The sequence below is a fragment of the Coregonus lavaretus genome (genome assembly GCF_964263955.1).
Source record: "Coregonus lavaretus genome assembly, chromosome: 39".
Classification (NCBI taxonomy): Eukaryota; Metazoa; Chordata; class Actinopteri; order Salmoniformes; family Salmonidae; genus Coregonus; species Coregonus lavaretus.
Window position 1 is genome coordinate 13,108,827 of NC_140026.1, and position 71,459 is coordinate 13,180,285.

Genomic DNA, 71,459 nt, shown 5'->3' on the forward strand with positions numbered 1-71,459 from the left:
ACGGTGCCGTGTAGCGGGCAGGTTCTTGTAGACAGCCCTGGAGTAAGGTATGAAGCAGAGCCCCAGCTGGAGGTGGCGTGCCAGGCGGCAGTAGGCAGCCAGAGCCAGGACCAGGAGAGGGGTGACCAGGAGGAACCCGACCACCAGGAGGGCCACACAGCCCCCGTCGCTCAGCAGGTCCGAACAGTAGAGGGACGTCCCCTGAGGGCGCACCTGGGTAGAGGGGAGGAGAGGGGACAGGAGAGGAGAGGAGAGGAGAGGAGAGGAGAGGAGAGGAGAGGAGAGGAGAGGAGAGGAGAGGAGAGGAGAGGAGAGGAGAGGAGAGGAGAGGAGAGGAGAGGAGAGGAGAGGAGAGGAGAGGAGAGGAGAGGAGACAAGGGTTGTTTATGTTACTGTTTTTCACATGACCGTAAGAATGTGTTGCACCAAAAACAAAGAGATTGACATAATGTTCTTATAACTGTATTGTTACATTAATAATGCAATGTAAATGCAACAGAAATGCATTGATCGCAAATGTTGCTAAAACAAGCTAGTTTCTAATAAGCTGATGAAGCTAACAAAGCTTTCTGTTGGTGTCTTCTCAGAACAGATGGAGAGAGTCATTTAGCGCCCATGTTCAAGAGAAGTGAAGGATGGAGGAGTCAAGGAGGAATGCAGGGACAGACAGAAGGAGGAGAGGAGAGGAGGGGATGCAGGGAGACGATGACGTGCCCCATGGTGGAATGTGTATCTGAGGGCAGAACAGACACAGAGCAGATTGCAGTCTGACACACACACACGAAGAAGGAGGGGCCCTTCCATAGATTAAATGTGATTAATTGCCATTCTTACATCACAGCTGTAAAACATCACAATAATATCTATGGAACTTTATATTTAAAATGGCTGCCTGTTGGTGTGGTATGTGATGTTGTTAGTGTGAGGGAGAAGAGGTAGAACGGGTAGCAGAGAATGGAGAGAATGTGTGAGGAACGCACAGGAGGGAAAATGGAGGGGCTGTCATCCTTCCTTATCTGCATGTGGTAAGCAAGTGGAGGGGGATGGAGGGAGGGAGAGGAGATGGAGAGGAGATGTAGAGGGGAGGCACAGAGTGGTGAGGGAGGGGTGGTGGGAAGGAGGTTGCTATGTCCATGTTTGTTTCTACTTTCTGAGGCCTCTTCAGGGGGGGTTATGTCCCACAGCCAACCTTCTGAAAATATTTTATATTCATAGCTCTTATTGGGGCATGGTTGTGTGTAGTGTATTTTGGGTGTCTAGCTCTGAAATCATGCAACTGTATCATGCAACTTAAAGTTCATGCAGCTGCTTAGAGAAGATATTCCCTTTCCATTTTTCAGAATTGTTGGTGAATGTTTTTCAGAGTTTGTGGAATTCAACATTTTGTGACAACGAACTGCGAGATCAGGATAACTTGTTTAGCTAGCTTTAACATTCCTCCCTTCCTTCCGTTCTTTCTCATCCCCCTCTCTCCTTTGTTTCATTCCTCCCTCTCTCTCCCTCTCCACCCTAATCCCTCCTTAATCTGGTGCCACAAGGTTCCTAATTGGTTAGAGGGGAGGGGAATCCTGTAACATGTCTCTGTGAACACACACACACACACACACACACACACACACACACACACACACACACACACACACACACACACACACACACACACACACACACACACACACACACACGCACACACGGTCATTAGTAAGGTGGTCAGTACTTCTGTGGCTTTTTTTCCCATTTACACTCTCTGACCCACTATGACCTGTAGGGGTGGCAGGGTGGGACCCTAAAACTAGTGGTACTCAGTGGGGTCAAAGGTGTGTGCTCACGCGCATGCGCGTGCTTCTGCGTGCGTCTGTCTGTCTGTGAGCTCAAGTGTGCTAAATTCATTTTGCACTTAATGTTTTCCTATTCTGTCTGTGAATCTGTGCATGCTATTTTAAGGTTTTCTTCGACATAGCCTTGTCCTTGATTTGTAGGAGTTGGCTAAAGCATGTAGATATGGGACCAGCCAGGCTAGCTAATCCCTACCTCCCTCTAGTCTTTAGTCTTTCCCTTGACTCCTAACCTGTCCAGTCTGTCTCAACCCTGTCTGCATCCAAAATGGCATCATATTCCCTATATAGAGCACTACTTTTTACCAGAGCTCTATGGGCCCTGGTCTAAAGTAGTGCACTATAAAGAGAATAGGGTGTCATTTGGGACGCAACCCCTGTTCTTAAACATCTGAGAAATACTGAGAAACTCTGGTTGATCTGCTTATGAAACGCATCACAGAGGGCCAAACTCCACCCTCATCTTCTGCTAAAATATTCCAAACTCATGGTGGATGGTGAAAGTTTAGTAATGAGTTTTATGATTTACAGTCAGTCCCTCCTGAAATGTCAGCATATATCACTACTCTGTATACCATATGATTATTTAATATTATTCTGATCTATTATCTAGTTAGTTACTCATGACGCTACCTCCCGAAGGATGTAATGTTATAATTGTGTTAGCAGACACACCTTCACTCAGACATATACAGTAGATGAGTTCTGAATGTGAAATTGAAATGACACTTGGGAATTTTGGAGGAAGAACGTATGAATTAAGTAGGAAAAGTAACCTTTCCTCTGAATTTTCCCTCAGGTTAGTCCTTAGAGAGCGTCTCTGCCTGAATAGTAGAAGAAGAAGAAGAAGAAGGAGAATACAGACCCCATCCCTTTCCCTCCTTACCGTAGAATGACACAGGAACCCGAACACCACCATCACTATAGCCGGGGTGAGGATGAGTCCGAACACCAGTCCGGCCAGGCAGGCGTTGATCCCCGCAATGACCAAGTTCTGGGCTGTCACCAGCACCGAGCACGCCCAGCAGTCCAGAGAGCCCCTGAGCTCCAGGGGAGCGTTGCTCCCTCCTCCCCCGCTCTCGTCTGCAAAGTACGGGGGAGGCACCACCACCCCGGAGGGGGTCCCCACAGGGGCGGTGGAGGCCAGGGAGTTGGCGTGCTGGAGGTGGTGGTGGTGGTGGGGGTGATGGTGGGGGTGCATGTGGGGAGAGAGCTCCTCAGAGAGGTCAAGGGCCTGGTGGTGAGCCCCCTTCTCCAATGTGCCGCTCATACTCATGGTCAACTGGGGAAGAGGGGAGGGAGAGAGGGAGAGAGGGGAAGATGGGGCAGAGTTTAGCCAGGTTTGCTAAAGCAAAAATGGTCCCTACTTCTCGGATGTGGAAATACTGTTCCAAGCATATGTGAATGTGAAATGATTTGGCTTTTCATGAGTGGATCTTTATAGGTATAGGGTCATGCTTTTTGATTGCCAATTTGTGCAACAGAAGTCTCTACCAGTCTCAAACTCATGTCTATCGCAAACATGGTCCCTAGACATATCATAGCTGAGGTTCAGTCTTCAAAGGTAGAATGAACCAGGGAGTTCACAGGGAGGTTAGAGGACTTTATCTGTTAGAGGAAGAGGAAGGCAGGCTGCTCTTATATCTTCTATCAGAACAGGATAGTTATCTGAAAGCTGATTGGCCCAGAGGAAAGGAACCTAATTGCCAGGCAAGGGTGCACAGAGGATGATGATGGATAAGATGAAGATGAAGGGTAAGAGACATAATCAAAGGATGTGTGCGTGCATACACGTGTTGTGTGTGTGTGTGCGTTTGCGTTCGTGCTTCTGTGTGTATGCTTGTGCACGTGCCTGAATGCATTTGTTTATCTTGCTGCTGATTGCAGACTGCAGTTCATGTTTTGTTAGAAATAGAAAACTTAGAAGTAATGTCATGGCCTTATGTTCAAGACACTGTAAAAGTGTTTGAGTCTTCCAGTATGGTAAAAACAACTCCAAATCACCATAGACCAAGTTTAAAGTTTCCCTGAATCAGCGACAAGTAACAACTCCTAACTGACATGTGCCATTAACAGTGACAGGATAGCACCACCCCCTTCTCCCTTACTCAGCGTTGCCCTAACCAGCCTGAACAATGGACCAGGGTCAGTTGCCAGCCTTCCTTCCAGAAATACTTCAGACCTCAGCACCGCTTTGCACTGCTCTGCACCAATCGGCCCCAATGTGATAAATCTATCATGGCAGACCAGAAGGGCCGAGGTCTAGCACTTAACAATGTTAGTTCAGAAGTTGTGTAAAAGTGTATTGAGCAAAATTCCACAAGTGCAGGGTAGAACTAATAGCAAAGAGAAGAATACCCACAAACTTTTTGGTGGTATTTAAGTACACTCTAGAGAATTCAAGCAGTTTTGTTTGGGTATTGTTCTTCTTCCTCCTCTTAGTACTTTTAGTACGGGCACATCCAGCATTTCCACAGGTGCAGGATACAAAACCACCTGCATATTAGGTACTGGTAGGATCATGGTCATGTTGCTGCTCTCCCTCTGGTCACCCCCCCCCCCCCCCCCCTCTGCCTCCACCCCAATGGACATGTATTTATTCATCACTGCCACAGTTGTTATGATGTATATAGTGCTATTTCTATTTGTTGTTTTTTATTACCATTTTCATTATTTTATTTCACTAGTCCTGCAAGCCTAAGATTTTCACTGTACCCTGCAATCACACCTGCAACCCTGTACATGTAACTATTAAACAATCTGAATCTGAATGAGTTTTTCCTGACCATGATAAACTCCTGGTCATAGATATAGGATATATGTTGGTATTCATCTTCTTACTTTTACCCAACAAACACACTTCACCCGCATACCTCATCCGACCGTTGACCCTGACCCTAACCACGCTAGGGAAGAGGTCCACTTGAGATGTGTCGCTGCCAGACGTTGCTACCTCAACAGTGTTCTACGTCAATCTCCCATTGTTAGTGAAGTGTTGTTGTTCAGGTCTAAGGTCGGGGGTGCAGGAAGAGTCCAACTAGCTCACTCATTGTGCCACGATATAAAATAGGCCTACACTTGGCCGCTACATCTGTTTTACACGCTGTACTTGGCTTGTTATTTTTTGAAAAATGAGGCGTTCATTGTTTTTCATAACCCTGGAGACGCTTGATCTTGATCTTGACGCTATAGAAATTCATGAATTACCCTATGGTATTTTCAAATTAGCTTCCTCTCTAGCTTGTGGTTACTAATATAGCACTGAACTATATTCAAGCTGGTCCTTGAAATATTCTGATGTTCTAATCTAGAACATTCTGAAGAAGCTCTATTGTTCTATTATTCTATTGTCTTTTTGGCTGGCAGTTGCATACATTTAACCCCTGTCTGAAACATTATCTATGCATTTCATTATCAGTGATGCTAACAAGAATAGTAATAACAAAAAAAAATGGTGAGTCTTTTTCACAGATATTAGAATAGAAGACATCTAAAAAAGAACGTTTTAGTTAGTTAAATTCCCTCCCTGTGGCTGTGGTTTCTCACTCACATTGCGTGGAGCCTGGTAGAGCCTCTCTCCGATCCTTGTGGTTCTCTTCTCTTCTTGAAGTTACACTGAAACTCTCTCTCCTTCTCTTAACCACTTATACAGGCAGGTGGACAACGTTCACTGACTTTAACAACTTCTCTGTTCTCTCTCTCCTGTCTTCCCTCAAATCTCCCCTTGCGTTTTGGCTTGAGGTTCTCACGCTTCTAGTCCTTCTGTATCAGTTCAGATTCCTTCACACTCTTGTCAGTGAAGTTGGGACCAGCTTGTATTGTAGCGGTATGCTGGTATGTTGGCCTTGTGTATCCGTAGTGGCGATCTCCTGCTGTTTCCACTCGTCGTCGTCAGTCAGGGAGAAGTCCGTGTGCTTTGTTTTTTCATCTGTTGTTCTCTCTCTGACTGCAGTTGACTACTCCAGCCTCAACGTTTTGGGTCTCAGCTCCTTAGAATCATCCCAAACTTCTGTACCTCCCTCCGTCGGTCCGCCCTCCTCTTCTTCTCCTATTCTCACTCTCTCTCTCTGTTTGATTCAAGCCCCTCTTGAGGAATTATAGGGACGCCTTTCTCTCCCGCTCTCACTCACTTCTCCCTCCCTCTCTCCCCTCCCTCTTTCCCACTCCCTTTCTTAACTACTACATTGAGTGCTTGTGCCCCCTCCTCTCACTCCCCAACCCTCTATCTCCCGTTTAACTACTATACCCAGTGCTTGCAAAGCACCCACATCTCTTCTCTCGTTCCCTATGTTAAATGTGTGTAGCACTCTGGGGGCTTTGGGGTTGGAGCTCCTCTGATAACCTGAGAAGGGATGGAGCCTGTGGAGAGAGGGAGAGCGGAGAAAGAGAGAGTGAGAGAGGGGGCGAAGGGGAGAGAGAGAGAGAGAGAGAGTGTTTATTTAAAGAGCTGCTGTGTCGCTGTGGTCTAATCAGCAGTCAGGGATGGAGCAGAGGCTGCATGGTGCCATTGACATCCCCACCATGTTACAGACAGGATCACAACCCTGGTTGGTTAGACTAACTTATTTAAAGATGTACATTACAGTGCTTTTATTACTGTACAAAGATTTCTGTAAGTACAAGTGTAACACGTTTAGGTATTACACTTTACTTACAGTAGTAGCCCCAACCCTAGCCTTTAATTTAACCCTGACCCCAACCCTAACCCTTAACCATAACCCCAACCCTAACCCTAGCTCAACCCCAACTCTAACCCTGGCTCAAACCTTTAACCTTACCCTAGCTCCAACCCTAACCCTTACCCCTAACCCTAAACTTAGCTCCAAACCTAACCCTAGCCCTTACCCTAACCCATGAGTCTGCAGCAGTGGAAGATAGCGGTGAGAGAAAGCAGCTTCACATAGGGAGGGGATGGGTGGGCCAGTTCAGCTCTGATAGTGTTTAGGGATGGGTCCTTGATTCCTCCTGAGACAGGTCAAGACCCCAGATAGAGAATGAAAGGAACAGAGGATGAAGGAGGAATAGAGGATGGATGTCATAACAACTGTTATGTGTCACAGAGATGTAAAAGATATGACGAGGTCTAGAGAGAGATGTCACGACATGATTTTCTCTTATGATGAAAAAGAACAATATCAGGAATCACTGGAGGGATCAGTGGAACAAGGGAGGAAGAAGAAGAATTTCTGAACTGATAAGAGAGCGAGTGCAGATCACAGGGATCACAGAGTAATGACTGTCGTCTAAACTGATTTTCTCCCCCTCTCTCTCTTCTCTCTCTCTCTCTTTTCTCTCTTGCTTTTCTTTCTCTCTTCTCTACTTTGAGCTGGTCAGCATTTATTTCCCTTTCCTGCTCCACTGGGATTTACCCCTCAAATCAAAGTTTATTGGTCTGTAGACGTTATAGCGGGTGCAACGAAATGCTTGTGTTACTAGCTCCTAACAGTGCAGTAAAATGTCAAACAAGTACACAAACATTAAAAAAACAATTTAAACAAGAAATCAAGAAATGTCAGAACGAATCAACAACCCAAATAACACTGTATCAGTAATCTAATTGCAATCTATGTGTATATACAGCAAAAATATATACTAAGATACAGTATACTAAGGAATACTAAGATATGGTAAGACGTAATAAGATATGTAAGAGATAATCAACGAGGGGCTATGCATTCTATGGAAAATAATGAACAACATGGAAGGTGTGTTCCACAACGCGCTAGCTGAGTGGGAATGACCTTCCACGGAGTTGCATTATTTTCCAGAAAACGCATAGAGCCCCGAGTTGATTATTCATTTCATACCACGGCTATAATTTCACACATTTGCCTCTTGAAATGTGTTCATTTGCCGGTAGAAATGTGTTCAAATCCACTGAAGTACACTACTGTTCAAAAGTTTGGGGTCACTTAGACATTTCCTTGTTTTCCATGAAAACATATATGAAATGAGTTTGAATAGGAAATATAGCAAAATGAATAGGAAATGTAGTCATTGACAATGTTAGAAATAATGATTTTTAATTGAAATAATAATTGTGTCCTTCAAACTTTGCTTTCGTCAAAGAATCCACCATTTGCATCAATTACAGCCTTCCAGACCTTTGGCATTCTAGTTGTCAATTTGTTGAGGTAATCTGAAGAGATTTCACCCAGGCTTCCTGAAGCACCTCCCACAAGTTGGATTGGCTTGATGGGCACTTCTTACGAACCATACGGTCAAGCTGCTCCCACAACAGCTCAATAGGGTTGAGATCCGGTGACTGTGCTGGTCACTCCATTATAGACAGAATACCAGCTGACTGCTTCTTCCCTAAATAGTTATTGCATAGTTTGGAGCTGTGCTTTGGGTCATTGTCCTGTTGTAGGAGGAAATTGGCTCCAATTCAAGCGCCGTCCACAGGGTATGGCATGGCGTTGCAAAATAGAGTGATAGTATTCCTTCTTCAAGATCCCTTTTACCCTGTACAAATCTCCCACTTTACCGCCACCAAAGCACCCCCATACAATCAGATTGCCTCCACCATGCTTGACAGATGGCATCAAGCACTCCTCCAGCATCTTTTCATTTGGTCTGCATCTCACAAATGTTCTTCTTTGTGATCCGAACACCTCAAACTTCGATTCGTCTGTCCATAACACTTTTTTCTAATCTTCCTCTGTCCAGTGTCTGTGATCTTTTGCCCATCTTAATCTTTTCTTTTTATTGGCCAGTCTGATATGTGGCTTTTTCATTGCAACTCTGCCTAGAAGGTCAGCAACCCGGAGTCGCCTCTTCACTATTGATGTTGAGACTGGTGTTTTGCGGGTACTATTTAATGAAGCTGCCAATTGAGGACCTGTGAGGCGTCTGTTTCTCAAACTAGACACTCTAATGTATTTGTCCTCTTGCTCAGTTGTGCACCGGGGCCTCCCACTCCTCTTTCTATTCTGGTTCGAACCAGTTTGCGCTGTTCTGTGAAGGGAGTAGTACACAGCGTTGTACGAGATCTTCAGTTTCTTGGCAATTTCTCGCATGGAATAGCCTTAATTTCTCAGAACAAGAATAGACTGACGAGTTTCAGAAGAAAGTTATTTGTTTCTGGCCATTTTGAGCCTGTAATCGAACCCACAATTGCTGATGCTCCAGATACTCAACTAGTCTCAAGAAGGCCAGTTTTATTGCTTCTTTAATCAGCACAACAGTTTTCAGCTGTGCTAACATAATTGCAAAAGGGTTTTCTAATGATCAATTAGGCTTTTAAAATGATAAACTTGGATTAGCAAACACAACGTGCCATTGGAACACAGGACTGATGGTTGCTGATAATGGGCCTCTGTACGCCTATGTAGATATTCCATTAAAAATCTGCCGTTTCCAGCTACAATAGCCATTTACAACATTAACAATGTTTACACTATATTTCTGATCAATTTGATGTTTCGAAAACAAGGACATTTCTAATTGACCCCAAACTTTTGAAAGGTAGTGTAGCTAGGATGTTTACTAGATAGCTACAGTAGTTGCCGTGGTAACCAAACAAACAGACTTGGTAGTTTAACCAAACCATCAATCCTAGCTTGCTATTATGAAAATCGAATTCAACAATAACAGTACTGTTTTCAATTCTACTTTTGCTTTCAAAAGCAGCTCAAACAAAACATGTAAAAATTAACTATAGCCATTAAATTCTACCATGCACATATACAGTGCATTATAGGGAAATAATGCATGCTCTAGAATGCCCTTCAAGCCAATAAGAAAAGAGTATTCAACAATGCCATGGTATAAACTAAGATATACTAAGATAGAGATAAATTAATATACTCACTCATATCTGATATCTGATACTCTATCTGAGTAGAGAGGAGGAGACATGGGGACCGGGGTGGAGGACAGAAGGCCAGTTTATACCTGCTGCTAAAATGCGTCCTTCGTCCTGATCTTGACCTGATCTTGTCTGTTTACACTTATAACTCTTATGAAAAAAGATTGCAGTTTCAAAACTGCAATATTTTTTTGTAAGGGAAGATCTGATCACAAACAGATCACAATACACCTTTTAGTTATCTACACCTGTCTAAAAATGAGGGCACAATCAGAATGTGGACAAGATCAGGACAAAAGACGCATGTTAGAACCAGGTATAAATGGGGCTAGAGAGACAGAGGCAATCGAAACAGGCTGAAATAGATGAGTAAGAGATACTGATCTTTACTGTAGACCTTTACTGGGCTTTACATGTTGATGCCATTTGTTAGATTATATAATTCTTATCAGCACAAAGAAAGAAGAAAAATGCCTCATCAGTACCATCTTCTACCTCCAACTGTACTGTACACCCAAGAGCCTGATTTGCATATGTGTTTACGTCATATACGGCCTATGGTTTCCATTTTTTATGTTGGATTATAGAAGAAGAAGTGGAAGATTAATGAGTAGATGGGATGGGAGGAGGGTGGAAGACAGGAATGTGGTTTTACGCAATGCAATCAGAAGTGTTGCTGAGAGAAAAAGAGTGATGAGAGGGAGTGAAAGAAGAAGAAATAGCTTCTAAAACGAACTGTTGTTGCATCTGTGGTCAGGAGTATAATCAAGCATGAAACCACACAACTCTATTACACAGGTTGATTAAGTAATTGTAGTGTTTGCATTTTGTGAGTCTGTCCAAACAACTCCGTTTTGGACTGTCTTAATGAGACTCTTGGCAGATTATTTGCCAATAGTCCTCTCCAACTGTGCCACGTTGAATTTATTCACAGAGGGATACCTTGAAGAAACGTCTTCAAGTAAGGTATATATTCACATAACAATCTATATTTCATTGATACCATCTGAGTATTTATAAATGAATAATAGCTTACTTCATAGTCGGAGCCTTGGCTATGTTTATTAATACCCCCCCCCCCCCCCCCCCCCCCCCCAGACTGACCATCCGTGGCGGTCGATATCGGGGCGTAGTGGACGCCGGACGCGACTTCCTGTGGAAGCAGGATATCCTCCGGTCTGTCCAGCGTTCCTCTGTCCTCGACCCCTTGTTGATCTCTTCACCCCGGGCCACAGGACAGGACACACAGACATTCTATCTCTCACTGCTTTCCAGTGACGAGGCAAGAATTAGTCATTATTCTGAAATAACTGATATTAAATGTACCCAATAGAGAAAGATTAGGAACAGGACCAGATCTGTGCTGGATTGGTGGATATGTGAATGGTGTTTTATGATTTGATTTTATTACTTCATTCTCCCCCAATGTTGTGTGTGTGTCTGTGTTCAAGTCTCCTGATTGTATTAGATCAATCAGCATCCGTAATCATGGATGTCAAAACAATTACTGGCTATTTCACCACCACTCAGTGGTAGTCCATTCCTATCCCCTGAAAGAATTCACACGTACTATAGAATTGTCTCTGTCAGTGAAATGATCACGGGAGGGAAACTGAAATCTCTACTTTGTCATTGAATCCTGTGTGCTGCTCCCTGCTGTTTCCTGCTCTGTCTGCTATCTGTGTGGCACTGCTGTTGGTTTGGGCCTGCTTCCTCACTCAGTTTACCTTGGATGGGATTCACCATATGGAAACCACCGTTAACACAGATTTTTTTTCTTCTTCCTCACACACATGCTGTACACACACACGTCAAACATAACAAACTGTTAGTGATTGTCTTGAATGAAGTGATATGTGGGTTTGGGTTGTTATTGTATATGGGGCCAAAGCGTAAATAGAAGATATCCGCTTCTCTCTCTCACATCCCCTCACACCCACGTTAGTGGTCAGTCTGTCAGCCAATCAGCCACAGGCAGGAAGTCCGATAATGATGAGCTGGATATTCAAAAACACCATCGATCGGTAAACAGTCAAGCAGGGTTTTTTCTCTCTGATTGAACAGGCCAAATGTACATGGGTAACCCTGAGGGCTTTATTCATTGATTTATAATGCCAGATTCTATACTAGATGTTATATAGTTACATTGGCTACTGTGGGCTTCTATGTTTTCACATTTGCAAACTGGGATGTTACATTATTTCTTTACATTAGGTGATTTCCAATTGGTGGTGGTATCTGGTATGAGATGTGGTCTGTTTCAGACATTGGCAAGAACACTCATGTGACTGTGTTAGCGGTTCAGCTGAGGTCTGTCCCATCAATTTAATTTTAAAGTTAAGAAAAATATATGCAAATGTGGCTTTATCAAAAGCATTTATTAATAATAGTCATAGTAATGTCACACAAATTCACAAAGTGTTTAAGACATGTCTGGCTCAGTTTGTTGTGTGTGTGTGTGCGTGTGCGTGTGTGTGTGTGTGTGTGAATTCTCTAAACAGTGCAGTTTAAAATGAATGACCACAAAGAGAAGAAAAATAAAAGGTATATTGCAACAGGAAAAATAGAATTCTCATCTTAAAAAGGGAAAAAACTAAGAAATTGTTCATCAGAGAACTGTCAATACTCCAACAGATAATAATATTTAAAAAATCATTAATTTCATCTAAAGGCCCCTAAAATTGATGAAAAACAAAATTACGATTTCTCAGATAAAAAAGGTACAGAAAATGTAGTTTTGTTTTTTCACGCATTACAAAGACAGTATTCCGTTAGTCAACTTTCTACCTCGGCTGTGTATCCTAGCAACTACAGGGGAAGGTGTAAGTTATATTCATTAGAAATATCATTTATATATATAGAACCAGAAGAAGCACCAGAGAAAACATTGTCCTCCTGTAAGTTGTTAGAGGACTCAGAATCACCATAAAAAACTTTCAAACCTGTACAGCCCTAATAAAAACAAGGGGAGAACATTGACATCCAATAAATAGAAACATTTTAAATAAAAAAAGAACAATGTACAATGTAAAATCCCCCCCCCCCCCAAAAAAAGAATACATCTGTATAAAAAAAATAATACTTAAAACAAAACGAAATCAGAGGTACAACACGATTATTACACCAACTGAAAAAATTATCACGATGAAAAATGGAAGCAATTAATTCAAACAAAGACCTGATGTACTCCTAAAGAGGTGTGACAATTGACTTATTTCTTTCTCCCAAGGAAATAAACATTATACATTTGTAAAAACACAAAATTTACAACACATACAAGAGTCAAAAAGACAAGAACTAAAAAACAAAAACGTCTTTAAAACCCGTATGTTTCGAAGCATTCCAAACAAAAAATGTGTCTTCTTATTCTTAATGCTTTTAGAAAAATGTTCGTATCTCTATTATTAGTATTTTCCATCTTATTTATCTTCTAAATACAAGTTACAAGGCCAATGTGGTATATATCTAGGCTGATCTAGTCTTTAAAAAAAAAAGAACATAAATTATTTTAGGAAAAAAACAGCACCCCACAAAAAAATACAAACAGCATTTACACATTTCAGTATTCAAGACGACAATTTTTTTAAAGAAATCCGGAAATAACTAAATTCATGCCATTGATAACAACCGTCAACTCAGTTGCTTGTTTACAATGGTAGCTAGCACCAACTGCCTTTCCGTTTTTTCAAGTCCTCCAGAAACCAGTAAGCTGATCTTGAGCACCGTTGACAACAAATGTAAACTGGCGTTTGATTGGCGGTTTGGTTTTGTAAACAGTGATGAGTAGTAAACTGGTTTTCGATTGGCTGTTTTGATCGGCAAGTAGTAGTACAAATATCTTAAATAATGAAGGAAAAAAGGTTAAAATACATTTTAAAAGGTGTGTTTAGTCCTGTCTGGCAGGAGTTTTGGTTATGGCTTTGAGACGTGGAGGAGCTTCATCACCGTGAACTGGGCGCTGCAGCCTGGAGAGAGAAGACAGACAGAGGACAAAACATTAGATACACTGGCCTCAGATTGTCAGGCAGATGTATACAAAACACAGTCAGTGCAGACTTACAAGTGGGAGAGTGAGTATGCGCTCGTGTCTTACAAAAAAACAAAAAGGTAGTGTGTGTGTGTGTGTGTGTGTGTGTGTGTGTGTGTGTCTCATAATAAGAAAGATATGCGTGTGTCTCGTAAGAAAAATATGTGTGTCTCCTCACCAGGTTGAATGTGTCGTAGGTACTCATGAGCTCCTCCATGCGGTACTGCTCCAACACCACTACGTTGTTGGAGAGGCTGGGGTTCCTCTGGCGGGCACAGTCCTCACAGTGGACCACGTAGGTCTTCCTGTTGCCGCTCTCAGACGTCACAAACAGCAGGTCAAACACCTCCACCTGGGGACAGAGGAGACACATACACACACTCAGTATATAGCCAGGGATCACTGGGCTGTGGGAAAGGGCTTGTATTGTAATGCATGGGGATGAATTGAAAGCATGCTGGAGCAATCATGAGGGAAGATAGGGGGTTGAAGTAATGTGGTTTCAGAAGAGAGACAGGCTCTCTCTGATTGTGAGGTAAGTGTTTGTGTGTTTTGGGTTCAGTTAGAAGGCGGTTTGGTGCTGGCAGACTGGGGGTTTGTATTGAGAGGGCAGTAGGTAGGTACTGGGTAGATGTGTTACTCACGTCACACTCATTGCAGTAGTAGGCTGGCTCGTCCTTCACCCGGCTCTGGTAGGAGATCTTCTTCCCTACTGCCACCAGCTGGTCTCTCAGAACCTGGATGTGCTTGATGGACTGCAGCAGGCAGTGTCTGACGGAGGGAGGGAGGGAGGGAGGGAGGGAGGGCGAGGGGGTGAGGTTAGAGCCAGGGTGGAGTGAGCAGCACACCAATATGTTTCAAACTTCTGAAACATCATAAATCTGAACAAAATTATATATTTACACCTGTGTAATTTCTAACTACACCATCTGTATAATAAACAAATCACTATAATTGTCTGAAATCCGTGGTATATCTGACCGTATAACACAGGTATGACAGAAAATTACTTTTTACTTGTCTAATTACGTTGGTAACCAGTTTATAGCAATAAAGCACCTCAGGGGTTTGTGGTATATGGCCAATATACCACGGCTAAGGGCTGAATCCAGGCACTCTGCGTTGCGCATAAGAACAGCCCTTAGTCGTGGTATATTGGCCATATATCACACCCCATCAGGCCTTACTGCTTAAATAAAGGACCCATCATCAGTCGGTCAGTACTCACTTGATCATCTTGTATGTGTCTGGGTCGGTGACCTTGACGGTGCGGGCCACGTTCCAGGACACGTGGATCATGGGGACGATGGACTTGACCTTCTTCACTTCATTCCACTCAAACCTCTCCAGAGCCAGCTGGTACTGGTAGGCTGCAGAGAGGAACAACGGGAACATTAGTACTTGACATTATAAAAGCTCTTCAACAGTATAATTGTTAGTGACCTTGTATGTTTTTACATAGGATCTTCAACATCAGTCCTCTACTTATGTGTTTCATTGTTGTGGATTTGGACTGTGGTCATTACCCTGAAGTTCAAAACTCTCAAGCCAAAATTACTGACAAAGACCAACAGGTCCATAAAATAACACTAACCATAAAAGTCAAGCAATGGCTCTACTGCAATGTGTTTCAGTAGATGGGTGAGTCAAACATTTGCATCTGTAGCAAACAGTAATGTAGCTATCTTTGTCAGGGAGTTAACTTACAGTTGAGTGGTCCGACGTTCCATGCAATGTTGTTGCACCAGCCCACAGCCTGGACCCAGTGGACGGTCCCTGCGTTGATCCACACCAGGTCCCCTGGTCTCTGAATGAAGCGGTACACAGGGATGTTGGAGCGGTACAGGTCCTCCAGGACAGGCCACCAGGAACCAGTCAGGTAGTCTACTCCATGCCTGAGAGAGAGAGGGGAGGAGGGGGTTAGATCCTCTGAGGTAGTGGGTGATACATTGGGAGAATGGTACGCTTGAGTAGATGAGACACTTGTGCTATTTTACATTCTAAGGACTTACAAGCTGAGCTGCTGAGATGAGCTCTAGTTACTTGGAAGAGCAAATCTGACAGATTGTTTTTCTACATCAAACAGGCTCAAATCAGAAATTTATTATTGTACCTCATCATCAACACATTCTGTAAATCATGGTAATGTATCAACCAGTGTCCACACGACTTACTTTTCACAGAAGTCGTTGATGGCCGGCCAGTAGTTTTCATGCACAGAGAACCACTCGCAGTCTCCAGGCCCAATGTTGATGTTCACTGAGCAGAAGTTGTTGTTCTCCTGATGGCCAGGCGTGCGGCTGCCGGGGACCTTCATGTAGAGCTGGACAGTGTTCATGCCCAGGATGGTGTGTCCTACGTGGCTCAGCATGTTACCGCTGGACGCCACGCGCATGAAGGCTGGAAGCTTCTGGAGCTCCTGCAGCTGGGCCTTCCACCTGGTAGAGAGAGAGGGAGAGATAGATGGGGAGAGGGAGGTCAGGGTTATTGTCTTTTTTAAACTGGCCAACAGAACACAATCTGAGTGGCAGTAGTTGCATCAATGCTATCATCACTAAGGAGCTTATTTACTATAGTGATTTTGCGCAATATGGCCTTGCTTAGCAATGGATGTGGTTCATGTAATAAAGATTCAGTATGGAAACCTGACCAGTAGGGGTCAGCAAAACCTCAGAGGAAAGTTCTGGAACAAATGAGAAAAGTTCCACATGTTCTATGTGGTAATAGAATGCATCTCCAGCTTACCTCTTGGGGTCTGACAGATCAATGTTGGTGCCAAACTTGATAATCTTCCCCACTGGTTTCAGCTCGGTACTGATAGCGTCTTTGCTTGTGGGGTCTTTGTTAGACGTCTCAGAGCTAGTCTCCTTACTCTTCTTCTCTTTCTCCTTGTCTTCCTCATCTTCATTATCATCATCTTCATCACTCCCCTTCTCCTCCTGAAGACACAGAAAAGAAGAAGGTAGAGGTAAGTTATATAGAAGAGGTGTGTGTATACATGGTGTGTGTCTCTACATGTATCATTGTATCCATCCATACCTGGAGGCTCTCCTGGAAGCTGGAAGCCTGGTACTGAGCGTACTTGGCGATGGTGGTGTGTGAGCGGCTGCTCTCGCAGGGCCAGGTCTGCCCCGTGCCGCTGGGGTCCCAGTTCTCATCAGCAGGCTGCTGTACCTGGGTCCTCACCTCCACAGCATGCTCCGAGTTAGCGTCCACCAGAGACTTAGTGGAGAACAGACCCAGGTCTGAAGGGTGAGAGAGAGAGAGAGAGAGAGAGAGAGAGAGAGAGAGAGAGAGAGAGAGAGAGAGAGAGAGAGAGAGAGAGAGAGAGAGAGAGAGAGAGAGAGAGAGAGAGAGAGAGAGAGAGAGAGAGAGAGAGAGAGAGAGAGAGAGAGAGAGAGAGAGAGAGAGAGAGAGAGAGAGAGGGAGGGAGGGAGGGGAGAGAGAGGAACATAGCGGTTTAATATACAAATATATAAGGGATGACATGGTGCGGCATGAAGGGACTCCCAAAGGGAATGGTACCAAGTCATTTTATTACTATTTGTAGGTAGGTAGTGCAGTTTGATTGAATGATTTGTGTGGTTACTGTGGTAGATAGTGTTGAATAAATGATTGATAACGATGTGAAGTGTGTGTGTGTATGACTCACTGAGTCGTAGGGATCCGGCCAGTCCTCTGATAACAGTAACAGGGTTCTTAGGGTCAGTACAGAACTGCAGTAGTACTGGGGATAAGGCATCTCTCTTACTCTCCAGCTATAGAGGGGGGAAGACGATAGAACAGTCAGTACAATTATAATTCACGTCAGGTGCAGTTTTCTACCAACAGAGGGCAGTACATGGTTTAAAAAATATATTTTAATTTTATGTTACACATTATTAGAGAAGGAGAGAGAGTATAATAATAATAATAATAATAATAATAATAATAATAATAATAATAATAATAATAAAAATAATAATAATAAGAGAGGGGGAGATTGAAGATTGAATGGGATACGTGGTGGAGAGAAAGATAGTGTGTGAATATAGATATGTGAGATGTGTGGTGGGGTTATGGTGAATGACAGGGACTTACATAGATGCTTGGTGTGGGAGGGTTGAGTTTCTCCCGTGGGATGGGCTCTGTAGTAAACAGGGGCTTGACAGAGAACGCAGGGAGCAGGTAGGACTCTCTGAACTTCCCCTTCACACTCGCACCCCTGAGAGAAGAGATAAAAAAAATGTTAAGACCAAACACAGTCACAAACTGGAGCAAAAAACACTGTCTTTTTAGAAATGGATTTACTAGAATGAAACCCTCTACTTCTCATTGGTAAGACCACCCCACTCTCTCACCTACAACCCTCCTGCCTTGTTATTCCCTCCATTCCCCTCTCCTCTCTCCCTCCATTCCCCTCTCCGCTCTCCCTCCATTCCCCTCTCCGCTCTCCCTCCATTCCCCTCTCCGCTCTCCCTCCATTCCCCTCTCCTCTCCTATCTCCCTCCATTCCCCTCTCCTCTCCTCTCTCCCTCCATTCCCCTCTCCGCTCTCCCTCCATTCCCCTCTCCTCTCCTATCTCCCTCCATTCCCCTCTCCTCTCTCCCTCCATTCCCCTCTCCTCTCTCCCTCCATTCCCCTCTCCTCTCTCCCTCCATTCCCCTCTCTCCTATCTCCCTCCATTCCCCTCTCCTCTCCTATCTCCCTCCATTCCCCTCTCCTCTCCTCTCTCCCTCCATTCCCCTCTCCGCTCTCCCTCCATTCCCCTCTCCTCTCCTATCTCCCTCCATTCCCCTCTCCTCTCTCCCTCCATTCCCCTCTCCGCTCTCCCTCCATTCCCCTCTCCTCTCCTATCTCCCTCCATTCCCCTCTCCTCTCCTATCTCCCTCCATTCCCCTCTCCTATCTCCCTCCATTCCCCTCTCCTCTCCTCTCTCCCTCCATTCCCCTCTCCGCTCTCCCTCCATTCCCCTCTCCTCTCCTATCTCCCTCCATTCCCCTCTCCTCTCTCCCTCCATTCCCCTCTCCGCTCTCCCTCCATTCCCCTCTCCTCTCCTATCTCCCTCCATTCCCCTCTCCTCTCCTATCTCCCTCCATTCCCCTCTCCTCTCCTCTCTCCCTCCATTCCCCTCTCCGCTCTCCCTCCATTCCCCTCTCCTCTCCTATCTCCCTCCATTCCCCTCTCCTCTCCTCTCTCCCTCCATTCCCCTCTCCTCTCTCCCTCCATTCCCCTCTCCTCTCCTATCTCCCTCCATTCCCCTCTCCTCTCCTCTCTCCCTCCATTCCCCTCTCCTCTCCTCTCTCCCTCCATTCCCCTCTCCGCTCTCCCTCCATTCCCCTCTCCTCTCCTCTCTCCCTCCATTCCCCTCTCCTCTCTCCCTCCATACTCACTTGCAGGCCCGTATGACCTCTGCGGCTGTGTTCTTGATACTGATCTCCTCCAGCGGTGTCCTCTTCTCCTCCACCTCCGAGGCGATGAACGTCTCTCTGTCTCCGCTCTCCACCTTGATCAGTCTGATCTTCAGCTCCTTGGGTGGCCCGTCCGACAGGGCCTTCAGTTTCATGAAGTCAGCAGCTGAACCCTGCAGTGTCGATCCAGCCTCACTGCCCTGAGAAGAGGACATGACACTAGAACTTTTTTCACTTCTACTATGGGACGCCCATTCTGAGGGTTCGTCTTCGCTGGTGGACCCAGCCTCCTTCCTCCTCTTCCGGTCTCTCTCCATGTCGGAGTGAACGTGGTCACAGTCCTTCTCCCGGATCTCCTTGCTCTGGAGGTCCAGGTTCCCGAGGATCCGCAGGTGGTCCTTCTTCTCCTTGTGACCTTTGCCCTCCTTGTGCCGTTTGGAACTGGAACTGGAGTGGGAGGAGGAAGAGGAGGAGTGGGAGGAGGAAGAGGAGGAGTGGGAGGAGGACATCTCCTCTCGTTTCTCTCTGTGCTTTTTCTTCCTCTCTTTCCTCTCCTGGTGTGTCTTGCTGCTGCCGTGTTTCCTCTTCTTCTCTGTCTCTCTATCCTTCTCTCTGTCTCCTTCCCTCTCTCTCTCAGGCTTGTGGTGCATGTCCTCCTGTTTCAGCTCAGTCTTGGTCCTGTCTGAGGTGTTCTTGCTGGGGAGGGAGTTGGAGTGTCGGGTCAGGAAGACCTCACAGCTCCGGCCCAGCTCAGCCAGAGAAGACTCAGAGATGGTAGTGAGCTTCATCTCTTCTTTTGGCTCCATCTTGATGGATTGTGTGGAGGGATTCAAATTTGACTCTTCCTTTGAGGAATGGATCCTCTTTTCCATGGCCTCCCTCCCATTTCTCCAGATATCAGGCTCCTCCATCTTTATATTGACCTGTCTCTTCGCCTCCCAGCTGGAGGGTGAGTGTGGGCGGGACTTTAGGGGCGGGGTCAATGACGGTGTAAAGCCCGGGTGATTGGTGGAATCGGAGGTGGGGGAGGTGCTATTCTGCTGCTGTTGGATGTCGGGACCCAGAGAGAGGGAGGAGGAGTACTTTACTCCCCCCAGAGCGGAGGGGGGCGGGCGGCCAAATGGACCTCCTCTGTAGGTGTACTTCTGGTTCTCCAGGGCGGCCAGGGACTTGTTGGTGCTGCTCACCCCCGTCTGGTGGAGGTGGGGCCTCTGGGGCGGGGGAGGGGAACTGGACGGAGTCTCCGACTCCTCTTCCTCATCTTCGTCGTCGCACTCGCTCTTCGCGGGCTCCGGGAGACCGTAGAGTTTAGCCAGGTCGCTGTGGCGATAGTTAGTCCCCGACTGGGAGTTGGGGTTGAGAGGGACAGCTGGCTTGTGGACCTCCGGAGCGGGTTTCAGGGTGAGACAACCCTCCTCCTCTTCCTCGTTGAGGGAGGAGGTCCGACTGCAGGGGGAGGCCAGGGAGCCCTGTCGGCTCAGCACGGGGGGGCTGGAGTTGAGGTTCGCCCCAACAAAGTCGTCCTGCGGTTGCTGCTTGGGCGCCGGGATGAGGTCCGGGGCGCACAGGTAGCTCTTGACCAGTGGCATGGTACCAGAGAAGGCGTTGACAATGTTTTCTCTAGCTCCGTTTCGGTCGCTGCTATATAAAGATTCCTCCTCTTTCTTGATGGACTCATCCAGCATGGCCATGATGTTGGCCAGACCGTCCGGGAGTAACGTAGAGAGCTCTGATGGTTCCTCCTCAAACTGGGCGCTCTCCGAGTCTCCGCTGCTGCTGCTGGCGCAGCTACCCAGGCCTCCGCTGGGCATGCGCTTGTGGAGGAGGCCCCCTATGCTGGAGGTGCTGCTGCTGGTTCTGGAGGGGTTGGGCACGGACGAAAGGCTGTCCCTGGGGAAGGCCTGGTAGAGTTTGGGGGGCTCTCGGAGGGTGATGGTGCTGGAGGTGTGGAGGGGACCCATAGCCCCCATCACTCCTCCTCTGGCCTGCTGACTAGCCTTCTCCTTGGGATGGGGGGTATCTTTGGATGGACGGGGGGCGCCTCGCATGGTGGTGTTGTTTAAGGGGTGGTTGGGGTAGGAGGACCCCAACGAGGGCCGGGCGTTGTTCCCTGAGGTAACGTTACTACTGTGAGATGACGACGGGGGACTTCCACCCCATTTCTCCCTCTGCCTCTGCTTCTCCCTGGCATAGTCCGTCTGGGGGGTGAGAGGGGGCGGCTGCGACCTCTCCAGGGGGGCAGGAGACGGTGGTGCCTGGCCTGGGGGACAAGGGGGTGCCCCGCCCCGGCTCAGCCAGGGGTAGGGGGGCGAGGAGGAGGACTGGCTGGGGGGTGGTGGGGGTGGAGGTAGGACAAAGGAGGAGGAGGAGGTGGAGCCAGTGGACAGGGGAGGAGGTGGGGCAGAAGAGGTGCTGCCTGACAGGAGTCTCTCCAGACTCTCGATGGCGGACTCCTCTCTCCCCTTACTGCTCCTGCTCATCTCCTCCTTCACCTTCCTCTCCATCCTCCTCTTCCTCTCCTCCTCCTCTCTCGCCCACTCCCTCCTCCTCTTCCTCTCCTCTTCCTCCCTCGCTCTCTCCCAGTCCTTCCTCTTCCTCTCCTCCTGCTCTTTTTCCCATTCCCTACTTCTCTTCTTCTCCTCTTCTGCCCTCTCCCACTCCCTCCTCTTCCTCTCCTCCTGCTCTCTCTCCCAATCCCTCCTCTTCCTCTCCTCCTGCTCTCTCTCCCAATCCCTCCTCTTCCTCTCCTCCTGCTCTCTCTCCCAGTCCCTCCTTCTCTCCTCGGCCTGCATATGACCCTGCAGCTCAGCATCCAGTTTATCCAGAGCCTCCTTCATGGACTGCGGGGCTGAGGGTGGAGGTGGCTGGGGTCGCGAACAAGAATACCCCTGGGCTGAGGTGGGGGTAGCCTGGGGGGCCTGGGGTGTAGGCTGGGCACAGAGTCTGGAGTAGGAGGGGTTGGAGGCTAGCTGAGGGGCAGAGTTGACCGTGTGGGGTTGGGGGGCGGTCATGGGGCGGTCATGGGGCGAGCTAGTGACCGCCGTCTGCGGGAGGGGGTTGGGGTGAGACCCTCTGCTGGTGATGACGCTCTCCCCTGCCCTCTGGTGTCCTGAGGATGATGACGAAGAGAAGGAAGGAGTGCGATCAGGCTCAGTCCGTCCGTAGTAACCCTTCCCCTGGACAGACTGTTGGTGGTGGTGGCTAGGCTGCTGCTGGGGCCTGGGTGGTGCCCGGTGGGGGTGAGGGTGACTGGCAGTGCCCACGTGGGCTCCCTGATACCCTGGGTGCAGCATGGGGTTGATGGGCCCCCTCTCTGGGTCCCTCTCCAGCTGAGACGGAACTGAGGTCTGGTGGAGCAGTCCCATCGTCTCCCTGCCTCTCCAACTGCTGCTGGTGGGGGTGTTGTTAGCTGAACACACAGCAGGTGGCGCTGTGGTCACAGTGGAGAGTGCAGGTCCAGTCATATTACTGATCCTACTACTACTACTACTACTACTACTACTACTACTACTACTACTACTACTACTACTACTACTACTGTTGTAGCGGTTGTTATGTGACTGTGAGCAGGGGGGCTGGGGGGTGAAGGTGGGGGTGATGACAGGCGTCCTGGTAGGAGGTATGGGGGTGGCCTGAGGGGGGCTGACGTGGGGGTAGGGGTGCTGATGATGCTGGAGGGGCGCTGGACCCCGGGTCTCCCCGACCTGGTTCTGATTCTGCTGCTGCCCCGGAGATACCAGCCCTGCCCTGTAGAGACCTGACTCCTGTAGGGAGAGACAGATATGGTAGATTAATACACTGGAGATAGAGCGCCATCCAAACAGACATAGGCTGCTTCCCAAATGGCACCCTATTCCCTATACAGTGCACTACTTGTGATGGGGCCCATTTGGGCCGCAGCTGATACACTACAATACTAACAAAATTGATATAGTTTACATTTCCTCTTAGCAAAAGTCCATTAACTAAGACCAGTCAATTCCAAACTGAACCCTCTGCTAAATGACATTTGAGCCTATGAGCGGGTAAAATGGGAGTTGTTCCCGAACTCTTCAGGTCTACGTGAAGTGCCTAGGTTTTCGTGAGCCCGCCGTCGATTTGGATTTTAGAAAATAATTACAGTGTGAAAAAGGCGGAGATCACACGCTAACAAATGGAGGCTGGGTATAACATTAGCTCTGCTGGGAGCCTGGGACTCACCAGGGGGTGGTTGCTTTGTGGCCTGCCCTGGCCCTGGCCCTGTCCCTGGGGCCTCCAGGCCTCATGGTGGGGGGTGGTGGGGTTGTGCTGTTGAGGTACTGCGGTGCTGCTGGCAGGGGCAAGGAGGTGGGGGTTGTGGCTGTAAGGCACGCCGGTGTGGTTTGCTGGTGAGGGTTGGGGGGTCTCCCTAAAGCCCCTGTCTCCTCTACTGTCCCCCCTTGCTGGAGGTTGGTGGTGAGGAGGATGGGAGTGGGGCTGGTTGTTGATTCCTCGGCCCCCAACGGTAGGGCCTCTCTGGGGGGTAGGAGGACCTCCCCGGGGCTCCATCCCCATGAGGGGCGGGGCTGGAGCTGGTTGTTTGGGGTACTGGGGGTGGTTATTGTGGGGGGGTTGATTGAGGGCCTGAGGTGGGAACTGGGGCTTGTGGGGTGGGGCGGCCCCGCCGCGCCGCTGGGGGTAGTCTCCCAGGGAGGAGATGCGGGGTGGGGAGATTGGCGAGGGGGCGGAGGGAGGGGGAGGTTTGTAGGTGTAGCCGCCCAGACCTGACTTGGCTGACTCCTGTTACCAGAGACAAAGAGAGAGACATGATTAGCTAAGAACTTCTGGGAAGGCTAGGAGACCATAGACAAACTATTTGACTACCTAACCTGAATCTCATAAACTGACATGTTACTTTATGCCAAACACAACTAACCAAGTTCCACCCCTCTCAAAAAAAAGAACTACATTTGATAAGTACACTAAATTCATGCTCTTGACGAAGAGGCAGTGCTAAGTGTTCTTACAGTTCTGATCTGGAACTCTGGAGGCCCGTTCTTGCGTTCGGGCTGGGCCCAGGGGGCGTTCCCCTTATGTATGGGGTTCCAGAAGGCAGGTTTGGGTGGGGGAGGGGGGGGGTGGGACAGGGGCTGCTGCTGGGGGGGCAGGGGGTGTCCTCCTGGGCCAGAGAACCGCTGCATGCCTGGGTGAGGAACCTGTAGAGGAGAAGAGTAACTATGTTAATACTACAGTATATCCCATCATAACAACATGGTCAAATTACAAGAACAAACTAAGTTTAGATATCAAAAGGTCACAAATAATTCTATGCAATCACCTGACGCTACATATGGGAGAGTATAGATTTGGATCTCTTTATCCTGTATGTGTAAATATAACTGTATGAGTAAAGTGTTGAGAGCAGCGGTTTCAGTCATCCACGTACCTGCTCAGAGCTCCTCTTCCTCTTGCTAGGACTGGGACAGTCCTCATTGGGCCGAGAGGAGGGGTGAAGGGAGGGGGGCGGGGTGTGCTGGATGACCGAGTGCTCCCCTAAAGGGGGGGCCGGCCTCTTCAGCTGCCCCCCCAGCATCTTCCCTGGGTAACCCCTCTGCTGCTGCTGCATCTGAGCCCACATATCATCACCCAGTGACGCTGGACCCCTGGGGACATGATGCTCCTGAGGACCCTCATACTGACAGAGAGAAGGAGAGAGAGAGAGAGAGAGAGAGAGAGAGAGAGAGAGAGAGAGGAGAGAGAGGGGTTGAGAAGGAGAGAGAGGAGGAGAGAGAGAAGGACAGAGAGGAGAGAGAGAGGAGAGAGAGAGGAGGAGAGAGGAGGAGAGAGAGAGAGAGGAGGAGAGAGAGAAGGACAGAGAGGAGAGAGAGAGGAGGAGAGAGGAGGAGAGAGAGAGAGAGGAGAAGAGAGGAGGAGAGAGAGAGAGAGGAGAGAGAGGGGTTGAGAAGGAGATAGAGAGAGGAAAAGGCAGGATTACATCTCCTAACAAGACATCCAACTTTTATCGTCGCTCACTGATAGGCCACTCATTTATCTACACTCGTCCTGTCTGATGATATCATTGGCTCCTTCTCTCACCTTCAGTAGCTGATTGGGTCTGGAAGGCAGGTGGGTAGGAGGCCCGGCGCTGTATCCACCGCTGTGAAGGCCGGGTAGGGGTTCAAGTGAATGAGGAGGGGGGTGTGACTCATACAGCTGACCCATCTGCTCCCACACCCGGTGGGGGGGAGGAAGGGGGCATTGCTGGTCCCCTCTCTGGAGGCCAGGTAACATGGCCTGGGACAGCTCCAGCTTTTCACCGCCACGCACCTGCATGGTCCTGTTGGGAACAGAGAGAGAGAGAGAGAGAGAGAGAGAGTCAGATTACAGTGACTACAGCCTGGAGCTGTGAATGTACGTGACAAGGAAAGACAAGAAAGGCGGAGACTACAGCTATCAGATTATATTACCGTATGAGCCCAACAGGAATATTTGCCGGACTCACCCATTATTGAAGAATTTACTGGGATGGTTCAGTCCACCCATGTGACTGGGCGCTACATGGGGGAGGACCTGGTGTTGATTGACACCTGTCGAACACCTGGTAGAGAGAACAAGAGTAAATACTGTGCGATACGAACTGTTTTACCTAAGAGAAAAATACATGTTAACCTACAATAACAATTAACAGTGAACTTGTAGTCAAGTGAGAGAGTGTGAAGCTAAGTCAGTCAGTGTAGGTGTAATTAATTGACTAGTAGCTGTGTGTGTGTGGCTTGTTGGTTGCCGTGGAAACCTAACATACCTGGCAGGTGGCGCCCAGGTGGCGCGGCTGCCCACGGGAGCCCATGGTCCCCGGCTGAGTCCGTCCAGAGGGAAGGAGTCCCGTGTGCCACGCCCACCAAACTGCTCTACTGCGTGATGCATCCAGCCTGTAGGACGAGGAGGACAACACACACAAACATACACTCAATATATGGAACACACACACACACTGGAGAGATACACTCTCAGTATGTACACAATGTGTGCCCTCTGCATGGGAATTAACACACAATTACTCACATACACTCCCTCTGTTTCTCACACACGGACATGCACATGCACACACAGACACACACACACTGTCAACAAACTATTAACCTATGTGGCATTTGTGGATTGCCCAAAAATGCAAGTATACGCTTTCTACTCACCACACTAGCTGTGTCTGTGAAGCCCTCCACTGCAGCTCAGAGAAGGCCACACACCAAAGACTAAGGGAAGACTTCACACCTGTCTTCAACACCAATACAATACAGCCTGTTAGGCTAGAGAGGGAACAAGAGGAGAGAGAATGAGAGAGGGAGAAACAGAGAATCAGACAGAGAGGGAGAGAGGAGAGAGTGAGAGAGAACAAGAGGAGGAAGAGAGGGGAAGGAAGTGAGATACAAGTCAATAATTGTCAGTAGGTTTTCCATTATATAGTTCAGCTGTAGAGCGAAACTCACTGCAGACAGAGAGGAGGGGTTGAGACTGAGGAAATAGGACAGAGGAAAGAACAGCGCAAGGAAGAAGAGGTAAACGAAGAGAGGAGTCTAGATATGGAACATTTGGTGCGGAGAGAGCTTACAAACTTCTCTGTGACTAAAATACAGTATGTGTGGAGTTGGAGGGAGGCAGCAGATGTAATTGTTTATCTATTTAACAACTATTGCACCATAGACTCTAGGTCTAGGTATTACAGTGTAACCGCAGCGTCTTTGTCCATCTGTCATTATTAGCTAGTACACTCTGGTGGTGCTGTACTGTGTCCCAGCCCCTAGGGGGCGACGGTAGCTCTGCTGTAGCTGACTTTAGGATTATTAGCCGAGCACAGATGGTCCTGTGGGAGTTAGTGGACCTATGATATGGGAACACTGAGGTTACTGTAATCCCTACAGGGGGGGTAGAGACCCACAGAGACTAACCAAGGGCACAGGGTGTGTGGCTGTACTGCCTGTTTTGTGTGAGCGTCTGTAGAGTATCTATGTATGTGTGTGTGTTGGATCCACTTGGTTTTAATCCCATTATTAGAACAGGTGTGATGGAGAGGGAGAGAGAGGGACAGGGGGAAGACACAACAGAAGGTCTGAACAGGATGGGAGGATAGATGGGTGGGAAATAAAAGTGCTCTTCAGGGAAGGAGGGAGGGAGGGATGGAAGAGAGGACGGGCTGTGCTGGCTATATCTCATGCCCACACACCTTCCCACACATGGCAGAGAGGCAAACAAAAGAACAGTTGGAGAACACAGAAAATAGCCTGGCATATATACTCATACACATGGTGACACACACAGTGACACACACACACACACACTGTGACACACACCGTGACACACAAATACAAAAAGTCACACCACCCAGAAAAACTAACACTGAGACACACAGGACCAAAACTTCAAAGAAATAGAAAAGACTCAGTCCATGTCAAACAGAGAGAGTTACAGAAGACAGAAGAAGATTCCTGTTCAAAATGCAAACAGAAGCACACACCCGTGACAGACACACCGTGACACACACACCGTGACACACACACCGTGACGATGAGCCAGCAAAGTTCCCCACTCTAGTCAACGTTGGTTCCTAAATTAGCTCTGCTAGTGTGTGTAGGGCCTCCCACTCCCTCTCTCCTCCCTCCCTCTCTCCTCCCTCCCTCTCTCATCCCTCCCTCTCTCCTCCCTCCCTCTCTCCTCCCTCCCGCTCTCCTCCCTCCCTCTCTCCTCCCTCCCGCTCTCCTCCCTCCCGCTCTCCTCCCTCCCTCTCTCCTCCATCCCTCTCTGTCTCCATCCCTAGCGCCGCCTTGCTATTAAAAGCCTAGGGGGAAGATATTTCAGGCGCTCCGTTTTTAGCTTCCAGAGAGATGGAAATAAAACCAACACTGAGCCACGCTGACGCTCCCCTCTACTCATCTGTCTGTGTGTGTGTGTGTGTGTGTGTGTTGGATAACGATACCATACTAGTGCCATGTAAAGACAGACCAGGACCAGACGATCATAAACAGCTCTGACTGGTTAACACATTCCCACAGACACATAAAAAGATACATACACACGTTCGAACACACACACACACACACACAGTGCATTCGGAAAGTATTCAGACCCCTTGACTTTTTCCACATTTTGTTACGTTACAGCCTTATTCTAAAATTGATTAAATCGTTTTTTTTCCCTCATCAATCTTCACACAATACCCACAATGACAAAGCAAAAACATGTTTTTAGAATTTTAGGCAAATGTATTAGAAATTTAAAGAATTTACAGAACTATTCAGACCCTTTACTCAGTACTTTGTTGAAGCACCTTTAGCAGCGATTACAGCTTTGAGTCTTACTGGGTATGACGCTACAAGCTTGGTACACCTGTATTTGGGGAGTTTATCCCATTCTTCTCTGCAGATCCTCTCAAGCTCTGTCAGGTTGGATGGGGAGCGTCGCTGCACAGCTATTTTCAGGTCTCTCCAGAGATGTTCGATCGGGTTCAAGCCGGGCTCTGGCTGGGCCACTCAAGGACATTCAGAGACTTGTCCCGAAGCCACTCCTGCGTTGTCTTGGCTGTGTGCTTAGGGTCGTTGTCCTGTTGGAAGATGAACCTTCGCCCCAGTCTGATGTCCTGAGAGCTCTGGAGCAGGTTTTCATCAAGGATCTCTCTGTACTTTGCTCCGTTCATCTTTCCCTAAATCCTGACTAGTCTCCCAATCCTTGCCGCTGACAAACATCCCCACAGCATGATGCTGCCACCACCATGCTTCACCGTAGGGATGGTGCCAGGTTTCCTCCAGACGTGATGCTTGGCATTCAGGCCAAAGAGTTCAATCTTGGTTTCATCAGACCAGAGAATCTTGTTTCTCATGGTGTGAGAGTCCTTTAGGTGCCTTTTGGCAAACTCCAAGCGGGCTGTCATGTGCCTTTTACTGAGGAGTGGCTTCCGTCTGGCCACTCTACCATAAAGGCCTGATTAGTGGAGTGCTGCAGAGATGGTTGTGGTTCTGGAAGGTTCTCTCATCTCCACAGAGGAACTCTGGAGCTCTGTCAGAGTGACCATCGGGTTCTTGGTCACCTCCCTGACCAAGGCCCTTCTCCCCCGATTGCTCAGTTTGGCAGTGTGGCCAGCTCATGGAAGAGTCTTGGTGGTTCCAAACTTCTTCCATTTAAGAATGATGGAGGCCACTGTGTTCTTGGGGACCTTCAATGCTGCAGAAATGATTTGGTACCCTTCCCCAGATCTGTGCCTCGACACAATCCTGTCTCGGAGCTCTACGGACAATTCCTTCGACCTCATGGCTTGGTTTTTGCTCTGACATGCACTGTGAACTGTGGGACCTTATATAGACAAGTGTGTGCCTTTCCAAAACATGTCCAATCAATTGAATGTACCACAGGTGGACTCCAATCAAGTTGTAGAAACATCTCAAGGATGATCAATGGAAACAGGATGCACCTGAGCTCAATTTCGTGTCTCATAGCAAAGGGTCTGAATACTTATTTCTGTTTTTGCATTGTCATTATGGGGTATTGTGTGTAGATTGATGAGGAACATTTTTAATTTCATCCATTTTAGAATAAGGATGTAACGTAACAAAATGTGGAAAAAGTCAAGGGGTCTGAATACTTTCTGAATGCACTGTATACACACACACACACACACACACACACACTCGCTTACCTTTCAGAATAGCACCTAGTTCAAGATCCTCTGTCTTGTCAAGTCTCAGCTTCTACAGCCAATCATCTCTGGGATCTCTTCAGCCCTGGACCAATCAGAAGAGAGAGTCAGATTTAATATAAAATCATCATAAAACAGATAGCAGCCAAAACCAACAACATCTGTTCACATTAAACTAACACACAATCACAATTAGCCAATAGCTCTATGTATCAGAAATTAGGGTTGTTCCATGTCATTTCAGCAAGCCATGACACCCACCATCTAAGATTGTTCTGAAATAGTTTCTGTAGCTAGAAACAGATAAGGTAAGCATTCCGGAAACTTTATTTTGTTGAAATATAATTTGAGATTAAGCTAATTGATTGCACCCAAATTGGCCATTTTAATTTATAGGATTCAATTAATATTCAATAATTATAGTACCTAACATCCGATATGGACCAAACTTTTTTCTAACAAGTTTCCATCCACAGTTTTTATGCAAGTAAAAGTCATACCATATAAAAATAATCACAACAGCTGTGATGGAAACAGGAAGTTGCAGTACAATTTTATAAATGCCGACATATAATTTGTTCGTTCGACATGGTGGGATCTTTTTGTTGGTAAAATTATTATGTGAGAAATGGTGGTAGAAACGCCTTTATGTGCAAATATTGATATAACAACCATCATATGGAAGTAAACTTGGAGTCAGGGTGTGTGGTCCTCCCACTACGACTCGGTAAACCATGCACTTTATTAGGCTACATATGAAATAAGTTATGATGAACTTCAGAGTGGTGAAAGTGCACGGTGATATTGATGCTCCTTTCCAATAAATATAGAGTTTCTTATTCTGGTCCAAAATGGATGTTAGGTACTATATTTATTGAATATTATATGAATTCTATGAATTAAAATAGCCAACTTGGGTGCAATCAATTAGCTTAATTTCTCAGAAATCAAATTATATATACAAAAAAATAATGTTTCCAGAATGCTAATCATATCGGTTTCTAAATACAGAAACGATTTGAGAACAATCTGAGACGGTGGGTGTCGAAATCCTCTTTCTTGTGCTTTTTGAGGTGGAACGACCCAATAGCTATACTCATATTATTACATCAGACAATGTCTGTAGACTTCTCCAGGATGAAAACGAGGATCAGAAACCAGACAATAGCCAGAACTTTCTAACACTGCATTTATCAGTCAGTCAGGAGACAAGACAGGGACTTTAGGTATAAGTATTACTGTCTAACCTCCTCTCTCTCTCACCCTCTCTGTCTCGCTCTCTTTCTCCCATGGTTACTAAGAACATGGAGACGGCTGGAGGAGGCGAAAAAAGAATCACCCCTCCTCTCTTCCTCTGCTCTCCACTGCTTCGACTCCCTAGTCGACACGGCGTGTGTGTGTGTGTGTGTGTGTGTGTGTGTGTGTGGAAACCCAGGGAGGGCAGGAGGGGAAAGGGTGAATCGGCAGGGGGCTGACACAACACAAAGAGAGAGGGGGCTCACACACACACACAATGGTGAGAGTAACTGTGTTAGAGGCACAAGGGCTGGCGCTATATAAACACCAGTAGCCTCTCTCACAGGAAGAGGTTGGCACGTTAAGTCAACTATCACACGTGAAACTGTAGTGCAGCAACAACAGACAGAGAGAACAGGGAGAGGGGGGAAAGGAGAGAGAGTAGAGGCACAGAGAGACAGATGAGGGAGGGAGGGAAAGAGAGAAAAGGAGAGAGGAAAGCAAAACGAACAAACGTGCAATATGGGGAACTGAGTGAGAAACAAACATCAGATACTATTACAAAGCACACTAAGACCCAAGCTTTCTCAGGTTATATAGAGAGAAAGGCTGTCAGTATGCTGTGTGTGTGAGTGAGTGAGTGTGAGAGAGAGAGAGAGAGTGTGTGTTGTGATATGCTGCATCCTGGGTGTCACAGCACAGGGAACCCCCCCGGTGAGTGAGTCAGCGCCACGCCCAGCGGTCGGTGGAAAGGGCTTACCTCAAACCCCAGACTTAACCCTTCATCCCCCTCCCCCTGAAACGCCACTTACGGTCAGGTGACCGGGGGCGTTGCTAGAGACGGCGTGACGTCTCAGGGATTTTCTCAGGTGGCGTCATCGGTGGTTAGTGAACCGGTGGTATGGTGAAACACGTAGATAGGCAGGTCGGGGGTTTTATGGCAAAGACAGGAATCGCCAAACCACCTAACCATGATAGAATTACAGAGAAGTGTGTGGGGGTCTTATTTGTCACTTTTAGATGTTGTGTTCTAATGTGGTGTTGCCTATTTCCCCAATTGGGTCAGGGCAATTCCAACAAACTACATTGATGTTGCCACACTGACCGCAGAATCTCAAAAGCAGAATTAACATTGCAACTAAGAATCTTGCGCAACATAACAAATCTTATAACGTGTGAATTCCCCCCGGTAGCCCCCATATGTCACCTGGGTAACAGTGAAACCCCCATGATGACAGACATCAAAGACCTGTTCCAGTCAACACCTCCGTCGTCCTGGTTATGGCATCACACACGTGGCTACCACTCTGGTAGAGAAAGGCGAGGCTAAGGCCATGCCAACATCATCATGCCAACCGTTGCTAACCATAACTACCAAAACATTACTCAATACTCACCTCTCTAATATACACTGAGTATGTGAAAATAAAACTACTTTTGCAATAATTTTTTTATACTATGATAAGCCACTAGAACTCAACTACCACTGTTACAAAGCTAAATACAAAAGTTCGGTCAGTCACCAAATCACCACCCTGTCTGACTCCAGTAATGAGACTTCCCAAACAGAGAACTCCCCTGCCAGCCTCATAGTGGTATGATCCAGAGGCAGACAGACGACATAGAAGGGCTCAGTTAAATATAGATAACTGACTATGAACACACACACATAGAGACAGAGAGACACAGAGACCCGCTAATTATCCAAATCCAGAAAAGAGCCGTTAAATTCTACAACCACCTAAAAGGAAGCGATTCCCAAACCTTCCAAAACAAAGCCATCACCTACAGAGAAATGAACCTGGAGAAGAGCCCCCTAAGCAAGCTGGTCCTGGGGCTCTGTTCACAAACACAAACTGACCCCACAGAGCCCCAGGACAGCAACACAATTATACCCAACCAAATCATGAGAAAACGAAAAAATAATTACTTGACACAAACAGAGCTAATTAGAATGCTATTTGGCCCTAAACAGAGAGTACACGGTGGCAGAATACCTGACCACTGTGACTGACCCCAAATTAAGGAAATCTTTGACTATGTACAGACTCAGTGAGCATAGCATTGCTATTTGCAAAAGGCCGCCGAAGGCAGACCTGGCTCTCAAGAGAAGACAGGCTATGTGCACACTGCCCACAAAATGAGGTGGAAACTGAGCTGCACTTCCTAACTTCCTGCCAAATGTTTGACCATATTAGAGACACATACTTCCCTCAGATTACACAGACCCCAATTTTGATAAACTCCCATATCTATTGGGTGAAATACCACAGTGTGAAATCACAGCAGCAAGATGTATGACCTGTTGCCACAAGAAAAGGGCAACCAGTGAAGAACAAACACCATTGTAAATACAACCTATATTTATGTTTATTTATTTTCCCTTTTGTACTTTAACTATTTGCATATCATTAGAACACTGTATATAGACATAATATGACACTTGAAATGTCTGGAACTTTTGTGAGTGTAATGTTTACTGTTCATTTTTTATTGGTTATTTCACTTTTGTTTATTATCTATTTCACTTGCTTTGGCAATGTAAACATTTGTTTCCCATGCCAATAAAGCCATTAAATTGAAATTGAATTGAGAGAGAGAGCCAGTAGGAGCGCAGGAGGGAGATAAAGGATGACATTAAGATGACACCCTGCAGACAGTAGTTCCTGGCAGGCTGAGAGATAAGTGATCAATTTGATAAGAAAGGGAGAGAGAGAAAGAAGGGAGAGAGAGAAAGAAGGTTCCGGCATGTCTGGCGAGCGAGAGATGAGGGAGGGAGGCGGAAAGCCTGTGGGTTTCTCTCCACACTGGTCCATTACATACCTGGCCCTAAAAAGGGATTGAGTTAAAGGAAACCCACACACACACACACACTCAGCCAGGAACACACAGCCTGCCTGCGTCCGTTCCGTTGCCAGGCTCCCACAGTGTGTGTGTTTGTTTGTGTGTGATGCAGGCTAGCTCGTCACCAACGCATCTAAGCTTTTCCCACACACACTACCGCCTACACACACCGGGAGAGCACCGACACGGCCAAACACACACAGAGAACATCCTACAGCGGGTATTTATGCTCAGTAGAGAACAGAAGTAACTCTCTCTCTTCCTCCACACTAATTATAGTACAGCACTGCTGCCCAATCTCTAGGTCTAGCTGTTTGGCCTTCTAAAAATGACACCGAATCAGCTCAGAGTCACAGCAAACTCACAACCTCTCGCCTATTTACTGTAACACCAGGCCTTTAACTGTGACTGTTGCCCCAAGAATAAGGGTAGACAACACAAGCTGAAAAGAAGGTAGTGTTTGTATGTGCTGATTTAGGTCTCTGCACAGCTTACTGCTCATTGTTGGGTTCAGTTGAAAAGCACTCACAGAGAACTGGAGAGAGAGAGAGAGAGAGGGCGGAAATATGTTCATATCCCATTCTGTTGGAGAACGTGGATTGTCATCCTGGCTGGAGTGAAGTTGAACATGTGCTGTTTCTGAGAGTCGGTCCAAGTACACTCAGGAGGAAAGCCTTTCCCAACACCTCTCTCTCTCTCTCTCGCTCTCCCTCTCTCCCCCCTCCCCCTCTCTCCACCCCTCCCTCTCTCTGGATCCTCTACCATTACTTTTACTGGCAGACATGGTGAAATGTTCGGATATATTCTACTACATGTACAGGGTTGAAAGTCTAGTGTGGTATTTTGGCAGCCTGTTGGTTTACGCAGGTTGAGGAGATGGAAACAGCAAGAGCTGTTTTATCTAACTGCCATCGCACCTGTGCTTGTAACAACTGTCAGAGTGTATGTGTGTGTGCTAGATTTCACTGTTAAGGACGGTTCACACACAGACGTGGTGCATGTGTGTGACGTTAAGAGAAGGAGAAGAGGGAGATGCTGCTCTGAGATGAGACAGGAAGCTGTCGTCAGAGTTTCAGGAAGTAGCTAGCCTCCCTGAGATGTGTGTGTGGATGTCTTGAGGAGGGGTGAGGGCATGGTAGAAGTTTCCTGTGGAACAGAAACGGTGTGTGTGAGAATGTGTGTGTGTGCGGACAAAATATGAATGTGTAAATATGTGGCTGAGTGAGAGTAAATGTGAGTCAATACAAAACAAATAACAGGGTTTCACTTCTAAAACATTTGAATTCATGTCAGACAGACATGACGTCATCCTGTCAACCACGTGTTTAAGCAAAGACTTAGACGCTCTAAAGCAGATGTCAACACAAACAGAACAGAGAAACCTAATTTGACTGGTAACTGACAATAAACAAGGCTGAAGGCTGCTTACGCAAAGGCAGTGTTTTTCTTGATTGTCTGCTAATAAAGTTAGGGGGCGCTGACTGACATGCGTGTCTGTTGACTAATGTTATTTCCAGTCAGTCACTCAAGCAGATGCCCTCAACATCTCTTTCGCAGAACAAGACTTCAAAAGAAGGGGTGACGTTCTTCTTTTCTTGTTTTCCAGAAACAGCATGACTTCAAGAGGGAGACAGGCAGTCAGACCAAGAGCCCATGCCTTCGTCTGAGCACTCACACACAGATGTGTGTGTCAGTGTGTGAAGCTTTGACTCACTATACGAATGTCTGTGAGAGACTGAAAACGGGATGTGACCATATAGAAATATGTTATGTGATATTTGTGCCGCCGAAATCTGAATGACCACATGCGTGCGTGTGTGTTTACGTTCACTATCGACAATTATAACACTCGATCAAACACACTCACTTTCCCGTTCCTTCACTTCAAAAAACCCAACCTGCCTTTCTTTGTCACAGGGAAACAGCATAAAACACAACACCCTGCTTTCTCTGTATGAGGGGACCAGAAAGGGACAGAACATCCCAAAGTCCCCCCTCCCCCAGCCAGTGCCTTCAGTACTACCCATGCCCTCACTTCCCAGAATTTAGAGCAAGACAGACACAAACAAACAAGTAAGCACCCTGATTAGTACCCCCAGAAACACACACAGGCAGACCACAACAGAGCCGAGACTGTTTCCTAGACAACGGTTGCCGTGGTATCGGTGGCGTCGCGGCAGACGGTTATTAAGGTGGAGAAAGAGAGAGACACAGAAATAAAGAGAAAGTACTTTCTCAAGAGAGATCGACTTCTTTCTCCACTATTCTCTATTCCCTCTAGTACATATTGAACATTCTCTATTACCAAGTACAGATTGATGTTCATTCCAAGAACAACATTAACATTAAGGTCAACCTGTAGTACTAGTAGTTCATTTAAAGGGACCATGTGCAATTAAAAACATACATTTCAGACAGTGAAATATGATGTGTGCACCAGAGTTCGCTAAGCGCAGCTACTTTTCATCAGCAGTCCCTAATTTTCAACCTGACCCTCAACACACCCCCTTCTGAGAGTGGCTGTGCCTATCGGGACATAACAGAGCAGAGAACATTACTGACGGTAGTCAACAAACCACTTGGACAGAACGTCCCCCCACACACAAACACAGATAGAGGTGGGAGTGTGTTGAGAGTCAGGTTGTCCTTTATGTTCATTCCAAGAGCTGGAGGTCTGTGATGATGTCTCCACTGAACAACAACATTAAGGACAACCTGAGCCTCGACACTCCCACCCCTATCTGTGCGTGTGCGTGTGTGTGCCTGTCTATCGGGACATAACAGAGCAGAGAACATGCCTGACGGTAGTCAACAAACCTCTTGGACTGAAGGTTCCCTATCAGAGTTAAAGCCAGATTAGGTACAGCTACCGTCCAGTCCGGTGTTCATATTATATTAGTTGGTAGCTAATAATTACACAGTTCTAGTTATGTGTGAACAGACAGAAAGCACAGTGATAATGATGCACATAGACATGTCTGCTGTTGTTACTGTTTGTTCATTTAGCCCAAAGAACACTGGACTGTTCGTTTACTGATTGTCCTCACCCCTTTCTCTCTCTTTGTTTTTCAAACTTTTCTCTTTTAGCCACTCTCTCTTTATCTGTCCTCTCCCATTCTTTCTCTTTCTAACACTCATTCTTGACCCCTCTCTCTCTTAGTCAGAGTAGTTGGAGTAAAGTAGTCACTGAGGTGACAGAGGGGAAAACAGTACATTCCTTCCCTGTGTGTGTGTGTTCTGGTGTGTTAGTCATACACATGCACGTTTGTACACCTCCCTTTCACTTCTGCATCATCAGTGGTACTTTGCCAGTGATAACAAAACTAAAGAATACGCACAGATCCCACAAGAGAGTTTCATGACACACACACAGAGACAGTTCTGGAACTTAATAACAGGAACACATATGGCTCTAGAACGGTAGAACGTAAAGACAGAAACACAAAATGACCTCACCAACATAGCCATATTCAACACACTGTAGTACACCAGCCTTTCCTAACGGTCTCCATAGAGTCACAACTAGAGACCTCACACTGCTAGGTGGAATTCCACACAGAGCCGCCTGAGCTCTACCCCAGTAACTCCTACCACCTCCTCCTCTCACCCACCTCCTCACCTAGCAGGAGCACTAACATGAGGATAGGTCAACCCTGCTTCTTTGCTCTCCTATCAATAGACTCGTTCTTATTCTCAATTCTACATGGACCTCCAGGCCCTACTCTCTATAATACACTGCTGTATATTTGAGAGGATTGGATACGTGGAAGCAATATGTACATGTCTTCATCCAAAAGTGCTGCCTGATAATATGTTGGACTGTTATCAAAATGTCCTGCTAGATGTTTGAGATAGGACAGAGGCTCATGTTATTGTTTGCAGCATGACAAATGCTGTGCTCCGCTTCCATGGTGATGAAACGACACCTTTCGTTTCAGGTAGAGTAAAACAAGACTTTTGGTGTCTGACATGATCGAGGTAGTTCCTCTTGCCTCTGACCCAAATAACCACACACCCACACCCAATATGAAAGTTTGTTCGTTTTTTCACAGACACAAAACAATGAAAGTGGATGTAAAAGCATGTGCGAGAACCTGAACAACATGAGAGAAGTTCACACGATACACTGACACACTGATCCCATTTCATCACCACCTCCCTCAATGACTGAGGGAGTGTTAGGTGACTAAGCCGTTTAAACTAGCCTACTGACCCAAATTACTCATGCCACAAACACCTCCTACACCACCACCACTCATCCCCTACACACACAAGCCACACCTGTTTCTACAACCAATCTCACACCCACACCACCTGTCAATTATGTAAGAAACACCATTCTCAAAACACCATGGGCCAAACATTTCTTTATCCATCACCTATCCCGACACACACAGTTACACACTTTCTGTAGCCCTGCTTATTACCCTTTCATCAGTGTTGACTGAGCCTTAATATGTAACTTTTGGGGAAACCTGAGCAAATTCACATAGAAACGTGAGTTATAGATCTGTCATTCTCATTGAAAGCAAGTCTATGAAGCGATAGATCTGTTCTATGTGTGTTATTTCTATGCCTCCCGTTCTTAAGTTTAGTTTTTGCATCTTTACTTTCGTTTTTGTACACCAGCTTCAAACAGCTGAAAATACAATATTTTTGGTTATGGAAAATATATTTCACAGCGGTTTAGATGGTAAAAATGTTCTCTACACTATAATTGCTTTATTGTTACATAAACTGAAATTATGCGAAATATTATACTTTTTGCAACCTGGAAAAGGCTGAGCGATTTCTGCATAGTGCATCTTTAATAAGTATTCTGACAAATATTTGGTGTGTGTACAACTTTAACCGTACATATTCGTCATAGGAGTAGTAGAATGGGCGGCGATTGTTCATTCACTGGCATTCAGATCACGGGACCGGACAAATGGGGGCGGGTGATTCAAGCCAGAGCAAGAAGCAGTTACTTGGTTCCTATTCAGCCAAGAAGTCAAAGAGCTGTATGATAGGAGAGAAAAAAATATATTTTCGTAAGCAGCTTTCTGCCTGTCCTAACTTTACAGCTCGAGACTTCAAAGAGTCACAAACAAGAAACACGCCACTCGTTTCCATGTCAATCGCCTTGATTGATCGGAAGTGGGGTTCAAAGAGTTTCACCGACCCAATGCCAGCACACGTCGGTCCTTAGAACAAGGTTCGGTTTATAACGGCCCATAAAATGCATAACACCGAGTCGAGTTCTTGCATGAACGCTTTTATTTTAGACTACAATCCCGTCAAATTATCATGAATACCGTCAATAATAGGCTAACTGAGAAAAACCACATCACTTGCCACCTTTTTCCACGCGTGTTTCAATTGCTTGTTCTGTGCTATTTCTCTTCCCTGACGGGTCTTCCAGACAGAAAGGGGTATTTTGAGACACAGTGAGTGACACACCAAAAACACCACCCTCCCCCCGTGGACGATGCAAATTACTTCCTTTCAATTCGGCTCTTTGTGTGCGCGAGGAAGGTCTGACTAGGGGCAATCCATTCGCTTTATAAGGCAGCCTGCCTGCCTCCCTCTGTATGCCCATCCCCACTCAACACTCCCTCAGTCAGCCCTCCCACAGACAAAGGCGCGGAGGAGGGGGGAGATCCTTACACAAGCCATTTCTTTCTCCCTCCATATATTCCTCTTATCTGTCCCACAAACACACGTGGGATGATGCTATGTTTCTGAAGTGCCCCCCTCTTTCTACTGTCAAAATAAATTCACCAAAACAATCGCACACGCATAAATTATCAATATATGACTACAAAGTAGAACGAGAATAGACTATAGTCGTTGTAATTTACGCATTCAACCTATTATGTAGACTGTATGTATGTCATTGCATATGAGCTAAAATGGGAATTATAATAGGCGACGTATTCCCCATGTAATACATTTGAAACAGACGACAAGCATTAACAACCCAGCGTGAGCAAACAAGTCTTCCGGTTTAATCTATAAACTATTAAATGTTACTACACTGTAACGTTACCAGACTACAACTCTTTGAATATCAGCGCCTCTACCCTTTCCCTTGATTTCACTTTCTGAACGCGCTCTCTTGTTATCAACGTGAACAAACAAGCCGAAGAGAAACCTCTGAAAATCCCAAGTAGACATTTACAGATAACTAAAGTTTTACGACTTACATTGTTGTTGTATTTTATTATTATTATTATTATTTATTTTTTTTACAAATAACTCGTCCTACAAGAGCTCAAGTAAAAACGGCAAATGGCAAAATGTCTCTCTGTGTACATTAGACAAACAGCGACGCAAGATACAAAGTTACAATTTACGTTCCATTCTTACAGTATTGCAACAGAATGTAACCAGCTCGTTATAAAGACATCCACAATGTAACACAGTAGTAATAAAGATATTCACGTACAGCTGTCTGGAGTAGTAGAAATCGTTGAGAATATTTCCAAAACAAACGTGTTTTTTTCAGCATAAAAATATTCCAGTGTGTACCACTGTAGTCCGTATTTGCTGAGTGTCCTGAATCCAGGCAGTAGTTGGTGCTGTATCTGCAAGTTTCTCTCTCTGTACAGCTAAATTCCAGCGACTCAGACAACTGATTCACTTAGTCTCACTCGCTTCCTTTCGAAGCTCTTGTAAACTTGTATCACTTGACGCTCAACTAATGTCACTATGTCTGGATTTGAAATCCTAGTTTCAGTCGACAAGCGAGATACGCTTTTTATTATTCCATTTGTTTTCTCCTTGCCTTCTATCTTTTTACAGTCTTTTTACAGTCCTCGTCTTCTTCTCGCTCTCTCTCCCGACATAAGGGAATCAGGTTGCGCTGAATCGAACTGTGTTTTAAAGGGACAAGTCTCTTGGCTCAGTGCTCAACCTATGACGCTATCGCTACAGAGGCACACACCAACCCACTGGCTTCTGGCTGCGTCTTCTACACACAGACACGACACGCACACTACACGCCCCTCCTGCGCCCTGCTCCGTCCGTCCGTCCGCTCGCTGACGTCACCGCACGTCCCCGGAATTCCCTGACAGAGCAAACTGGCAGCGAATACCGAGAGACTCACTCTAGACGCGACTACCGGAGCGTGTTCCTCTGCCTCGGTGTATTTTTTTAAAGGTGGGCTCGCTTCGTGACTGACCTACCGGTTGATCACCCGGACAGCTTTTCCATCTGACTGCCTATTATTAGACAAAGTACTATCCTGACATCACAGCTATTAAAGCCTTTTTAGTAGGCTACTGTAGTCTAAAATGATCCTATGTTGATCTAAGGGCAGTAATACCATCTATAATTGATATCCTGCCCGATAATAGAATAGCATAGACTAGAATAGATTAGAAATACAGAACAATAAGACAATATTTTATACCCTGTTATAAACCATTTATAACACCAACAATATTAATGGTTACTTATAATAACTGATAATAGTAATGAATATTGATAAGTCAATGTACTGTCTCTGCCTTAACATTACCATAGGCTTTCATGGAATATTTTCCCCAATACACTATATATACAAAAGTATGTGGCCACCCCTTCAAATTAGTGGATTCGGCTATTTCAGCCACACCTGTTGCTGACAGGTGTATAAAATCGAGCACACAGACATGCAATCTCCATAGACAAACATTGGCAGTAGAATGGCCTTACTGGAGAGCTCAGTGACTTTCAACGTGGCACCGTCATAGGATACAACCTTTCCAACAAGTCAGTTCGTAAAATTTCTGCCCTGCTAGAGCTGCCCCGGTCAACTGAAAGTGCTGTTATCGTGAAGTGGAAACGTATACGAGCAACAACGGCTCAGCCGCGAAGTGGTAGGCCACAAATGCTCACAGAGCGCTACCTGCCCCAATGCATAGTGCCAACTGTAAAGTTTGGTGGAGGAGGAATAATGGTCTGGGGCTGTTTTTCATGGTTCGGGCTAGGCCCCTTAGTTTCAGTGAAGGGAAATCTTAACACTACATTCTAGACGATTCCCTGCTTCCAACTTTGTGGCAACAGTTTGGGGAAGGCCCTTTCCTGTTTCAGCATGACAATGCCCCCTGTGCACAAAGCGAGGTCCATACAGAAATGGTTTGTCGAGTTCGGTGTTGAAGAACTTGACTGGCCTGCATAGAGCCCTGACCTCAACCCAATGTTCCAACATCTAGTGGAAAGCCTTCCCAGAAGAGTGGAGGCTATTATAGCAGCAAAGGGGGGACCAACTCCATATTAATGCCCATTACTTTGTAATGAGATGTTTGACGAGCCGGTGTCCACATACCTTTGGTCATGTAGTGTACTTCTATAAGGGGAACAGGGGATATAATGTGGTTGATCAACTACCAGCTCTGTTCTATACTAGGTTTCTGGCACTCTTTGGGGACGGAAATGGCTGGTCACTTCAACCCCCCAGGAGTCACCATCGTGGGTACTATAATAATGCCAAACACATGCTCTGTTATTAAAGGCAGCATGTGTCACACACACACACACACACACACACACACACACACACACACACACACACACACACACACACACACACACACCAGTATATTTAGATCCACCACCTCAGCAGGATAGGAGTGTGTCATTGATGATTCGGCGACAGAAACAAAAGCAAGGACACGCACACACAAAAAAAAGAGTTTGAACTGGCAGTTCCCGTTACCGATAGTAAATTACATCGTGACCTCACAAGGAGACATTCTCTGGAACAATGAACATACAAGGTGTCTTTCCTCCTCACCAGACAAGACACACACACACACACACACACACACACACACACACACACACACACACACACAAACACACACACACACACACACACACACACACACACACAAGTATGCACATAGAGAGAACACACATACAGAACCATACTATAGAACGACATATCAGTACATGGTATTCACATGCAATTGAGAATGAGAATGAACAGTAGAATGGGGTCTCTATGGCAGTGTGAGAGTGCTCTATGTCAATGTAAGAGTGCTCTATGTCAATGTGAGAGTGTGTGTTTGATTGTAAATCTTGTAATGATGAGTCAAAAAGAAAGGGATGGAGTGTGTTCAGAGCAATACATTATAGAGATATATATTGCTGAGTGAATTCACTCTTCATTCTCTACTATCCCATGCATGTGTATTTGAGTGGGTTATAAACTACAAAGCTTTCAGTCATCAATGTACTTCATACTCAGGGGGCTGTGTGTGTGTATCGTGGGGGGCTACGGGCTGAAGCAGTGTGTGTGGTACACTTGAGTCCCACCCTGGCCACATCAATCAACAGCCCCTTCCTGTTCAAATCAAGGCTGGTCTAGACCGGACAAAATCTGAACCAAACATAGACGTCTATGTTTCGCATATGCCACTGGTTGATAGAAATTGTCATTGTTTTGGGGCAGAATTATGTGAGGTTTTATGTGTTGTTGGAGGTGCCTCTTGGTCAGTTTAGCTCAGAAAACGCCGCCCTCCTCAATCTGCCGCAATTGGTAGCCGCCAAATCCTACCTAATGAGCGGGGCGGCCCTGCATAGTACAGTATTGTATACAGTATATGTGTGTGTGTGTGTGTGTGTGTGTGTGGGATGCTGTGTGTGTGTGGGATGTGTGCGAATGTGAAGTAGTGTACATGTCTTCCTGTTGAGTAGTAGAATCCCCCTTCCTCTCCCACAGCAGGGGAGGGTAAGCGGGGGCAGACAATCCCAGGGGTCCTTAAGGATGTGTGTTTGTGACTGTGTGACTGTGTGACTGTGTGTGTGTGTGTGTGTGTGTGTGTGTAGAGGGTAATTACAGTTACTGGGCCTACTGTAATGAGAGGAGAGGGACAGAGAGAGAGGAGGGCTGCAGGGAGAGTGGAGTGAGTTCAGTTCTCATACTGCAGATATATATAGCATCCCTCTCATGGGTACAAGTCAAAAAGATTCCTGTCATTCCTACTTCACACAAACACATCTACTGTATACAGTACAGGCTCAAATGGCGCCCACACATACTGGAAAAATACATTAAAGAGCGACTACCCCTAAAAACCAACGAATCCCTTTGAAAACAGTCTATGTGGCATCAAACATTTATTCTAGTGTCAAAATTGACTATAAAGTGTAAATAGGACAATTTTGGTCATAAAGTCAGTCTCGTCTAAAATGGAGTTTGGAACCTCACTGCGTTACAACAAGTCAATTAAGATTGGATTACAATTATGTCAACAAATCATGCCCCCTTTTGCCAAGCTCCACGTGCAAATCACCCTTCCGCTCACTTTGCTTCCCTTCATTGAATGTGGGCTCTGTTGTTTCATCACCCCTAACAAACGTGTTCAAAGAATCGCTGCCGTTTGAGACTGAAAAGCCCTATAAGGATTGATCATGCAATGCATGCTTCCAGCAGGATGCACAGCCAACAACTATGGTTTGCATGCCTTGCCGAAGGACCCTATCATGCGGAATAGGTGGTTGGAGTTCGTTGGTCCCCAGTGGTGGTGAGTATACTGGTAGCTAGACCATAGACCGCTGGTTATGTATCTGGTTATGTATATTTTGATAATCATTATCACTGTCATCGCTAGCATAGCTGACGTTTGCTAGCTAGCTACCAACTAGCTAGCTAGTTACCTAACTAGTTGGCTAGCTGGCTAACGTTAGCCTACCTCAATACTACTCGGATTTGGCTTGGAAACACAATAACTTTTCAAATGATTGTGATGTCGCCAGATTGACTTTAGATGCAGTATAACTTTAGCCAGCTAACTACGATTGAGGGGACCACCATATTTGATTGAGGGGACCACCGTAAAGTTGTTTCCTACAAATTATTTGCCTACTTTAGCAATGTCATCGTATTTCCATGCCTCTCGAAGTTAGTGTAATTTAGACGAAACAGTCACATTAGTCTCCGAGGTGCAATCCATGTCTAGGGCACAAATAAATATTGGATGCAGCTATGGTTGTACTAACTAACTTATGCCTGACTACAACAGTGTACCAACTAGCAGCAACAAACTCAAACCAAGCCAGGGCCATAGCAAAACATGTCACAGTTGGTTGCATAGTTTAACAGCGTCACCGGCCTGAATCTGATCCAATCTGGAGCCAGTCAGTCTACATCTGTAAAGCATAGAATTAGCTTTCAAACGAGATTACATTTACATTTTAGTCATTTAGCAGACGCTCTTATCCAGAGCGACTTACAGTTAGTGAGTGCATACATATATATATATATATATATATATATATATATATATATTTGTTCCATACGTTATCTCTCGAGCTATGTTTATAATTGAGGGATGATGACAATCGTTGACCCTGTTTTTCCTGTTAGACAAAGTGCACAGTTGGGTGCCAGACTGATCCTCTGGTCAAGAACGGATGCTGGGACCTACCAGAAAGAGCAAAGGTGGGTATCATAACCTGTCCAGCAATGTTATTTACAATGGCTTAATGACCTCCAAAAACAATTTAATTCACTGTTCACTTGCTATTTTCACAGCTTGTCAGGCAAGACCTCAGAATAAAAGTGTAATGCGACACAAGTACACCTTGTGACACCTCCTCCGTTGTTGCCAGAGTCTCCCACGACTCCTATTAAAAGGACACGCCATCATGAGGCCTCTGATAGTGATCTGAGTTACTGCCCTGATGACACAGACGGCTTCATCAACAACGACAGGTAATGTGTGTTATGTGAAAAGTTGTATTAAAAAATACCCGGCTTGATAAACTAGTAGGCTAATTCCCCAGCCAAGCAGATACAACTAGTATAGTCATTTTGGTTGTGAAGTGCATTATCAAAAAGCTTTGTCCTTTCTTTAGAACAAAATGCAATGTACCACTTGGCTGTCTATTATACTGAACAAAAATATAAATGCAACATGTAAAGTGTTGGTCCCATGTTTCATGAGCTGAAATAAAAGATCCAAGAATTTGTCCATTTGCACAAAAAGCTTATTTCTCTCAAATGTTGTGCACAAAAATGTTTACATCCCTGTTAGTGAGCATTTCTCCTTTGCCAAGTTAATCCATCCACGTGACAGGTGTGACATATCAAGAATATGATTAAACAACCTTATCATTACACAGGTGCACCTTGTGCTGGGAACAATAAAAGGCCACTCTAAAATGTGACGTTTTGTCACACAACACAATGCCACAGATGTGTCAAGTTTTGTGGGAGTGTGCAATTGGCATGCTGAATGCAGGAATGTCCACCAGAGCTGTTGCCAGATAATTTAATGTTAATTTCTCTACTATAAACCGCCTCCAAGAATTTGGCAGTACATCGGCCTCACAACCGCAGATCACGTGTACCCACCCCAGCCCAGGACTTCCATTTCTGGCTTCTTCACCTGCGGGATCGTTTGAGACCAGCCACCCGGACAAATGCTCACCTTCGATGGCCACTGGCATGCTGGAGAAGTGTGCTCTTCACGGATGAATCCCAGTTTCAACTGTACCGGGCAGATGGCAGACAGCATGTATGGTGTCATGTGGGCGAGCGGTTTGCTGATGTCAAAGTTGTGAACAGAGTGCCCAATGGTGGCGGTGGGGTTATGGTATGGGCAGGTATAAGCTAAGGACAACAAACACAATTCCATTTTATCGATGGCAATTTGAATGCACAGAGATACCATGACAAGATCCTGAGGCCCATTGATGTGCAATTCATCCGCCGCCTTCACCTCATGTTTCAGCATGAGAATGCACAGCCCCATGTCGCAAGGATCTGTACACAATTCCTTGAAGCTGAAAATGTCTCAGTTCTTCCATGGCCTGCATACTCACCAGACATGTCACCCATTGAGCATGTTTGGGATGCTCTGGATCGACGTGTACGACAGCGACAATATCCAGCAACTTTGCGCAGCCATTGAAAGGGAGTGGGACAACATTCCACAGGCCACAATCAAGAGCCTGATCAACTTTATGCGAAGATGTCGCGCTGATGAGGCAAATTGTGGTTACACCAGATACTGACTGGTTTTCTGATCCACACCCCTACCTTTTTTTAAAGGTATCTGTGACCAACAGATGCATATCTGTATTCCCAGTCATGTGAAATCCATAGATTAGGGCCTAATTAATTTATTTAAATTGACTGATTTCCTAATATGAACTGTAACTCAGTAAAATCTTTGAAATTGTTGCGTGTTGCGTTTGTACTGTATTTTTGTTCAGTGTATATCACCCTGTCATAGGCCCTCCCAGTCAACACCACCTCATAAGATTGCCTGCTGCAGTTGTTCGAGAGATGTCCAGTTTGCAGCCGAACATGCAGCATAGAGAAGACCAGAAAGAGGACCCTCATCAGCATCATGAATGGAACAGTCAGCCACATGTTGGCAAGTATCCGACCAGCAACCTTCACCTGTCAGCGGCAACAGCTTTCACAGGCTCATCATTTGTACAAATACAGAAGGTAACCCACTTCATTACTTTGATAACCAAATTGTGAAACATAATTTATGTAAACTTACATTATTTGTTGATTATTATTATTATTAGATGCATATAATGTCCAGGACATAACCTAGCCTGGTGGAACCAGCCTGATCGCTGTGTTCACAATTCTATTTCACTTCACCTTTGTGACCCGTTTCAGGAAGCTAGGCATATGTCGCACGTCACTACTTCACAGAGGAGGCATTTGAACGTTTTTCATTTTTATGCTTTTTTGGGCAGAAATGCCTTGTGGAACATGTGAACTTTCATGTGCCTTAATAACAAACTTGTATGCCACCTGTAAATACGAATACAATTGTTAAATTACGAGCCTAGTTGGTTTAGCCACGGGAAAATACAGGAACCTTCACACTAGCCATGATTGGCTGAGATACTTTAATGGATGGGCTGGACATGCAGAGATGAGTTCGGATTGGTCTGCCATGTGGCACGCTTCGGTCTATAACATGAGCTGTTCATTATGTGTGGATAATCCTATCTACCTAGGCTTTTTTTAAGATATCATGAAGAACTGAAAAAGTGTTGCTACTGCTCTCAACATTGCTGCTCTGAAGTTAATAGCGCTTTCGACAAAGATCAGTGGGAAAAGTTGTGATGGACTACTTTCTGGAGGACGATTGTGCCATGATGACTCTGAAAATTAATCAGATGATGAGGAAATCCCTGATTTAGTTAAAAACATTTAATTGAACCAGACATTGTAGTCTTCTGATGACAGTGATGGGGAAGAAATGGCGATCAACAGTGATGTTGTCACAGAAGAAGTTGACCGAGTTTTGAAATCAATGGAATGTCCGGTGGAAGCAGAGAGATGATTGCCAAATGCGGAGAGAGTCTGTTGTATAAAACACCTGTCTCCGGATTACATCTTCAAACTAAGGGCAACCATGGCATCCATGACAGAGAGGGAGAAGCATTCATCCATGTATACGGGTAAGAGTCTAGCTACGTTTTGATATATTATACGTTTCTAATTTGTTAGAAAGTCATTTTCATTGCAAGTTAAAGCGTACTGTTAGCTAGCTAGCTAACGTTAGCTGGCTGGCTCGCTAGCTAACGTTACGTGTATGATCTGTGTATTAAAATTATTAGTATCTCAGAAACCCATTTGCATTGCTAGTTATAGCCTAATGTTAGCTAGCTAGCTAACATTGAACCTAGTTGGTTAGCTTTAGCTACCTGCAGATTCATGTATGGTGCATGGTAGTATGAGTTGGGATAATGGTTCATTGTTTAGCTAGCTAGCTAGCTACATGTCCACTATGCAAGTAACCATTTCACTGTACTGTTGACACCTTCTGTATCCTGTGCATGTGACAAATAAACTTTTATTTCATTTGATATAGTGTGTGTTTACCAGAGACGGTAATGTGAAGAACAACATGACCTGCACCAAAGTCAGTAATTTTACTACTACTTTTTGCTACTACTTTCACCACTTTTAGTCTTGAAATCTTTGGTTGTTTACTACACTACCTTACTCTGTTTAACACATTAAAGAGATGGGTGGGGCTAAGGCTTAAGACGGAGTGAACGATGCTGAATGGGTGTAGACAAAGAAGAGCTCTCCAGTAGGTGTACTAAAACATTCAAGGGCCATTTTCTCAAAAGTGGGGTTACAAGTTTATCAACTTTCAAAGCAGAATTACTTTCCCACTGTTCCTCAACTGCAGTGTATGATATACAGTGGGGAAAAAAGTATTTAGTCAGCCACCAATTGTACAAGTTCTCCCACTTAAAAAGATGAGAGAGGCCTGTAATTTTCATCATAGTTACACGTCAACTATGACAGACAAATTGAGATTTTTTTTCTCCAGAAAATCACATTGTAGGATTTTTAATGATTTTATTTGCAAATTATGGTGGAAAATAAGTATTTGGTCACCTACAAACAAGCAAGATTTCTGGCTCTCACAGACCTGTAACTTCTTCTTTAAGAGACTCCTCTGTCCTCCACTCGTTACCTGTATTAATGGCACCTGTTTGAACTTGTTATCAGTATAAAAGACACCTGTCCACAACCTCAAACAGTCACACTCCAAACTCCACTATGGCCAAGACCAAAGAGCTGTCAAAGGACACCAGAAACAAAATTGTAGACCTGCACCAGGCTGGGAAGACTGAATCTGCAATAGGTAAGCAGCTTGGTTTGAAGAAATCAACTGTGGGAGCAATTATTAGGAAATGGAAGACATACAAGACCACTGATAATCTCCCTCGATCTGGGGCTCCACGCAAGATCTCACCCCGTGGGGTCAAAATGATCACAAGAATGGTGAGCAAAAATCCCAGAACCACACGGGGAGACCTAGTGAATGACCTGCAGAGAGCTGGGACCAAAGTAACAAAGCCTACCATCAGTAACACACTACGCCGCCAGGGACTAAAATCCTGCAGTGCCAGACGTGTCCCCCTGCTTAAGCCAGTACATGTCCAGGCCCGTCTGAAGTTTGCTAGAGTGCATTTGGATGATCCAGAAGAGGATTGGGAGAATGTCATATGGTCAGATGAAACCAAAATATAACTTTTTGGTAAAAACTCAACTCGTCGTGTTTGGAGGACAAAGAATGCTGAGTTGCATCCAAAGAACACCATACCTACTGTGAAGCATGGGGGTGGAAACATCATGCTTTGGGGCTGTTTTTCTGCAAAGGGACCAGGACGACTGATCCGTGTAAAGGAAAGAATGAATGGGGCCATGTATCGTGAGATTTTGAGTGAAAACCTCCTTCCATCAGCAAGGGCATTGAAGATGAAACGTGGCTGGGTCTTTCAGCATGACAATGATCCCAAACACACCGCCCGGGCAACGAAGGAGTGGCTTCGTAAGAAGCATTTCAAGGTCCTGGAGTGGTCTAGCCAGTCTCCAGATCTCAACCCCATAGAAAATCTTTGGAGGGAGTTGAAAGTCCGTGTTACCAAGCAACAGCCCCAAAACATCACTGCTCTAGAGGAGATCTGCATGGAGGAATGGGCCAAAATACCAGCAACAGTGTGTGAAAACCTTGTGAAGACTTACAGAAAACGTTTGACCTGTGTCATTGCCAACAAAGGGTATATAACAAAGTATTGAGAAACTTTTTTTATTGACCAAATACTTATTTTCCACCATAATTTGCAAATAAATTCATTAAAAATCCTACAATGTGATTTTCTGGATTTCTTTTCCTCATTTTGTCTGTCATAGTTGACGTGTACCTATGATGAAAATTACAGGCCTCTCTCATCTTTTTAAGTGGGAGAACTTGCACAATTGGTGGCTGACTAAATACTTTTTTCCCCCACTGCACCATTTTCTAGCTCTGAGTCTCTACTTTATCCTATGTAAAAAACACCATTCAGGTGGTGGGTCACATTTTATGATATCTGAAGTGAAATAGAAAGGGGAACGCAGTGATCAGGTTGGTTCCACCAAGCTAATCATAACCACCATTGATAATGTAATCAGTTCTTTCTGTGTGTGTGTGTTTATGTTTGTTTGTGTGACCGACCAGTATCTTTGATGAGGCGCCAGGAGGTGCTCTACGACTGCCATGCCCATCAATGGGGCGCTGGCAAAGACCTTACCTCCAGCCTCACCTCTTGCCCGCTCACCAACAGTCGTCGATGGGGAGACCAGAATTAGGTAGGTTTAGTCTGTCTTGTTCATAGTACCTGTTTGTGTGTCAGATATTACCTATCCTGACTGTCATTGGTATGTGTGTATGTGTTCACAGAAACATGTATGGAGCCAGCACATGGAGACTTGCAAGATGATGTGATGAAGTCCAGACTGACAGATGGGCTTGATACTGATGTCTCTGAATGGAGAGAGACCTGGCACTCGGAATACATTTTTTACTAGACACAACTTTTACTTGTATTGTCTTTTTTTTTATTGAATTGAATGGTATCATTCAATATACGGAGAGAAACCATGTGTATTCTGCACCAGGATCAGGGAACGCCTGTTGGATAAGTAACACCACACAGGAAGGTACCTATGACCCCTCTTACATGTTTGCCCAGGTAGCCCCATTACCACCAGATAGAATGCTGATAGGTACAGTATCTGTAATGGCTGGGAATGACAATGAACGGTGTAAGGTGCACATTGTTATATTAGCAGAACACTGCTTTTATGGTATTATGTAAAGGGTGGTTTATTCTACATGGACCTGTTACTACATTAGAAAGTTATCAAAACACTTAGTTTAGAATATCTACATAAATTCAGCAATTGCATTCTTCTCATATTACTCTGTACATCTGCCTGTAGTTATTGTACTCCACCTGCAAGAGGTTTGTTTGTTGTGATTGAGTGGGGGAAAAAAGCTGCAGGCAAGGTTCTGACAGATGGGTGTGTCTTGGTGGTGGGAAGGACACACCCAAGAAACACACACATCAAACCACACCCCCAAGCCAACTCACGTTTGGCTTCTGTCATGGCTGCCAGCATTTCTTGAGAAGCAAGCCAAAAAACAAGGCCAAATCAGCGGGTGCATTTCCCCTTCAAATAACATTGATTCGATTTTTTGGAGCAGAATGCTACAATAGTAGAAAGAAAGAAAGAAAGAGAGGGAGAGAGAGAGAGTGTGTGTAATTACAGTAGTAGGACGTGTCACTGGTACAGGCAGTGCCTCTCAGCCTCCACTCTGTGTGGACAGGGAGAATAACAGACACGATCATCACCCACTACTACACACACACAGTCCTGACTCAGACCATGTAGCTACAAGTCCAGTAAATCTTACTCCACACACACAGTGACACATCATAACCACGCACCCACACACAGGTCTCAAAGGAGAAACGATCGACTCACACCCATCATTACACAAGCCTCATTCATTATCACAAATTACTCTCTCTCTCTCTCCCTGTCTCACCCTCTTGCTCTCCCTGTCTCCATCTCTTTCCCCCGTCTCTCACTCCCTGTCTCTCCCTCCCTGTCTCTCCCTCCCTGTCTCTCTCGCCGCCTCTCTCCATCTCAGTCTCCCTGTCTCTCTCTGTATCTCCAGTCTCCCAGTTTCCCAGTCTCACCCTGTCTCTCTCTGTATCTCCCAGTCTCACCCTGCCTCTCTCTGTATCTCCCAGTATCTCCCAGTCTCACCCTGTCTCTCTCTGTATCTCCCAGTCTCACCCTGTCTCTCTCTGTATCTCCCAGTCTCACCCTGTCTCTCTCTGTATCTCCCAGTCTCACCCTGTCTCTCTCTGTATCTCCCAGTCTCACCCTTTCTCTCTCTCCCAGTATCAATTCTCTCCCTCCCAGTCTCACCCTTTCTCTCTCTAACAGTCTCACCCTTTCTCTCTCCCAGTCTCACCCTTTCTCTCTTCCAGTCTCACCCTTTCTCTCTCTCCCAGTCTCACCCTTTCTCTCTCTCCCAGTCTCACCCTTTCTCTCTCTCTCCCAGTCTCACCCCTTCTCTCTCTCCCAGTCTTACCCTTTCTCTCTCTCCCAGTCTCACCCTTTCTCTCTCTCCCAGTCTCACCCTTTCTCTCTCTCCCCGTCTCTCCCTGTCTCACTCTCTTCGTCTCTCTCTCCTTCTCAGTCTCCCTGTCTCTCTCTGTATCTCCCAGTCTCACCCTGTCTCTCTCTGTATCTCCCAGTCTCACCCTGTCTCTCTCTGTATCTCCCAGTCTCACCCTGTCTCTCTCTGTATCCCCAGTCTCACACTGTCTCTCTCTGTATCTCCCAGTCTCACCCTGTCTCTATCTGTATCTCCCAGTCTCCAAGTCTCCCAGTCTCACCCTGTCTCTCTCTGTATCTCCCAGTCTCACCCTGTCTCTCCCAGTCTCCCAGTCTCACCCTGTCTCTCTCTGTCTCTCCCTGTATCTCTCAGTCTCTCTCTGTATCTCCCAGTCTCACCCTGTCTCTCTCTGTATCTCCCAGTCTCACCCTGTCTCTCTCTGTATCTCCCAGTCTCACCCTTTCTCTCTCTCCCAGTCTCACCCTTTCTCTCTCTCTCCCAGTCTCACCCTTTCTCTCTCTCTCTCTCCCAGTCTCACCCTTTCTCTCTCTCCCAGTCTCACCCTTTCTCTCTCTCCCAGTCTCACCCTTTCTCTCTCTCCCAGTCTCATCCTTTCTCTCTCTCCCAGTCTCACCCTTTATCTCTCTCCCAGTCTCACCCTTTATCTCTCTCCCAGTCTCACCCTTTATCTCTCTCCCAGTCTCACTCTTTATCTCTCTCCCAGTCTCACCCTTTATCTCTCTCCCAGTCTCACTCTTTCACTCTCTTCCAGTCTTACCATTTATCTCTCTCCCAGTCTCACCCTTTATCTCTCCCAGTCTCACCCTTTCTCTCTCGCCCTGTCTCTCAGTCTCTTTCCCCCATCTCTCCCTCCCTGTCTCTCCCTGTCCGTCTCTCTCTCCCAGTCTCTCTCTGTATCTCCAGTCTCCCAGTCTCACCCTGTCTCTCTCTGTATCTCCCAGTCTCACCCTGTCTCTCTCTGTATCTCCCAGTCTCACCCTGTCTCTCTCTGTATCTCCCAGTCTCACCCTGTCTCTCTCTGTATCTCCCAGTCTCACCCTGTCTCTCTCTGTATCTCCCAGTCTCACCCTGTCTCTCTCTGTATCTCCCAGTCTCACCCTGTCTCTCTCTGTATCTCCCAGTCTCACCCTGTCTCTATCTGTATCTCCCAGTCTCCCAGTCTCACCCTGTCTCTATCTGTATCTCCCAGTCTCCAAGTCTCCCAGTCTCACCCTGTCTCTCTCTGTATCTCCCAGTCTCACCCTGTCTCTCCCAGTCTCACCCTGTCTCTCTCTGTATCTCCCAGTCTCACCCTGTCTCTCTCTGTATCCCCAGTCTCTCTCTGTATCTCCAGTCTCCCAGTCTCACCCTGTCTCTCTCTGTATCTCCCAGTCTCACCCTATCTCTCTCTGTATCTCCCCGTCTCTCTCTGTATCTCCCAGTCTCCCAGTCTCTCTTTCTCTCTCTCCCAGTCTCACCCTTTCTGTATCTCCCAGTCTCACCCTTTCTCTTTCTGTATCTCCCAGTCTCCTAGTCTCACCCTTTCCCTCCCCCAGTCTCCCCCTTTCTCTCCCCCAGTCTCACCCTTTCTCTCTCTCCTGTTCTCTCTCTCTCTCTCTCCCTCTCTTTTCGTCCCACTCCTCTTATTCACGCTCTATAGAGATCAGCTTCCCTCTCTCCTAATTCTAAAATCTAACTATTTTCCTTCTCTCTGTCTCACTCCCCTCTTCCCTGGGCACATAGCTTTCTGTGAGTGTGTGTGTGTATATGTGTAACAGACACAGTGAAGTAAAAACCAAAAGAGAGGTAGAGGCTTACCTGTATCACACGTCTTCAGTCTGGTCAGTGGCAGGGATGACCACCATAATAGCACACATCAGTCTCTCTCTCTCTCTGTCTGCACCTCCTGAAAAACATAACATGGTCGACAACACGGTCAGTCTGGGCTTGGGGTAAGTGGTTACAACATGGTTGGCCATTCTATGGTGGAACGGTAACACAACAAACATTGCAGTCTGGGGTTCACAAACTGTCAATATTTTAGTCTGTGGCCAAAACATGGATAACTTGTCACTCTGTGGTTCATAAAGCCACAGTGTGAGTCAGTCCAAACATGCAGCACTGCCTTGGCTGGTGCTGTGGCCATCTGTGTCTGTGTGTGGCATGTGCTGCCTGTTCCCGAGTGACTCGGAGTGTTACCCCAGGGTCATGTGACCAAGAACAGGTGGCACTCTGGTACACCTCTTCCCACACACACACAGAGGCCGGTTTGCATGCCCTTTTCTGACATGAGGTTGTGTTTTACACTGCGTGCAGTCATGTACCCTACCCCCTCCTACTTCCTACTTTCAACTGTTCACCTCTCCTCCCTCCCCTGTCTGTCCTCCTTCCTCCTCCTCCTGTTCTTATCTCCACCTCTCCTCCTCCTGTTCTCCTCTCCTCCTCCTCTCCTCCTGTTCTCCTCTCTTCCTCCTCCTGTTCTCCTCTCCTCCTCCTGTTCTCCTCCTCTCCTCCTCCTGTTCTCCTCTCCATCTCCTGTTCTCCTCTCCTCCTCTGCTCCTCTCCTCCTCCTGTTCTCCTCCTCTCCTCCTCTTGTTCTTCTCTCCTCCTCCTCTCCTCCTCTTGTTCTTCTCTCCTCCTGTTCTCCTCTCCTCCTCCTGCTCTTCTCTCCTCCTCCTGTTCTCCTCTCCTCCTCATCTCCTCTTCCTGTTCTCCTCTCCTCCTCCTGTTCTCCTCTCCTCTCCTTTCCTCCTCCTCTCCTTCTCTCCTCCTCCTGATCTCCTCTACTCCTCCTGCTCTTCTCTCCTCCTGTTCTCCTCTCCTCCTGTTCTTCTCTCCCCCTCCTGTTCTCCTCTCCTCCTCCTGTTCTCCTCTCCACCTCTCTTCTCTCACACTGTATCTCCATCTGTATAACCTACTGACAGCAGTCTTGCTGGTCACCTTTTCACCCTCTCCACTTACTTAGACTGATAACCTCTCATTCGCCCTCTATCCCTCCCTCCCTCCCTCCCTCCCTCTCTTTCACTCTCGCTGTCTTTCTCTCTCTCTGTATCGTCCAACTCAAGATGCAGGGTCATGGAAAACCCACATACAATACCATTTCTATACATCTACCTTAATGCACTCTACACACACTCTTAGTTTTAACATATACTTAGCTGCAGGCATGCTTTAACATGCACTTCTATAAACACAGGTCCTGACAGTTGTGTCAATGAGTGGCAGGTATACATTCTTCTGCCCCAAGCAGTCACGTGAACTAGCAGTTAGGGCACTTGACCTTTAACCTATAGGGGTCAGAGGTCAGGGGTCGTAGGCCTCCTTCCCTGGAGGGCCACAGCTGGTGGGGAGGGCCTTCAGAGGCCCCAACAGTTAAGGTGGGATACTAACAATATCTGGAAAAGGTGAGGAAACGTTTAGGGCTATTGTGTATTTCCACCTTAAAACAGAATGGCTGAATGTACAGTGTAATGTATGGCTGTGGGTGACTCTAACCTCAGTGTGAATGCTTGCTTTTTAGCTTAGTTAGCAGTTTGTTGGCGGTGAAAATATAATTAGTTGGCCATGACATTATGTTCAAATAGACACTTCCAATAGATTTCACAAACCCATACTTTGTGAATGTCTATCAGATAAACAGGTATGTTGCATTCGTATCGCCCATATCAGTGTATCCTAAGATCATGTAATGCTAAAACTAAACTAAATGTCAATTCTGACTCAAGATCAGCCCAGAGTGAGATGTGTGGGGGAGATGGGGTTGATTCTGAGAGTTCATCAGAGATAAGGCTGAACTGAGATCAGATGATAAATGTGGCTACCACAGTATCTGTAAAGGTTAACCTGTGGAAAGAACACTCTTTGACATTAACCAGTTTAGCAGAGAGATACATTGCAGATGAGGACGAACCAGTCTAGTATAGCTACATTAGAGAGGAGGAGGAGGGAGAACCAGTCTAGTATAGCTACATTAGAGAGGAAGAGGGAGAACCAGTCTAGTATAGCTACATTAGAGAGGAAGAGGGAGAACCAGTCTAGTATAGCTACATTAGAGAGGAAGAGGGAGAACCAGTCTAGTATAGCTACATTAGAGAGGAGGAGGAGGGAGAACCAGTCTAGTATAGCTACATTAGAGAGGAGGAGGAGGGAGAACCAGTCTAGTATAGCTACATTAGAGAGGAGGAGGAGGGAGAACCAGTCTAGTATAGCTACATTAGAGAGGAAGAGGGAGAACCAGTCTAGTATAGCTACATTAGAGAGGAAGAGGGAGAACCAGTCTAGTATAGCTACATTAGAGAGGAAGAGGGAGAACCAGTCTAGTATAGCTACATTAGAGAGGAAGAGGGAGAACCAGTCTAGTATAGCTACATTAGAGAGGAGGAGGGGGTATAACAGTAGAGGGGGGAGAAATTAGAGAGAGATAGCAGTATGAGGGAAAGAAAGAGAGAGAGAAGAAAGGAGAAAGAAAAACAGAGTGAAGCAGGGGCGAGAGAAGGCAAGGAGGGGTAGAGGGAGGAAAAAAAGAAGAGGGAATGAGAAGGAGTGAAAAACACCCCGAGTCAACTAACCAAAAGATGAAAAAGGTGGGAAAATAGAGAAACAGTTCAAGAGAAACATTTAACAACAAAATAACATGGACAGTATCAGTTTTCTGAAAAAGAAGAAGACAGAGAGATGAAAGAGTGGAAAGTGAGAGACAAAAGAAATGAAAGGAAGTAGAAGAGAGTTAGAGCGAGAGGGGAAGAGAGAGTGAAGGAGAGAGGCCAAAGTCGTGAAAGGCTGCATGTGACTTCGCTCAAGTCAAGTCTGCATTGTGCCGGGGCCCTGCATCATTGTACTGATATCTGCCCTATTGTCTGAGCACCAGCTGGGATACACTCTCTGCTCTCACACACACTGTGCCTCCACTCTTCCTGTATCTGATCATGTGAAACCTGAGTTGTATGTAAGAGGAACCCACCTTCAGTACTGACAGTAAAGGACTAGGGACTGAACTCTCGCCCTCTCCCTGTATATCTGTTTTCAGTCTCCCCTTTAATGCTCTAGCGCTCTCTGAGGATACAATGTGTGTGTGTGTGTGTGTGTGTGTGTGTGTGTGTGTGTGTGTGTGTGTGTGTGTTAGCGTGCCTACTTCCGAGTGTGAGCCTGCATGGTATGTTTGGGCTGCTAGACCTTGGTCAGTGGTGATTCATGTTGGGACAGAAGACTTCATACCTGCACCAGACTGTCCACACACACACACACACACACACACACACACACACACACACACACACACACACAGTTGTAAATACCAGGGTATGGCAGCATGGTGATCTGGCAGTAAATGAGGTTTGTCTCTCTGTGTCCCTGTCTGTCTGCTAGTGTGTGGAAGGGAGCAAGCAGAGGTCTGTTAGCAAAGGTGTAGTGGGAGTAGACTGTGTCGGGGTAATCAACTTCTTCAGAAAAGGTCATAGTCGACCACAGTTGGGCTGCAAAGATCAAAGATGAACGCACATTCACACACCCAAGCAGTCATGCACAAACAAACACAGTCATGCACACGCAAACACTCCTACACACAGAAACCCAGACAGATAGACAGACAGACAGACCGTCACAGTCACAAACAGACTCACACCCACACAGAGAGAATGTGGGAGACAGACAGACAGACACCCAAACAGACTGTATGAACATTTTTGCAATCCAGCTTTGGGGAAGCTATTTGAATAAGGACTGTAGATAAACACACAGAGAGAGAAGAACAGAGTGGAGAAAAGGGAGGAGAGGAGTATAGAGGAGAGGAGTATAGAGGAGAGGAGTATAGAGGAGAGGAGTGTAGAGGAGAGGAGTGTAGAGGAGAGGAGCGTAGAGGAATCTAGAGGAGAGGAGAGGAGCGTAGAGGAGAGGAGCGTAGAGGAGAGGAGTGGAGTGTAGAAGAGAGGAGTGTAGAAGAGAGGAGTGTAGAGGAGAGGAGCGTAGAGGAGAGGAGCGTAGAGGAGAGGAGTGTAGAGGAGTGTAGAGGAGCGTAGAGGAAAGGAGTGTAGAAGAGTGTACAGGAGCGTAGAGGAGAGGAGTGGAGAAGAGTGGAGAGGAGAGGATTGTAGATGAGAGGAGCGGAGAGGAGTGTAGAGGAGAGGGGTGTAGAGGAGGGTAGAGGAGAGGAGTGGAGAGGAGAGGAGTGTAGAGGAGAGGAGGGTAGAGGAAAGGAGTGGAGAGGAGTGGAGAAGAGAGGGGTGTAGAGGAGTGCAGAAGAGCGTAGAGGAGAGGAGCGTAGAGGAGAGGAGCGTAGTGGAGAGGAGAGGATTGTAGATGAGAGGAGCGGAGAGGAGTGTAGAGGAGAGGGGTGTAGAGGAGAGGAGTGTAGAAGAGAGAAGTGTAGAGGAGAGGAGTGTAGAGGAGAGGAGCGTAGAGGAGAGGAGCGTAGAGGAGAGGAGCGTATAGGAGAGGAGTGTAGAGGTGTGTAGAGGATGGAAGTGTAGAGGAGAGGAGTGGAGAGGAGTGTAGAGGGGTGTAAAGGAGAGGAGCGTAGAGGAGAAGATTGTAGAGGAGCGTAGAGGAGAGGAGCGTAGAGAAGAGGAGCGTAGAGGAGTGTAGAGGAGTGGAGAGGAGTGTAGAGGAGCGGAGAGGAGAGGAGTGTAGAGGAGGGTAGAGGAGAGGAGCATAAAGGAGTGGAGAGGAGTGTAGAAGAGAGAAGCGTAGAAGAGAGAAGCGGAGAGGAGAGAAGCGGAGGAGTGTAGAGGGGAGGAGTGTAGAGGGGAGGAGTGCAGAGGAGAGGAGCGGAGAGGAGCATAGAGGAGAGGAGGAGAGGAGAGGAGTGGAGAAGAGTGGAGGAGCGTAGAGGGGAGGAGCGTAGAGGAGAGAAGCGTAAAGGAGAAGAGTGTAGAGAAGTTTAGAGGAGAGGAGCGTAGAGGAGAGGAATGGAGAGGAGTGTAGAGGAGAGGAGTGGAGAGGAGTGTAGAGGAGCGTAGAGGAGAGGAGTGGAGAGGAGTGTAGAGGAGCGTAGAGGAGAGGAGTGTAAAGGAGAAGAGTGTAGAGAAGTTTAGAGGAGAGGAGCGTAGAGGAGAGGAATGGAGACGAGTGTAGAGGAGAGGAGTTTAGTGTAGAGGAGTGTAGAGGAGAGGAGTGTAGCGGAGAGGAGCGTAGAGGAGTTGAGTGTAGAGGAGAGGAGTGGAGACAAGTGTAGAGGAGAAGAGTTTAGAGGAGAGAAGCGTAGAGGAGAGGAGCGTAGAGGAGTTGAGTGTAGAGGAGAGGAGTGGAGACAAGTGTAAAGGAGAGGAGTGTAGAGGGGAGGAGCGTAGAGGGGAGGAGCGTAGAGGAGAGGAGTGTAAAGGAGAAGAGTGTAGAGAAGTTTAGAGGAGAGGAGTGTAGAGGAGCGTATAGGAGAGGTGTGTAGAGGAGCGGAGAGGAGAGGAGCGGAGTGGAGAGGAGTGGAGAGGAGCGGAGAGGAGAGGAGTGGAGAGGAGTGGAGAGGAGCAGAGAGGAGAGGAGCGTAGAGTAGAGGAGTGTAGAGGAGCGTATAGGAGAGGAGTGGAGATGAGTGGAGAGGAGAGGATTGTAGATGAGAGGAGCGGAAAGGAGCGGAGAGGGGTGTAGAGGAGAGCAGTGTAGAGGAGCATAGAGGAGTGTAGAGGAGAGGAGCATAGAGGAGAGGAGCGTAGAGGGGAGGAGCGTAGAGGAGAGGAGTGTAAAGGAGAAGAGTGTAGAGAAGTTTAGAGGAGAGGAGTGTAGAGGAGCGTATAGGAGAGGTGTGTAGAGGAGCGGAGAGGAGAGGAGCGGAGAGGAGAGGAGTGTAGAGGAGTGGAGAGGAGAGGAGTGGAGAGGAGAGGAGTGGAGAGGAGCAGAGAGGAGAGGAGCGTAGAGTAGAGGAGTGTAGAGGAGCGTATAGGAGAGGAGTGGAGATGAGTGGAGAGGAGAGGATTGTAGATGAGAGGAGCGGAAAGGAGCGGAGAGGGGTGTAGAGGAGAGCAGTGTAGAGGAGCATAGAGGAGTGTAGAGGAGAGGAGCGTAGAGGAGAGGAGCGTAGAGGAGAGGAGCGTAGAGGAGTGGAGAGGAATGGAGAGGAGTGGAGAGGAGAGCAGTGTAGAGGAGCATAGAGGAGTGTAGAGGAGAGGAGTGTAGAGGAGAGGAGTGTAGAGGAGAGGAGCGTAGAGGAGAGGAGCGTAGAGGAGAGGAGCGGAGAGGAGTGTAGAAGAGAGGAGTGTAGAAGAGAGGAGTGTAGAAGAGAGGAGTGTAGAGGAGAGGAGCGTAGAGGAGAGGAGCGTAGAGAAGTTTAGAGGAGAGGAGCGTAGAGGAGCGGAGAGGGGTAGAGGAGCATAGAGGGGAGGAGCGTAAAGGAGAGGAGCGTAGATGAGAGGAGTGTAGATGAGAGGAGTGTAGAGGAGAGAAGTGGAGAGGAGTGTAGAGGAGTGTAGATGAGAGGAGTGTAGATGAGAGGAGCGGAGAGGAGAGGAGTGTAGAGGAGAGGAGGGTAGAGGAAAGGAGTGGAGAGGAGTGGAGAAGAGAGGGGTGTAGAGGAGTGCAGAAGAGCGTAGAGGAGAGGATTGTAGATGAGAGGAGCGGAGAGGAGCGGAGAGGGGTGTAGAGGAGAGGAGAGGAGCATAGAGGAGTGGAGAGGAATGGAGAGGAGTGGAGAGGAGAGCAGTGTAGAGGAGCATAGAGGAGTGTAGAGGAGAGGAGTGTAGAAGAGAGGAGCGTAGAGGAGAGGAGCGTAGAGGAGAGGAGCGTAGAGGAGAGGAGCGGAGAGGAGTGTAGAAGAGAGGAGTGTAGAAGAGAGGAGTGTAGAAGAGAGGAGTGTAGAAGAGAGGAGTGTAGAGGAGCGTAGAGGAGAGGAGCGTAGAGGAGAGGAGCGTAGAGAAGTTTAGAGGAGAGGAGCGTAGAGGAGCGGAGAGGGGTAGAGGAGCATAGAGGGGAGGAGCGTAAAGGAGAGGTGTGTAAAGGAGAGGAGTGTAGAGGAGAGGAGTGTAGAGGGGAGGAGTGTAAAGGAGTGTAGAGGGGAGGAGCGTAGAGGAGAGGAGCGTAGAGGAGAGGAGTGTAGAGGAGCGGAGAGGGGTAGAGGAGCATAGAGGAGAGGAGCGTAGAGGAGAGGAGCGTAGAGGAGTGTAGAGGAGAGGAGTGTAGAGGAGTGGAGAGGGGTAGAGGAGCATAGAGGGGAGGAGCGTAAAGGAGAGGAGTGTAGATGAGAGGAGTGTAGAGGTGTGTAGAGGAGTGTAGATGAGAGGAAAGTAGAGGAGAGGAGCGTAGTGGAGAGGAGCGTAGAGGAGAGGAGCGTAGAGGAGTGTAGAGGAGAGGAGCGTAGAGGAGAGGAGCGTAGAGGAGTGTAGAGGAGAGGAGTGTAGAGGAGTGGAGAGGGGTAGAGGAGCATAGAGGGGAGGAGCGTAAAGGAGAGGAGTGTAGATGAGAGGAGTGTAGAGGTGTGTAGAGGAGTGTAGATGAGAGGAAAGTAGAGGAGAGGAGCGTAGTGGAGAGGAGCGTAGTGGAGAGGAGCGTAGAGGAGAGAAGTGGAGAGGAGTGTAGAGGAGTGTAGATGAGAGGAGTGTAGATGAGAGGAGTGTAGATGAGAGGAGTGTAGAGGAGAGGAGCGTAGTGGAGAGGAGCGTAGAGGAGAGGAGCGTAGAGGAGTGTAGATGAGAGGAGAGAAGTGGAGAGGAGTGTAGAGGGGAGGAATGTAGAGTGGAGGAGTGTAGAGGAGAGGAGTGTGGAACAAACAGCTGGTAATAAATTAAGTCTAGACAGAAGCTAATGAAATCTTCTCAGGAGCCTGTGTGCTAACATCTGGAGCTGTGTAGTGTGTGTGTGTGTGTGTATGTGTACACTTTCATTAATATTTGAAGCTGCTTTCAACATTTGTCACACACACACACAGTACATTACTTTAACACTTTCTCCCCATAGAATGTAAGAGAGGCGCTGCGCCACCTTGTGGACTGGCTGCGCCACAATGTAATTATGATATAATTTTTATTTATTACTTTATTTGTTATCATATAAGGCAATTTTTTGCTCTAGATTTCAGGAAATGGCAGTTACAGGTGTTAAATAACGCTGAAATCTCTTAGTCCAAAGGACCCCCTCCGGGCCTCCCACCCAGGCCATACTCCACAGCACCACCTTGTTAAAAAATCCTGTGTAGATCCCTGAACATAACAACACTAACTACCTGCCTATGACGTCAACTCCAACTCCATCTCTCTTTTGATGTCAACTCCAAAACCCATCACTGTGTCAACTCCATTGGGTGGCAGGTAGCCTAGTAGTTAAGCGCGTTGGGCCAGTAACCCAAAGGTTCAAATTCTCGAGCTGACTAGGTGAAAGCCTGTTGTTGTGCCCTTGAGCAGGGCACTTAACACTAATTACTCCCTTAAGTCGCTCTGGATAAGAGCGTCTGCTAAATTACGAAAATGTGAATTACACAATGCTTTATAGTATAAACCCAGGGCCTATATATCTGTCTATTAACCCAGGGCCTATATACCTGTCTATTAACCCAGGGCCTATATACCTGTCTATTAACCCAGGGCCTATATACCTGTCTATTAACCCAGGGCCTATATACCTGTCTATTAACCCAGGGCCTATATACCTGTCTATTAACCCAGGGCCTATATACCTGTCTATTAACCCAGGGCCTATATACCTGTCTATTAACCCAGGGCCTATATACCTGTCTATTAACACAAGGCCTATATACCTGTCTATTAACCCAGGGCCTATATACCTGTCTATTAACCCAGGGCCTATATACCTGTCTATTAACCCAGGGCCTATATACCTGTCTATTAACCCAGGGCCTATATACCTGTCTATTAACCCAGGGCCTATATACCCATCTTACCTGGCGAGAGAGCCACTGACATGTCCACGCACGCACACACATGCACGCTCTTATAGCAATGTGTCCTGAGGCAGCAACTTCTGCAGTAAACCTAGCTAATAAAACAATGAGCTGGCTTTGTTGCAGTCTGTAAGGTGAGGTGTGTGTGTGTGTGTGTGTGTGTGTGTGTGGGTACGAGCAGTCACTGTCATACATGCCCTTCCAAGCCCACATACCTGTGTCAGACAAACTTCTCAGCTTCACAATAACAATAAATGTAACATTCCTAATATCACCATGGCTATAACAGCCCTGCTATTGTATTCTGTTGCAATAGTTATACTCTATTGTATTTCTTCCAAACATCACTGACTGTAAAATCATACCTGTACAATAATGAGATGGAAAAAAATTAAGATAATTGTGTTGACCAATAGAATGTTAAATTCACAGGCTATAGTGAGCGTGTGCTTGTGGATGTGTTTGTATATGTGTGTGTGTGTATGTGTGTGAGCGTGTGCATGTGTGCGTGTGGATGTGTTTGTATACGTGTGTGTGTGTTTGTGACGGAGGTGTGCTGCATCCTCATGCACAACCCAATCTGAACACACATTAACACAAAGGACCTCTTCATCTCCACACACTACACATGATCCCCACAAGCTGCTTACACTATCATCAGAAGTCCACACAAACACACACTTGCACACACACTCCTCAATCCCATCCACACATGCATGCAGCACCCCCTACCCCCAAACACACACAGGCCTACACAAGCACACACACACTCACACATGAAACACACTAAAGACACACTCAATCAGTTACACTAACAAACACACTGGCAGGCACAACCCCATATTGTACACTACAATCTCTCTCACCCCTCTAGAGAAATACCTCTCTCTAGCTAGCTCTCTAACCAGGTTCTGTCTGCCTGGCTGCTTCTTAAAGGGGCAGTGTCAGTCAGAGTTAAAGAGGAGGGGGCCGTCTGGCTGCCCTCTAGACACTGGGACCCCATACTTCCTGCATCCGCCAGGCGCACACGGTACACATACACAAACATACACACACACTCACAAAAAGATGCAACACACACACACAGAGCTTCCCTTGAGCCCCCTTTAAATCACTGACCAGACACCCATATCACATTAAAGACCAGAAGAGACGGACAGGAGAGAGACAGATAAAAAGGGATAAACATCACACAGAGAGAGGAAGGTAGAGAGAGAGGAGGGCAGAGGGGCAAGGGAGAGGGAGGGGAGGGTAGAGGGGAAAGGGAGAGGGAGGGGAGGGGAGGGTAGAGGGGAAAGGGAGGGGAGGGTAGAGGGGCAAGGGAGAGGGAGGGGAGGGTAGAGGGGCAAGGGAGAGGGAGGGGAGGAGAGAGAGGGGAGGGTAGAGAGGCAAGGGAGAGGGAGACAGGGGAAGGTAGAGAGAGGGGAGGGAGAGGGAGACGGGAGGGTAGAGAGGGAGGGGAGGGTAGAGGGGAAAGGGAGAGGGAGGGGAGGGTAGAGGGGAAAGGGAGAGGGGCAAGGGAGAGGGAGGGGAGGGTAGAGGGGCAAGGGAGAGGGAGGGGAGGGTAGAGGGGCAAGGGAGAGGGAGGGGAGGGTAGAGGGGCAAGGGAGAGGGAGGGGAGGGTAGAGGGGAAAGGGAGAGGGAGGGGAGGGTAGAGGGGAAAGGGAGAGGGGCAAGGGAGAGGGAGGGGAGGGTAGAGGGGCAAGGGAGAGGGAGGGGAGGGTAGAGGGGCAAGGGAGAGGGAGGGGAGGGTAGAGGGGAAAGGGAGAGGGAGGGGAGGGTAGAGGGGAAAGGGAGAGGGAGGGGAGGGTAGAGGGGAAAGGGAGAGGGGCAAGGGAGAGGGAGGGGAGGGTAGAGGGGCAAGGGAGAGGGAGGGGAGGGTAGAGGGGCAAGGGAGAGGGAGGGGAGGGTAGAGGGGCAAGGGAGAGGGAGGGGAGGAGAGAGAGGGGAGGGTAGAGAGGCAAGGGAGAGGGAGACAGTGGAAGGTAGAGAGAGGGGAGGGAGAGGGAGACGGGAGGGTAGAGAGGGAGAGGGAGACAGGGGAAGGTAGAGAGAGGGGAAGGGAGACAGGGGAAGGTAGAGAGAGGGGAGGGTAGAGAGGGAGAGGGAGACAGGGGAGGGTAGGGAGGGAGAGGGAGACAGGGGAAGGTAGAGAGAGGGGAGGGTAGAGGGAGACAGGGGAAGGTAGAGAGAGGGGAGGATAGAGGGAGACAGGGGAAGGTAGAGAGAGGGGAGGGTGGAGAGGGAGTGGGAGACGAGAGGGAGAGGGAGAGGGAGACAGGGGAAGGTAGAGAGAGGGGAGGATAGAGGGAGACAGGGGAAGGTAGAGAGAGGGGAGGGTGGAGAGGGAGTGGGAGACGAGAGGGAGAGGGAGAGGGAGACAGGGGAAGGTAGAGAGAGGGAGGGTAGAGGGAGACAGGGGAAGGTAGAGAGAGGGGAGGGTAGAGAGGGAGAGGGAGACGGGAAGGTAGAGAGAGGGGAGGGTAGAGAGGGAGACGGGGAGGTAGAGAGAGAGAGAGAGAGAGAGAGAGAGAGAGAGAGAGAGAGAGAGAGAGAGAGAGAGAGAGAGAGAGAGAGAGAGAGAGAGAGAGAGAGAGAGAGAGAGAGAGAGAGAGAGAGAGAGAGAGAGAGAGAGAGAGGGAGAGTTGAGTAGAGTAGAGTAGAGGGGAGGCTAGAGAGAGGCAGGGGAGAGGGAAAGAGAGGAGGGTAGAGAGAGGGAGAGTGTGGGTAGAGGGAAATAAAGAAGAGAGAGAGATGGATTAAGATGGAGAGTGATAACGTGAATATAAAGGCTATCATAGAGCAGCATCAGAGTTATGTTGAACACAACCTGTTCCCAGCAAACCAAAATGGGTTCTGTGAAAGTTCCCAGAACATTTGTTAAGTCGCGGCAAATGTTATCATAACACAAAAACTGTCCAGTTGTGCTGATTATTATACAATGTTTGTATAAAACATTAAACATTCGCCTGATGTAGCAAGAAAGTTCCTAGAACACATTTAATCTGTTCTTTAAAAGGTCCCAGGATGTTTCATTAGGTTGTGAGAACAGGCAACATCAGCACTGAGCTAAAGGCTAGAGCTGCCGCTTACAAAAAGTGAGACACTAATCCGGACGCTTATAAGAAATACCAGATGAAGGAAATGCCTTCTATGCCCGCTTTGAGGCAAGCAACACTGAACCATGCTTGAGAGCACTAACATTTTCAACCTCTCCCAGACCCAGTCTGTAATACCTACAGTGGGGAGAACAAGTATTTGATACACTGTCGATTTTGCAGGTTTTCCTACTTACAAAGCATGTAGAGGTCTGTAATTTTTATCATAGGTACACTTCAACTGTGAGAGACGGAATCTAAAACAAAAATCCAGAAAATCACATTGTATGATATTTAAGTAATTAATTTGCATTTTATTGCATTACATAAGTATTTGATACATCAGAAAATCGCAGGGATGTAGCTCAGTTGGTAGAACATGGGGTTTGCAATGCCAGGGTTGTGGGTTCGATTCCCATGGGGGGCCAGTATGAAAAATATAAAAATAATGTACAGTGAGGGAAAAAAGTATTTGATCCCCTGCTGATTTTGTACGTTTGCCCACTGACAAAGACATGATCAGTCTATAATTTTAATGGTAGGTTTATTTGAACAGTGAGAGACAGAATAACAACAGAAAAATCCAGAAAAACGCATGTAAAAAATGTAATATATTGATTTGCATTTTAATGAGGGAAATAAGTATTTGACCCCTCTGCAAAACATGACTTAGTACTTGGTGGCAAAACCCTTGTTGGCAATCACAGAGGTCAGACGTTTCTTGTAGTTGGCCACCAGGTTTGCACACATCTCAGGAGGAATTTTGTCCCACTCCTCTTTGCAGATCTTCTCCAAGTCATTAAAGTTTTGAGGCTGACGTTTGGCAACTCGAACCTTCAGCTCCCTCCACATATTTTCTATGGGATTAAGGTCTGGAGACTGGCTAGGCCACTCCAGGACCTTAATGTGCTTCTTCTTGAGCCACTCCTTTGTTGCCTTGGCCGTGTGTTTTGGGTCATTGTCATGCTGGAATACCCATCCACAACCCATTTTCAATGCCCTGGCTGAGGGAAGGTTCTCACCCAAGATTTGATGGTATATGGCCCCGTCCATCGTCCCTCTGATGCGGTGAAGTTGTCCTGTCCCCTTAGCAGAAAAACACACCCAAAGCATAATGTTTCCACATCCATGTTTGACGTTGGGGATGGTGTTCTTGGGGTCATAGGCAGCATTCCTCCTCCTCCAAACACGGCGAGTTGAGTTGATGCCAAAGAGCTCGATTCTGGTCTCATCTGACCACAACACTTTCACCCAGTTCTCCTCTGAATCATTCAGATGTTCATTGGCAAACTTCAGACGGGCCTGTATATGTGCTTTCTTGAGCAGGGGGACCTTGCGAGCGCTGCAGGATTTCAGTCCTTCACGGCATAGTGTGTTACCAATTGTTTTCTTGGTAACTATGGTCCCAGCTGCCTTGAGATCGTTGACAAGATCCTTCCGTGTAGTTCTGTGCTGATTCCTCACCGTTCTCATGATCATTGCAACTCCACGAGGTGAGATCTTGCATGGAGCCCCAGGCCGAGGGAGATTGACAGTTCTTTTGTGTTTCTTTCGTTTGTTAATAATCGCACCAACTGTTGTCACCTTCTCACCAAGCTGCTTGCCGATGGTCTTGTAGCCCATTCCAGCCTTGTGTAGGTCTACAATCTTGTCCCTGACATCCTTGGAGAGCTCTTTGGTCTTGGCCATGGTGGAGAGTTTGGAATCTGATTGATTGATTGCTTCTGTGGACAGGTGTCTTTTATACAGGTAACAAGCTGAGATTAGGAACACTCCCTTTAAGAATGTGCTCCTAATCTCAGCTCGTTACCTGTATAATAAACACCTGGGAGCCAGAAATCTTTCTGATTGAGAGGGGGTCAAATACTTATTTCCCTCATTAAAATGCAAATCAATTTATAACATTTTTGACATGCATTTTTCTGGATTATTTTATTGTTATTCTGTCTCTCACTGTTCAAATAAACCTACCATTAAAATAATAGACTGATCATTTCTTTGTCAGTGGGCAAACGTACAAAATCAGCAGGGGATCAAATACTTTTTTCCCTCACTGTATGCACTCACTAACTGTAAGTCGCTCTGGATAAGAGCGTCTGCTAAATGACTTAAATGTAAATGTAATCAAGGTGATGATGAAGTCCAGGTGTGCGTAATGATGGTTGCCAGGACCGGTCGTTAGTAGACCGGCTACGTTGATCGTTGGAGACGGGGATGTTTAGGGTGCAAAACACATTCACCGGATGTTGCAAGAATGTTCCTAGAACACATTTTGTTTGTTCTTTAAAGGTTCCCAGAATGTTTCATTAGATTGTTTGAACAGTCTGGTGGGAACATTGTGGGGACATCACAAAATATATTTTCCCAAAACACAAAAAACTGTCCAGTTGTCTGGATGATTCTACAATGTTTCTTTAAGGGTGCAAAAATGTTCCCACCCGACCGTTCCCACAACTTAATGAAACATTCTGGGAACATTTAAATATCAGACTAAATGTGTTCTGGGAATGTTCTTGCAACATCAGGCGACTGTTTTATACAAACATTACATAATCATCAGCACAACTGGCCAGATTTTGTTTTTATGAGAACATTTGCTGCAATCTAACAAATGTTCAGGGAACTTTCACAGAACCAATTTTGGTACATTGTGTTATTACATTACCTGGAAACCTAATGAGAACTTTTAGGGAATGTTCTGTGGTGTTTCTTACAGATGTTGTGTGCACAAGATTTTAGTGAATGTTATGAGAACATTCTAAGGATATTTCATTCAAAAACATTGTTTTTATGAAAGACATTTGAATATTTTTGGGATGTTATCATCCTAATGTTAGATAAAACCCTAACTAAAACATAATGGGAATCTTAGCTAATGTTCTGGGAAAAACACCTACCCGGTGTCACTGTTATTAACGTCCCCCCACCTCCGCTGAGTGAGCTGTACCTTTTGATACTAGCATGAAAAATGTAACGCAAATATGAGTCCTGTCATGTCCGGAATAAATTATCCAACAGAGTTATGAATATTGTAGTGGTGGGTCTGTGTGTGTGTGTGGCTATGAGTATGAAATATGGTGTGTGTATGTGTGTTGGGGGAGTGACTGTGGTGGTGACTTTGTACTGGTCTCATGTCACGCCATTGCTTAATCTGCTATGTCACCGTGGCAACGGGCTGCCAGTCTTTAGTTGTCATCCTAGGAATCAGGCTACAGCCAGACTACAGTTGCACTCAGTACAGTCATTTCACACACTAAACTGCCTAACTTGGCCTTTGTGAATACAGTCTTAACCTGCATTCAGGTCTGTGTGTGTGTGTGTGTGTGTGTGCATGTGTGTGTCCATATGCACCTGTGTGCAGGTGTGTATGTGTGCGTGTGTGCATGTGTGTGTCCATATGCACACACATGTGTGCAGGTGTGTGTGTGTGTGCGTGTGTGTCCTTTCCCATCTGTGTGAGGGCAGGGGAAATGAGGCGGAACTCAATCTGCCCCACACGTCTGTCTGCCTCTCACTGGAGGGAGGAGCCTTAGGGCTTGCACACACCGGCCCTACACGCACGTATACACACCTACTCGAACCCACACATTCATATACACATAGCTAGAATGGAAGGAAGAGCGTGGGTATTATATTAATATTATATTAATGTATGCACGGAGTCAGTTTAATGGCTGTGTATGGGAGAGGGCAATCATCTGTAAGTGTGTTTGCACAGCAAGCTTCCTGCTGGTGGAGAGAGAGAATATTTACTGAACAGATGGAGAGAGAGAGAGAGGAGAGGGAGGGAAGGAATAGAGGGGGAGAGGAGGAGAAGAGATACTTAAACACAGAGAGATGACAGAGAGAGAGAGGTATGGTAGGTACACCTACAGCTCATCCCTTGGCAGTAGTACAACCCTATCAGATCACAGCAAAACCAGTCTGCTTGAACAGAGCATTACTCAATCATGAGGCATCAATGCCTAAGGAACTGCATAATATTAAGAATTGCTATAGATGGAAGGAAAGTAGTGTAGAAACCAACCAAAAAACTACTGGGTCACATGAAATTCAATCCCTTTAAACAACTTCCTGGACAAAACGTTTCACTGCTATAGTGAAGGTGTAAACTTGCACTAAACAGTATAGTTGACCTTCAGCTTCCCTATCAAATCTACACATTTCAAGTAGACAACCTAAGAAAATGAACAACAATGACAAATGGTTTGATGAAGAATGCAAAAACCTATGAAAGAAATTGAGAAACCTATCCAACCAAAAACAGAGACCCAGAAAACCTGAGCCTACGCCTACACTATGGTGAAACACACAGTACAGAAATACACTAAGAAAAAATAAGCAACAGCACGTTTGAAATCAGCTCAATGTACTTGAAGAATCCTTAGAATCTAACCACTTCTGGGAAAATCGGACACACAACAACACAAAGTTATCTATCCAAAACTGAGATGTAATTTATGGATAAACCACTTCTCCAATCATTTTGGCTCTATAACAAAGAACAAACTAAGCTATATGGAATTGTTTTAAGATGGTCATACCAATGATTATTTTGCTTTTTGCTTTTTGCTTTTGAATTTTAAGAACCCGTGAAGTATAAAAAATATATAGGACATTTTCTTTTTATGAACATTTTTATTTAGCCTTACTGCTATTAGCCCATACAAATTAACCCATATATTCTTTTTTTTAACATGTATTTAACACCTTATTTTTGGCACTAAACAGTCTCCATATACAGTGCCGTCGGAAAGTATTCAGACCACTTCCCTTTTTCCACATTTTGTTAAGTTACAGCCTTATTCTAAAATGTATCAAATAATAGTTTTCC

General features: G+C 46.5%; 2 protein-coding genes and 1 long non-coding RNA gene across 3 annotated transcripts in view; 1 reads left to right on the forward strand and 2 right to left on the reverse strand.

Annotated features, from left to right (window-relative positions):
* The window catches only part of LOC311112864 (transmembrane protein 88-like), a 6,800-nt gene extending 931 nt beyond the window's left edge, over positions 1-5,869 (reverse strand). The window contains exons 1-3 of the mRNA XM_084156002.1: positions 5,386-5,869; positions 2,722-3,117; positions 1-213 (exon numbers count right to left, since the gene is read on the reverse strand). The exon at positions 1-213 is cut by the window's left edge and continues 931 nt beyond it. Of these exons, the coding sequence (XP_084012128.1) occupies positions 1-213; positions 2,722-3,111 (603 nt within the window). The 5' untranslated portion in view covers positions 3,112-3,117; positions 5,386-5,869. The remainder of the gene's footprint in view (positions 214-2,721; positions 3,118-5,385) is intronic.
* Positions 5,870-12,004: 6,135 nt separating this feature from the next.
* LOC311112852 (uncharacterized protein) lies at positions 12,005-40,636 on the reverse strand. The gene is made up of 20 exons (XM_084155983.1): positions 40,215-40,636; positions 29,705-29,789; positions 26,214-26,327; positions 25,823-25,949; positions 25,523-25,618; positions 25,117-25,357; positions 24,467-24,715; positions 24,048-24,236; positions 23,263-23,820; positions 19,045-22,826; positions 17,753-17,876; positions 17,325-17,430; positions 16,712-16,917; positions 16,418-16,611; positions 15,847-16,110; positions 15,380-15,567; positions 14,901-15,042; positions 14,317-14,443; positions 13,851-14,024; positions 12,005-13,610 (listed from the first exon to the last, which is right to left on the reverse strand). Exons 4-20 carry the CDS (start codon positions 25,942-25,944, stop codon positions 13,587-13,589), a joined length of 6,786 nt encoding a protein of 2,261 aa, XP_084012109.1. The 5' UTR covers positions 25,945-25,949; positions 26,214-26,327; positions 29,705-29,789; positions 40,215-40,636; the 3' UTR covers positions 12,005-13,586.
* Positions 40,637-47,790: 7,154 nt separating this feature from the next.
* On the forward strand, positions 47,791-51,085 carry LOC311112870. Its single transcript, XR_014610925.1, has 4 exons — positions 47,791-48,194; positions 48,608-48,658; positions 50,756-50,886; positions 50,978-51,085. It is a non-coding gene; the product is annotated as an uncharacterized lncRNA (long non-coding RNA).
* The last annotated feature ends 20,374 nt before the right edge of the window (positions 51,086-71,459 follow it).

What these genes read in the sequence shown, in the direction of transcription:
- LOC311112852 (XM_084155983.1), bottom strand. Translation starts at nt 25,944, where the DNA reads ATGCATCACGCAGTAGAGCAGTTTGGTGGGCGTGGCACACGGGACTCC. An exon ending in AGTAAATTCTTCAATAATGG is followed by an intron (nt 25,358 to 25,522) that starts GTGAGTCCGGCA and finishes TGTTCCCAACAG; the next exon opens with GACCATGCAGGTGCGTGGCG. An exon ending in GGCCGGATCCCTACGACTCA is followed by an intron (nt 16,918 to 17,324) that starts GTGAGTCATACA and finishes CTCACCCTTCAG; the next exon opens with ACCTGGGTCTGTTCTCCACT.